We start from the raw sequence: 59,906 nt of genomic DNA, 5'->3' as shown, positions 1-59,906 counted from the left end.
GGGGAAATCAACTATGAAGATCTGTATGAAAGCAATACAAAAATCTAAAATCAGATAGTTAAAGCAACCTCTAGAGTTTTCTGTAGGATTCTGCCATAATCTTTTTTAAAGGAAAAGAAAAGAAAAGAAAAGAAAAGAAAAAAAAATCAACCATCCATTTCACATACCTTTGGCTAGGATCCAACACTAAGTCATTCTGTAGAGGTAGACACCTATTTTCTTTGTGATATGGCTGAGGCATGGGAGTAGTAGGCTAGCTTTTGAAAAAAGTCTTCACAGGCCCCGTTTCAACCTGTATGCTCTTAGAAAACTGGAGATTTCATTTTGGAAGCTATATCCAAAGTACTTTCTCTGGTTCCTTTGGCTGGTATTGTAACTATTGCTGAATCTCAAAATATATGGGAGGGTCTCTGGTTTAGATGCATCCCATGTACTAAAAATTCTGTCTGTTGAAGTGCTAATTCTGCTGCCAACCCTCACTTACTCCAAGTGATGTGGGAGGGAAGTGATGTAGAAAAGGCACCTATCTTTGACCAACTTGTTTGTAAACGGGTCTCTCCCAAGAACATAATGTGTTTTAAATGACAGCAGGTAGAGAACAGCACAGTGCAAAGGCTACATGCTGTGCATCATGCACTCAGCATCACTGTGCTGCTGGCAAGGGTCTAGTTACTCCACAGTACGTGTAATCCACTCACCACCAATCAAGAGCTATCCACCTCGTGGTAAAGGAATGAAAACAGTGACTGAATTCTGTGACCAGAGCCTTGCTTTGTCAATTTATTTCTAAAAACAGGAAAAATCCTCCAGCAGTTAGCATGTTTTTCGTATTGGAGGGTAGCTGGAAACAAGTGTAACTGGTTCTGGTAGGAGAAACAATGAATTTTTGTATCTTGAATTCCTTGGTGTGATCTGTGTTTTTCATTCTCCAAGTTAAACAGATAAATCCCGAGAGTTACAATTTGCTTCTCAGGTCTGATATCACAACCGTTGCCTTTACTCTTCATAATTTCAAAACTATTGCACAGAAAAAATAGCCTAATACTATTTCACATGAACATGGTCTTTTTTTAAAAAATATATTTTCACATTATTTTTGTTTCATAACATTGTGGCCTCATATGTATGTGGCAACAGTTTATTGCAAAAGATCCCGTACAACTTTATATATCCTAGAAAATGAGATACAGCAATGACCATGCCCATTGCTAACTTGCAACCTTAGCTTTTTTTTATTAGTTACTTTTGAAGGATTTGTTATTCTTTAAGACAGAAAACTAAGAAAAGAAGAGTATGGCTAACAAACTGTGGGGGAAATTCAGATAGTCACTGGAGTTAGATTTTTCTGCTTGTCTTGCAGAGAACAAGTTCTTTTTTCTGTTTGTAATGGAGCCACTGTTTTCTCCCTTAAGCTGTCATTTCTACATTAACTATATTATTATTTTTTATTACAATTATGGATATTACTGTATCTGGTAACTGTTAGATAGCAAATAATGTTGCATCTTAAAGACCTAATATCTTGTCATTTAAAGTCCTAATAAATAGCACCTTATCACAGCTGCTGAGATAGATTCTCAGCAAAGCCTCCTCCTTGGTCTTGACCTAAGAAAAGACTTTAAACCTGTTATTGCTCTGAGGACTAGATATTTGAATTCTCAGCTCTAATACCTGTAACATTTAGGGGATTAATCTAGAGATAGATAGGTATATAAGGAACAATTTCTCTGACATAATATTTCCCAAGAGTTATGACGCATTTTGAATCTCATCCTGCAGCACAATGATCCATCAGTCAGGAAATACACATGAAGGTTATTTTCATTCACTGCTTACAGAGGTTCCCATTCTGCAGAGAAACTGTGGACACAGAAACAGTTGGTTCTTCATTCAGCACCCCTGAGAGGTAGAAACTCATGAGAACAGTGTGAAACTAACATTTGTAATAAAATGAAATAATTGCTTGTGTAAATAGTAACCAGTAAGCTGGTTAGCATGCATTAGCCCCTTCTTAACATTTGAAAATGTGGTAAGAAATTCTGGAGAGAAGATTACGGAGCTGAACGTAGGTGAAGATGCTATCAGCAGAGTGTGTGTGTGGGAAATAAACATACTTTGCATAAATAAATGCCTTTGTTACATTAGTCTTGGTTCCCTTGAGTCTTTAAACACCAGGGATTTGAAATTCTTGGATTTTTTCCTTCCAGTTGGAGAAGGGAAGAAAATTATACCAAACAGCTGCACCTTGCTAAACCAAGCCCACAGGCTGGGTGACAGAACCACATAAGGCCAGCACAAAAGGAGCAGAGACTTCACAAGTGCCACAGAAGGTTGTCCAAAGGAGTTCACACAGTTTGTCTTGCACACCAAAAATTGTTAGTCAGCTTTTTGGCAGCAATACCAACATGAGCAGTCACTACCAACCCTCTGCCACCCTTGGCTGTGCTCATACAAGCATCCGTGCACAGTGAATCAGCTGGAGGGACTATGCTGCCAGGAAATAACTTTTTCTTCTGGGGTGTTTCTCAACTTAAACCATCCTTCTGCTGAACAGCTACCCACCTGCAGCCTCACCATGGACAAGCTTCCTTGTTTCTCAGGTAAGCCAGGTGACCTGGGAAAAGGCATTCACTGACATGTAAGAGAGGGTGAGGGCAGCAGAGACACCTGGGGTGGGAGGGGAGACAGCCTAGACAGGGGTGATAGATACTGTATGCTGCACAGTGTTTAGGGACCTTTCTGTTCAAATCAACTATTGGAGATCTGAGGAACTTAATGAAAGTTATCCCTGTGTTGTGAAGATGTTGGACAATCGGCCAGTGCCTATCATAGCCAGTCACACTAAATTAATTCTGTAGTCTCTAGGCTTCCTAAAAATGAAGAGGAAAGAAGAGACAACTCAGAGAGTCTGCCATTTCCCAAAAGCTCTCTGGGGACTCTGGTTTTGGAGCTGGAAGTTTGGAGCAGCTATTCCAGAACATAGCTGGAGTGGCTGAAACCATCAAACCTGGCTACACTTCCATCTATGGGCCAACCACCTGTGTTACAGGAGTTGTGATAAGTGACCTTCCTCAGCTTGGACCTCTGTTTTAATCACTGAATTAAGGGGACAACTTGGGGAAAGCCCTTTGTCCTACATCTCTGCTTTAACAGGAAAAGAGCGCTTTTTCTTTTTGTTTATACACGAAGGATGTTATTTAAGGTCAGTGAAGAAGGCATCTCAACTATGCATCTCTCATTGGCTTAGAGGAAACATCCATCCTCATCATCCTCCTGACAGTTATTTTAGGCAGCTAACTGTGCAAGGCTCTGGCTGTTGGGAATCCCATTTTGAAGAATTCACCATTCTTCCCAAGTGTGCACAGGAAGTTTAGGCACAGCCTTAACTCTAGGGTGTAAATTTTATCCTAGGGGATCAAGTGTTTCAAGAGAGCTGATGAAATGGTGAATGTAACAAACCTAATTCCTTTTGTTGGTGTAATTACCATTTCAATTTAATCTAAAAGGCACTAGATACAATCTACTTGTTTAGTAGGCAAATAATCTATACAGCAGACAATGAGAACCTGTTTGTTATGCTCCCAGCTTAACCAGGAATCTTACAGCAGTTCACAATCAGCAAGAATATTACTGTAGACTTCCAATGTCACCAGTTGTTTAAATGCCATTATAAATCAACAACTCCCTATCCCTTTGGTATTAGGATTTAAAAATACATGACATGCGCACATCCTCAATTGCTGCAAATCAATGTATTCACATTTCAAATCTGCTGGTGAATTTGTGTTTAGTTTTAGAAATCAGTGAACTGCTATGCTCAAATAACACTTTTACTTTGAGTGGTCACCCTTACTTCAGTGATGCTTTCCAGTGAGAAAAATAGTATAAAATTTGTACTGGGAAGACAAACTGTTATTCTATACCCACAAAATACGGCAGCAGGGATTAAGTGAAAGGAGACATGCCACCTGTGTGGTATGGCTGCCTGAACTTCAGTTGTGGAGCAGGGATAACTGAAGGAGAAGTTGTGTGTAGTTGTGGTATCGTTTGATGTGAGGAGGGAGCTGTGATCCTGAGCAAACATGCTACCCTGGGTGATGAATGACAGGATGGGGACTGCTGCCATTCTGTTCTGCTAAAACATGTCCAGAGAAGGGGGCTCTAGCTTCATCTTCGATTAAAGAAAACAGCAAAGAGGAGGAACAAAGGTAGGGGCAGACAGTAAAAGCAGAAATTGAGCACATCTATGTAGTCCCATTAATTGCCTTCTACATGTACAATGCTAAGAAGTTGCCCAATGTCCCCAGTCAATGATTAGTATGCTGAGACCACTGCAACTCCTTATCAATTTGGAAACAGCTGTATGAAAAAGAATTTCTCATAGTACACAAACTCACACTCCAATCTTAGAGTGATAAGTGAGGTCAGAGAAAGTATTTCCCTTTGACTAGAGACCCTGGAGTACATCCTTTAAGCATGGGCATAAAGCTTTGGAGAATAAAGGCTTGGGTTTCACACAACAGTGTAGGATGTGATGGTGAAGGAACAGTTTAAACAATCATCTCTCTACAAAGCAAGCATTTGTCAGGACTTAGCACTTCTCTCACTATTGTGCAACAATCTTACAAGTAACTCAGCATAACAAATTAATGAGGTATCTGAGAGCACATAAGATGACAAATGAAAGATAGATTCCCCCCCCCCGCCCCCGTACGCTATTAATGTTTATAATGAAAATGTAACTAGAGTTCCTTCTTCAGCTAAAGACAATTTATAAGCAATGTTAGCATCATTTGAGAAACTTCTATTGGCCTCCATGGGAAGAGACTGAAGGCCTCATTTAAAACACTGTGGTGATAAGAGCTGACTAAAATGCAGCCCACCCCAAGATTTAACTGATAAAACACAAGCATCTCATGTCCCTGTTATAACTGAATCATTCTGAATCTAACTCATGTGAACTCATCCAGGAATTTGACGTTGTATACAGAGTGAGTTCATATTAGAGTTATTTTTATAGGTCAGTGCTGACTACTACCAAATTTTGTTGACGTTTCTCAAGGAAAAAATCCATGCACATTTTCATTGTACGTTTGCTGTTTTTCTACTTCTGAGTCAATTAGTTCAGTCAAATTCACGCTACAGGGCTCACTGTCTAGTGTTACATGAACAGCCCATAGCAATATGCATTTTCTAATACAGATTATACTTTGATAAGCATATATGTTCAGAATTTGTCATTAGAGAAATACCTTCACACAAAGATTTTTAACTAAATTCTTGAAGACTGAAGCAGATTTCCCAAACAAGCAGTCAGTTCATACACTGTGCTGATGCTCTGCTGAATTTTTTTGACTGCAGCATCTGATCTTCATTTACATATTTGCTAGTTTGATATGAACCTTTCCCTAGTATGTTTTTCTCTTGATCTGATAGTCAGATGTGATAAATCCTATTCTTGTGTCAGCAAAAGAGAAGCTGAAAAATGAGAACAGAATCAATACATCCTCTTATAGCTGTTTTGTGCTCCATTTTTCATGATTTTACAGCTTTCTTCCTCTAGGAAAGTTCACGTTAAGCCAGCTGTCCTTTCCTCACTCTAGTAATAGCCGGTTGCATCTACAGATGCCCATTGTTTTCACAGTAGAAATGTGTGAATGTATTCCTAGGACGTATGGGTGGTTGCTTATCACTTTTTGGTTCCTTTTTTTTGTAATAATTACTTTGTCCATTTTCTCAGTCAGATTTGCTCAAACCCCTCAGGCAGAGGGACACCCTGTGCTCTGGGACCTTCCTCACTGTTTTATCCTTACTTGTAAGATTTCTTATTCTAAAATATTAAACTATGCAGCTTATCATAGGTGTTTCTTCGGACCAGGGGTACTGACATCTTCCCAGCTCTGCTCTACTGCAAGACCAAGGACTCTTCACTTCCTGATACTTCCATATTTCATCCCTTTGCCGCTTGTCCTGGTCATGATTTCTCTGTTCTTTCCTCCTCTTGCTTCCATGTTTGTATGTTCCCTGCCTTGCTTTCCTTTTCCTGCCACTTCTCTGATCCTAGGCTTAGCCAATTCAATTAGCTAAATTCAGAAAGACAGAAGTGAATAGTTTGCTGGGTTAGAAAGCTGAACTGGCTTAGGAAGGAGCAGCTAAATAAGCACCAGAGGCAGTCTTTTACTTCTCGGCAGAAGCCAGCTAGTAGACTGGTTCTGTCTGTAGCGTAACTTCACCTTAAGATGGGGGTCAGTGCAGCGAGGCTGTGGGTGCCAAGGCACATTTGTAATCATCTCATCTTGTGACTTGTGGGAAACCCCCGCTTCCCTCCTTCGGGTGTGCGAGGGAGAGGGCACAGCACAGTGCCAGCCAAGCTGGTTAGTGGGTCAGTCAGCCGCCTCTGGCACAGGAAGAGACTGACCTTCACCTCCCTCTGCCATTTCCAAAAAAACCCATGCCATGGAAGCCAGGCTGCTGCCCTATCTGCCCTCGATTCTATCAGAAGTCTAGTCTTTTGCAGTTTCTGTCTCTGCTGTGATAAGAGTGATGAAAATGTGGGGTTTTTTGTCTTTGTCCACCTCCCCTTCTCCCCCAGTCTGCTCCATGTATGTAGTCCCCAGGCATGTATAGATGCCCTCTGATGCACTTCTGATGTTTGCATGCGTGCCTTCTGAGAAATGCTGCAGTGGACCACACTGTTTACATTTTTAACCATCTTAAGTTGTGTACAAAACAGTAATTGTCAAATTCTCATGCCTTAAGTTCTCATCCATGTACTAGGAAGGCACAAAATCCTTTTCTCCCTTTCCCTTCCCTAATCCATTCTAATTTACTAATCTGGGCCATCGTGTCACACCACATGTACTCACCACTCCCCCCCTTCTTTCTCCCAGCTGCTGAACGTTGGCTTGCTGTAGGGAATTTGGCTGTGGAGTGATATGTCAGTGATGTTGTGAAACAACCAGACTGATCTTAACTCCCAGCTGGTACATTCAGAGAAACTCTTTAACTTCAACTTTACCCACAGCGATAGATCTGGCCCTGACTTGTCATGTGGAATGAAATACCACATGTAAAAATAGCAGTAAATATAATGACTGTCTTTTCCCTATCTAAATGCTGACTTTGGTTAATGCAAACAATTTCAAAAGCAAAGAATAAAGTTTAATCGCACTGGAGTCAAGTTCTGAATAACAAAATCCCCTATTTCTCTCCACCCTTCTTCCAGGGTGCACTGCTGCCCACCGATTTCCCACTCAGCCCTCAGTGCACACACACCTAGACAAGGCACAGTCCCAAACCCATTACATGTAGCAGAACTGTGCTTCTCATTTCAGCAAAAGATGATGTTTGGAGTTAGACACTGCAGCTCTGATAGCTAGTAGATCAATCCCGTCTTTGCCACCTCTAAAAGGGGATAATATGTATTGCACTGAACAAGAGATGAAGCTAATACTGATTATTCCCAGGAAATACGGCAAGGTCACAGGAAGCTCATATGAACTGCAACACGTGCCAGAGTGTTCACTCTGCGGTAGCAAGCTCTTTTTTGGGTTGGTAGGTTTGTTTTCTCTGAACACAATGGGGTTTTTTCCTACCACAGCAAGAGCATTTCATCATTTCTGGATGCTCCACGGAAGGGGGAAGATAATTCTAGACTAGCTCAGAAGCAACACCATTGCTTTTTTCCCCCTCACCACAGGCATGAAGCAGTATAAGCGAAGATTAGCTGAGGGACTAGAAGGAAGAAAGAGCACAGGTAGTTGGGATAAGCAATCTTATCTTTAGGTGACCTCTTTTAATCTCATTTGTTGCCAAGATCAACATAAGCATAAGTTCTGCATGTTCGGAAACGAAAAGACAACACACTTGATAGCTTTAATCTTTATCTTACATTAAATTTGCCAAGCAAAACTAGAAGCCTGGCATAATTTCATGGGGGCATTTCAAAGTTCAGCCAGGTAATCATCCCTTATGCACAGGAACTTTCAGTGTATCATCAGGGTAAGCTTCTTCTGGCATAAATTAAAGAACATATTTTGATATCTCTCTACTCAGAGAAGACTTCCCTGTGGCTTTGTCTGCCTCCATTGTACCACAAAAACTAATACTGGTATCTATCGAACAACTAACAGCATAAGCACTGGAACACAATTTTAGGTCTTTCCCTGCATAATAGGTTTATAAACTGAGGTGTTACTCTATCACAAACTATTAGCATAAATGGTTTAACTACATAGACACATAGATGCTTATAGACACACTTTCTAACTTTGGTGTCTGCTTACACTTTTTGGCCTTTTTATGAGTACCAAGAGAATGCTGTTCTGTGTGGGGCTGTGGAAATCCTGGCCCCAAAGAGCAGGGTGAAGTCTCTGGAAATATAAGATTCAGTCATGATTAGCTGCCACAATGGTGGCAGTCTCAGTCCATGTACGCTGGGCTGTTTATTCGATTTTGGCCTTTGCTATAGACTAAACATACAGGAGATCACACTGCAGCCTACAGCAAGTTTTTCATATCCCAAGGGTCTACATTTAATGGCTTCATTTCACAGCAAATAGTTCCTGAGGCTGAGGTATGTTTAGTAGCACAAGTAAAATTATAATAGGGAACAACCGAAGTAAAAATTCCCTGCTTCTATCTGCTATCCAGACATTATGAGAGGTTATTTCTTGAAGAGGTACTTGATAGCTGCATGCTCAGATTCAGAGGCTTAAGGCATATTGGTGCAAGGGAGCAAGGAAGCTGGCCTAGGGGCATGTCTAGCTAGACAAAGCTAGCCAAGGGACAGAGTGAAGATCAGAGAAAGGCAAAGAGATCAGTCTTGGAAGCACTGTTTTGTAGACAGTTGGCTCTGCCCTCTAGTCTCAGAAAGCCAACGAAGCAGCGTGACTCCTCATGACCCTAGGTAGCTGTGCAAGCTGTAGCACCTGCTCAGGAGCCATCAGCTGCTCTCTTTGGTGACTCATTACAATAACTGCTAGAAGAGAAGGTGACAGCAGCTGAGTTCATCTTACAAGGACTACCATCTTCCTGGCATTAGGACAGCACTTGCACTCCTGCCTGTCCTTGAATGCCCCTCCTCCTTGCCCTTTTCCTTTGTGGGCAGACTCCTTGCTCTGCTGCCATAATACCAGGCAGCACTCCAGCCTTCCTCCAGCACACGCTGCAGCTCTGTGCCCGTTAATCTGCCCAAAAGGCTTTTCAAAGTGGAAAAATTGATAAACGTGGGACTTTCTCATGCTGTCAGGAGCAAGAAATCTGTTCTCTTCATAGAAAACATCTATTAGCAATAGCCGTGAATAGCTGGGTAAGCTGTGAAAGCCAGCCCTTGACATCAACACTCCAAGGGCTGTCTGCCCCATAAAAAATTAAAAATCCAAAATAAGGAACTTTTCATGGATACCTTCTTAAAGAGGTGTTAAGAGGCTTATTGAGTCTACAGCTAAAAATATTTTCATATAGGTCACCCTGATGGGTCAACTGAGATCAGTTATAATTCTATAATTCCTCCGGATCAGTTTCTAAATTGGTGGGGTAGGGGTGTAGCTAGTTTGAAAAGGTCTTTAGACAAGTCTAAAGTTACCAATCTCTTTGTGAAATACAGTTGCATATAACTGACATACAAATCCAATGTCCAACGGAAAAAGCATGTGGGGGAATGTCCCTCATAGTGTTGGGAAGATCCAGCTAGAAGCTCTTGGCTGTCCAGATGTTAATTGCTCACTGATGTATACATAAGTACAAAAGGTCCAATGCCATATGAAGGCCTATTGTACAGAACTTGCTCCATACATGTCCCAAACTGTGCACAAGCACCTTATTCTGAGCTGTAGAGACCTCAGTCAGCTTTCAGCCTAAGACCTCAAAAAGCCATTCAAAATGCAACCAACCCAGATAAAACACGTCTAAAGCTCCCAATCTTGTGAGCTGGCTGTGATATCCCCTGCTGAGGAGATGCATCCATTCCCTTCCTTATTAACTATTGCTAGCTTTAGTGAATCCAGAACTTCAGTCCCAGTCTTCTGCTTAAACTCCATTATTCCTTGCCCCTTCCTGAGAAATCAAACCAGACCAAAGATGTCCTCAAAATTTGCCAAGTCTCCTGACTGAGGTTGCCTAGCTCTGAAGAAAGTGTGCATACTTCCGCTTCAGCTGCCTAAGAAACATCCGGAAAAAATGTGGAAAAAAGAAAGGTGTCCCCACGTCTCATTGTGATCTTCCAGTTGCAGCTGAGTAATTCCTCAGATCCCCACATGACCTTTAAAAAGTACAAGAGATAACTGAATGACCACTTAAATGTTTTTCAAATAAACCTAAGGAACTTTTTTCAGTATTGCCATCCTGGTCACCATGTACTGACAGTTAAATATTAGATGATGAAACCTTTTTATTTTCCCATAATGGAATGGACGTGAGATTGTTTCCATTTCTGCCAAGATTTCTCTGTTCTCTTTCAAGTACTGTGACCCGTCAGTAGTGCAGATTCTAGGTCAAAGAAACAGTGCCCTGAAGCACCAATAGGGAATGGTTCTATGTTGCATTGTTCCCTATATATATATATATATTTCTGGTATACATATATATTTCTGGTTTTCTTGTCAAGAAAAATCTTATTCTGTATAAATTCTTTATTTCATTTACTGATATTCTGCCAACCAGAAGCCCGATTCCCTAATAGAAAATCATTCTCAATTAAGCACTCACTGCCAACACCCTCACACCTTTTATTTCCTCCTCCCAATAAAACCCTGAACTTAACAGAAGACTGCAGCTTATCTTCTTTCATCATGGTCTATTTTGCAAGGTGAATGAGCAGTCACAGAAGCAGTCAAAATAACTCGGAACCTGGCACAGAAGCAAATAAGCAAGAACAAACAGCTGAGTTTGAGGAAAAGAAAGAGATGGGGACGTAAGAGATCGAGAGACAGTATGGTGGAACTGAACTCTGAAGCTGTTCTTTAACAGGCTAAGCTTTTTGTGGGATCAGGGTTTTGTGCTGTCATCACTTCACAACAGGAATGGTTAGGTTTAATGCATACAAAATAGATGCTTTAATTGAGTTTAAGAGATAGTCCTAATTCTATTTAAAGATTTTATCTTTTGTTTAATAACATTCCTGATGTCAACTAAGCTTGATTAATTTGTAGTTTCCTAGAATGACAAAATAAGTTAGAACCTCAGCAACACTGCAAAGCATGTCAAAGCAACCAAGCTTGTCAAATGTTCATTTCACAATTAGAAAAGAGTACAATATAGAGAAAGACTGTACACAATGACCTTTAATTCTTGAAACAACTCTTAAAATTATCAGAAAAGATTATAGAGCAGAGAATGCTCATTGCAGTACTGTCATTTTCGTAAGTTCTTTGAAGCATATATCTCAAGCATATATGAATCTGCAAGTACAATCTACATAGTAATAAAATAAATGCTTGCTGCAGCTCATAAGATCCAGTTAAAAATCTCTGAATGTTTTTTTGACTTATAGTCTATTTTCTGTATTTCAATAGTTTGATTTCCTCTATATAACAGCAGATTCAAAGGACCACAGAATGTTATTTCTGTATTCATTATTATTAGCATAACATCATGTGTAGAAAATGTAACTCCTATTTTCTTATTCTAACATTTTTGCCTTCCTTTCCAGAGAAGGAACAAAAAGCAGATCTAAGACCTAACTGCTCACCCACTTCCTGCAAGCCACAAGGAATCATATATACAAACATACCTTTTTTGGTTGAGGTTTTGCATTTAAAACTAAGATTTGTTAAGATCTAATGGGCAGTGTATCACTAGACATTTACAGGTTGAAAAAGATAGTGCGCAAGTATTTAGCTGATACAAATTGTCATAGAGCAAAAAGTGAATGGTGTTACATATTTGCAAGTAAATATGTGACGAGTAGTCCAGTAACTATTGTTTTGCTTAATCCTACAGCTTTTCCTTTGTAATGCCAACAGCAGTAATCTAGAAGGCAGGTCTAGCACAAATTAATGCAGTCCTATTCCCAACACAGATTATAGTCTCAGTAGCTGGAATGCATATACACAGGCAATGGGGCTTCTGGTTTCTCAATACCAAAGCCAGACCTATTAAGACAAATTTTCTTTTTTTATTATTTTTTTCCAGTTTCATTTGCATGTACTGCATGGAATGTAATGCTGATATAAATCAAGTGAGAGAAAAGCCAGGTGCAAGAGAACTAGAAATGGATTTAGCTTGTTGTGCAAGAAGGAACACTCTCTTTCAGGTCAGATTTTCAAAGTTTGGCAGGCTGCATTTCTTGCTAAATTCTGACAGCATCATTCAACATGTGCCTGGCTTTTGCAAATGCAACAGTATAATTAAAGGATGGTTTCAATAAGAGTTACAAAGGTTAGGTCATGCAGTACCTAGAACTGGGAAGAAAACCAGGCTCCCCATTACAGCTAAAGTGCCATACTTTCTTCTGTTTATTTGCTTTCTCCTTGTATGTATTATTTACTTAGGCCATGAGATGTCATTTTTAAAACAAAATCCATTTAAATCCATATTTTAATCCAAGACTGCTTCATCCCTGTGACAGAAGAGAGATGAAAAGCAATGCAGTTTATGCTAAACATGTCCCTAGTGTTGAAGGATGACATCTGGTAGTCACAGCTGTAGCCCTCAGTTGGAAGCCACCCCCTTGAAAAAGAAAGAAGCATCTGAAGTTCCATCAGTCATTGCAGTTTCAGTCTTTGAATGCAAATTGCATTGTCTGAAATTACAGTGTAGGAAAATGTACATCTTTTTTTTAACTGCCTGGAGTTATACTGCTATTAAGTGTATTCTCTAGTACTGGAAATATTGCCAGATTAAATACGAGTAGTGAATAATTCCTTATTAATTTTTACCAAAAAAAAGTATTCATTTTGAAAAAAGTATTCATTTTGAAACAAAGCAATTCTGACTCTGGTAATGACTATTGCAGTGCAAACCCAAAGCAATGGAATCACTGAAGACCAAGGATGTGTTATTTAGTTTGAAAACGTTAGCTTGGCCACAAGTTCACAGTGTAAATCTATGGAGCAGTTGTGTCTTGTTCATCTCCCTGCTACCCCTTTCCAGACAACACTGCTCCCACAGCAAAGCTGGTAAAAGCAATGGGAGCACACATTATTTGCTTCAATGCAGAGCCATGCATTTTGGTTTATTTTGCTAAAGAAATGCCAGAGTGACTGAGCTAGCCTGGATGACCTAGTAGTAAAGCAGACCAAGGAGTGCTCAGACAATGAGTGTACGTTGCTACTGCGGGACTCTGGCTGGGGGAGCAGGAACACCCATCCAAAACATGGCAGCTCCCCATGACTTGGAAACAATGGCTTTTTCTTCAGGTGCAGGTCACATCAGGAATGAGTAAACAGTGACTCTGGTCAAAGATAGTGCTCCATTTGAAAATGAAATTTGACAAGAATAATGCTACTTGTTCAGCACAGCCTGTAGCAAATGTATAGTGGTGCTTTGGAGAACCTCTACAGGCTATCTACAGTTTCAATGCAATTCTCAATGTATATATCTAACTAGTTTAGGAAACATTAATGTTTTTTGAACATATGGCCCTCCATTATGAATAAAAAGTTGAAGCTCGATAATGGATTTGGGTCTATATGTGAAAGGCAGAGCAGACCTTCTCAAAGAGTGTTTCCTGCCCAATTGTACCCCCACAGCTGAAGCCTTTGCATCCTTTGTTACAACCTTGTTACAATCGCCTTACATACAGTAGCAATCCAGAATAATACCTTCAGCTTGAGCTTCTCAGAAAAAAACCCAACCAACCAACCAAAAAAACCCCACCTCCCCCCCCCCCCCCCCCGGTGTACTTTGGAAAACTATAGGTGAGCAAGAGAATAGTAAGGACTTGAACAATTTTACTGTTAAATGTTTAGAGAGTGCCCCTGTGCATTTCCTTCCCCTCATGACTGTTCCAAAAATCAAACATAACTTGTAAAACGTGATGCTTGGCGCATCAGTGCCAGTTGCATCTCACTACCTATTAGCAATGTGAACATCACAGCTATGATATAAGAAGTTAAGGCACACTGGCTTGGTATTTAGAGAATTACAGAACAAATTTCTCCATAGCATGCTAGCTTGAATGAGGATTGACAAGCTTTTTTCATATTATCCTATTTCTCTGGTTTTGACACATTCCTAAGTGTGTAAGACCCTTGGAGTTGCTTTTGCAGTTGGAGCGAACCTCTCTCAAAATCACCTCTATGATGAAACTACTCCTCCTCCCACTGGCTTGGAGTTAAATTGACCAGGAGGCTTTTGTTTGTACTAAGAACAGTTGAAAGTCTTTCACGTTCACCTGCACGTAGCTCCTTTAGGACTGGCTTCTGTCTTACTTCATGTTGATTTCTCATACGCATCCAAAGAAGTCTCCTTTACTACCTGTTTCAAAGGAGTGGCAAAGATTCAGTGACAGCTCAATCTATCCTGATTTCTCTCTGCTATTTAACACTTTGCTAAATAGATCATCCTCAATTATGTGCAGAACATCTTCAGTTATGGCCTGAGGTATATTTATTATGACTATTCAGTGCAATTCAAGACAGTCTGTTTGAGAAACTCTCTACCATAACTTTTAAGAATAGGAGAATGAAAAAATAATACAAATTAAATAAAAAAGCATTACCTGTAGGGCCCTAGAACTGCATAGTAAATTCCAGCCTGATCACAACCATTTCACTAAGCCAGCCAATGCCCCCAGTGCTCTGTTTGCCCAGTACCAGGGGAAAGAAGCCAAAGATCCTGGGATGTACTTCTGATGTTTTCCCTCCTCCTGGCCCCAAAACTCTTCTGGTCTGCAGCATACGCAGGAAGCGGGCAGGGGCCTTCATTCTTAGCCAATATATAACCCAATGACCAGGCTGCAGTCCAAGGAGACAGATGATGGGGATTTTAAGCTTTCTCACAAATGTGTTTTTCATCTTTGTTTGCCCAGGCCCTTATTCAAGGTCCTTCAATGCAAACACAAGAAAGGCTCATCTGTGAGACAGTGGGAGTTATTTGTGAGGCTTAATGTAGTCGGTTCAGATGGCAACTGAACACAGGCTGGCTCAGACACCTTGCCTTCTGCTCCTGGAGCGGCTTCCTGCACGAGCCACGCGAGGTACTGAACACAACCAGGACAGCCTGCAGTACTAGGTCAGAAACTCCCAGGCCTGTCAGTGCAGATCTCATTGGGCAATAACTTCTTTTTAACAGCCACTGTCCCTAGCAATTGTCCTCTCCGTCAGTGCTTGACACAAACAAACTGAATTTCCTCCAAATCATTCTCACCAAAGATTTTAACTACGTGCTCATTGCAGCTGCCTCTCAACCAGAAGTAGGGTTTTTCTCAGTTTTCCTAAGTCATCAAAGCAGCTCCCCTGTGTCTTAATTTCTCCTATTACTCTGATGACCACTTCTCACCTTACACAAACTATACTAAATGTGTGGGCATCAGGTGTTCCCTGAGTGGAATTGTACCGTTCATCTCACTAGCTGGTCACACATACATGTCCTAGTGGCAGAGTCACTAAGCTTGCAGGAGAAGACAAGTAAGATAAATAAGTTGTAACAGTCTTGCAAAGTCATTGTGGCTCTGCTGTGTAACTGAAGGTCGAACAAGTCTGAAGTATTGGGAGCTGGGGTTTATGGTGGGAAGCACAGAGCACTGGACATGTGTAAACACGTTTAGCTCAGAAGAGGCTGCTATAAGGAAAGAAGCTTTAGTAAATCCATCATAAAGGCTCTAAGACACTAAGACAAAGACATTTGCTACATTTTGTAAGCACAGGAAGAGGAGGTTTAAGAACTTGAGTGGGGATTGTCAAGTAAATTAGAGCAAAAATGGGATAAGAAAGTAAGACTTTATTTCCCATCCACATGTTTAAACTTCAGAACAATGCTCTCTCTCCTGGAGTACATCTGACTTGCACTATTTCTCTTTTTAGAGACTAAGCCTACATCTCTAATTCATATGATCAGTCCCATAGAAACTAGTAAGAAAAGAGTCAAGATCAAGCATTTAAATTGCAGTCATGGTTTTGTTGGTTTGTTTTGGTTTTTTTTTAACCCAGCACCTATGCTTTCTTAGCACTCAGTACCTAAACTATGATAATAAAGGTAATTAGGAATAATAGCAGGTTACTATATTCCAAAGGCTCCAAATTGTGTTAGGAAACAGGTAGGCTTGCTACTGGAGGTGTAATATACAGTGTAAGAAAAACATATAGAGCTATTTGCCAGCCTAATTAATGAGTCTGGTTAAGATAAGTCATATTACACCTGAACATATGACATACTCTTGAAAGATTGTGACCTCTGTCCTCACTACAGGTCCACCCACAGGACATGACTGCAGCCATTTGCAGAAGACATCTTACAGCTGAACTATTCATAGGAGCTTTCATGATGCAGCTGATGATACATCCAGAATCATCATGATGGCCACATGACAGCAGGCACTGTGACTGTCTGAAGAACCATATTGTTAGCTTTAAATGTTAGAATCGGGATGGAACAATCCTGATTGATGGATGCAATAGTCAACACGTGGATTTGGCAGCTGAAAGGTGTACTGCTTCATTTCAGAATATACTGTCACTAAAAGAGCCTGCTCTTCCACTTGTATATCACTTCACAACTTCAAGGCAGAGCGACCTTGGAGCCTGGCATATAGTAATGCACAGTATTAATGTGGTTTGTTAATCTGTTACAGACACCTGGGCACAATTAGGCCACTATGAATCAATATTGCTGCTCTGACAGAACCACTCATGGAGTCTTACACACAGGGAAGGTTCCGTCAGTTTTGTATAGCCACTCCTGGGTACCTGAGGCTTGTTCTCCCTATGCCTTACACCATCCATGCAGGCAATGCTGTAGGTATTGCTCACATCTCTTCCTGCTCCCTGCTGAACAGACGTTTTGTGGTAGGAATAGAGGAAGAGCCTGGCTTCTTCCTTCCTGTGCCACACAAGCCTTCAGGGAGCGCACTTTGCACAAGAAGAAACAGGCAGGATCAAAAAGAAGACACGTCTGAAGAATACTACAGTGGCTGCCACCACTCACACAAGAAGCCTTAGCAAAACATGGGGAAAGTCTAGGCTACAATTTCTGAAGTGCTGACAGCTATTCTGTCTGCATTCCATTTGCATAATAAGAAATGTCATTCAAACACTTGTATGAGAAAATATCTCATTCCCTTTCACCAGTATATGCCTGCTACTGCACCAGTGTCTGGAATAATTGTGGGGGGAATTTACTTTGCCCTGTGTTCACCAAGCAGCGAGATCATGGTCCACACCTGCAACTTGTACTCTCTGCACTGTGAGCTGTAGAAATGACATTTTGATGCTTTGAGTAGCTATCCTCCTCAAGGCATCTGTCACCACAATTCCTTCTGCCTTCTCAAGTTCTTTCGAGCCACTACGCTTTCCCACTGCTGAGTGTTCTGCTAGAATCTAGCAGCCACTTTTTCTCAGAGCAGCTCCAGCAGCAGTAATTGGTAAGTGTCCACAATACTCACCCTACAGAGGCTGCTAGGACTGCCTGGACTGCCTACAATTACAGAAGAGGAAATCGTCCCTGAAAATTCCTTTTTCTCCACCACACGCCTAGGAACAAAACAAGTGACTAGGAAACAATTCAGGAGACAAATTTCAGACTCAGACAACAAAAAATCCAAAGCTTCCTCTGAATATTGAAAAGAACTACTCTAGTTGTATGATAAATCATGTATGGTGCTACCTACTTTGTCTTGAGAATGTGAGACATGTTCAGCTGAGGACAATATTGGATGGCAATACTGTTGTAGCTCAAGTTCACAGGCAACTTACTAGGTACCACCTGCTCCAAAGTGCTGACCAAAGAGAAGGAAGGAGCATGTTTGTATGTTCTTACAAACAGGCTGTCTACATGATAGACATTTTTTTCAGTTTAGTGTCTCAAATAGAACAAAAGTAGTCCTTTACCACAGGATTGCCCCAGGAGTTAAAAATAAGAAGCAGGCATATTTGTGAGAACCATGTGAGCCAGTTGCTTAGTGTCCTAGATAAAGTGTTTCTCATTGCACTTCCTGAGGCGTATGCTTTGAGGCTCAGGTGATACAACTCACAATACCGGATTCTCTGGGAATGCCTTTGAGAACAAGTCTAACCTTGACAGCTGTCATGGGTATGTGCTCACATGCAGACAGAATATACAGTAGAACAACTTGACAGAGGAACTGCCAGGACTGAGATCAACAGCAACTATTTTCTTGATCATCACAGTTAGCTTGACTGAAAACCATTCCGAAGTAGTAGATGACTAGTTAAGTGTACATGTATACATTAATATGTACGTGACACAGAGGCATGAACATACAGAACATTATGTCTGTTGTGTCACTAATGACATTACTACTACCACTTCCCACTCAAAGTTTATCTATTTCAACACCTTTATTATTGACACATCAATGAAATAAAGTATTATAGCACATGATCATTTTAAGTATGTGAAAAGTTGTATTAATGCTGATGTAATTCAAGTAACATATTTCTTCAGTGTCTGCATCTTAAGTCTTAATAAACATGTAGGTAGTTTAGTATGGGTCACAGTAGTATATGAATCTGCTTTTACCTTCTTTTAGGCCCCTTGTGTGGTCTTCCATTTCCCACCACCCTCAATTTCTGTCTTTTATGTTTCTGGGATCTTTAATGCTGCTGCCTGCAGCAGGCTCAGTACTAAGCCATTACCTACTCTTGCAAACAACCCAGCACATTCATTTCACCATCCAGATCCTTCCACCTCTCTCTGGTAAGTGCTTCCGCTCCTCCTAGACTGACTACATTTACACTGCCTTTCTGTGATTGTCCTGTGCCTTCTCTGACATTCTAGCTTGCTCACCTCAACAGGCAGAGGTTTATTTCTCTTTTTTTGATGCTTTCCTCTCAGTCTCTGTAATTCTTTCCTCCTGGCCTTTCCTCTCACAGAAATTAATTAGTAAATGAGGCTTCACAGCTGAGTGTATCCATTTGGTTTCCTGTGTTGATGCGATGCAACGAATGTGTAGCAGAGACTGTTGTTCAGTACCTTTCTGAAATCAGGTGATTGTCTAGGATGACATATTTACGATCTTCTGAGGTAAGTAGTCTAGAACCATGATCAACACCTGCTGATGACTAAAGCAACTCTAGACACTTCTCAGAAGCCTGGCTGAGCAGCTTTCTTTGCTATGACCTTTTATTGCTACATACATCCTCATTGTAAAAATGACTGCACAGCTATAGTAGCTAATTTCGTTTAATGGTTTGTTTTTTTTTTTTTTTAAATTTCAGTCCTGGAGGCCAGATTTATAAAGCTCTAATTGCTAGATGTTGATCAGGTATCTGAGTGGTTTTACAAAAGTGCCTGAAGGGTAGGCACTGCAAAGCACAGCACAGAGTCCCTAGTCCAATACTATCCCAAGCCTTTAAACTCACACACAGTTGCTCAACCACACACAGAAGCTGCTGTCTGGAAACAGTGAAGCTGTCCTGCACCACTACACAAACCTGGCTACATACACTACAAAGTGACTTCTGCAGACTCAGCTCAGAGTTGTCTTTTCATGTACACATGCTCCCAGTTAGCTGGACATGACATCCTGCAGCTGTTTGAACAGCAGAAAATCGATACAAGAGCCCGCACTTTAAAGTCCACTCACAAATTCATTAAGTCTTGTGTGGCCCATGACTTGAAGAGAATCCATCCTCATACTTCTATGTGCTTGTTTAGAATAAAAAATACTGATATACTTTTAGAAGCACAATACAAATTAGAATTTTTCTCACTGATTCTCATCAGGGACAACTGTATCTGTGCCATTTCTACAGCAGCTTGCTTTGAGATAGATAAATTCAGAGTCATCTAGAAGGGAAAATAACTCTCATTCCAGAGCACTAAAGCAGCCACATCCAGTTCATCACCTATCAGGCTTCTGTTTCTATGGTGTTGCAACCATAACAATCACAAAATCTCCTGCAAAACTAATTTTGTTTTGTGGTGCTGGATCACTGAAATCAGGTCCCTCAGAAATAAACCAGGTTTATATGAGATAGCTGCACAACCTTTATTACACAGAGATAATGAAACCTGCATATCCAAAGGCCACTCGGATATCTGGCTCTCCTAACTCATTGAACACTAACAAATAGTTCCTATAAGAATACAGTGAAAGCCACATTGATTACTGCCTTTAAATGATCATTTGCCGTCAGTGCTCTAATCTCAGTGATCATTGAAGTTATGTCTTAACTGTTCAAAATTAATAATGACACAAATAATGAACATAAAACTAATAATTAATAGGCATAATTGATAGTATTGTTATATATCAATATTGAATTTTACTTTCTCCCATGAACACAACTATGATCAACTGTCTCTGTCTTCCTTTAAAATGACAGGTGACTGAAGCGAAGGGTGGCAAAGTAACTCACCCAACTTCACCTGTAGAAGTGGCAAGTTTGCAATGGGATCCAGGTACCCTACATCCCAGGCCAGCATTGTGCCTACAAGGCCACATTGTGAACATTTCCAATGAAACCTAGGGCAGATTAAGTTAGAAATTTTCCTTCTTTATGGCTCAGTCCCTGCCATTAACAGTTATGCTACAAAAATTATTCCAAATTAAAACTTAGCCTTTTTGTTTGAATAAAAGTTGCTGTTAAAGAAAGCCACAAATTCAAAATTGTGGGAGGATGGAACAGAGATAGAAAAAGAAATGCGCAGATAGCTAAAGCGATCTACAACCCAGTGCAGAAATACTTACAGTGTGGCTAGTTAAGTTATGCAAGGTATCCCCTACTGTCTTATTTAGCGTAATTATCATCACACAGTCTGTGGTGGGGGTTTACAAAACTGCAGTTCTGACCTTTCAGGAAAGCAAAGCTATTAATCTGCCATGCTGACTTATTTACTGCTCATCTTCCTCTCATGTGATCTTTGCTTTGACTCACTGAAAATACTGGTGCACCTCTTGCATTTTTCCCTTGAAGCGATACCAAGCCTTGCTGATTATTTTTGGTTATGTGCCTTTTTGTGTTTCCTGCTCTCATTTCATGCAGGATGTATATGATGCATCACCAAAGTGATCACACATTTCCTTATACCGCTTAGGCTGGTGGTAAGGCAAGCTCATCTTGTCTGAAAGTGTCTCCCTACATGGCCTGCTGGGAAGTATAGTGCTAAGAACAAAGATGACACATGAGATTTACAGGTACTCATGATCCAAGTATTCTGAATCTGAAATGCTGTAGGGTATAGTATTAGAAGCACTATAATTTTGTGGAAAATATCATATGGTAAGGACCTGCTTCAGAGTTGGTACACTGAGTGATTGACATTGCTGCTGAATTTAATGCTCAGTGGTTTTCTGAAGCCTGGGACACTGAGCAACTGTTTCTTTCAAGTACAAGGTATGAACACCTTTGAGAGAAATGCAGACCCTTGATCGTGACTGTATTCATCAGGATCACATCAAAGAAATCATGATTTGCATCAATCTTGCCTCCAAGAAAGACAATGAATCTTGTGCTCGGGTAATGGGAAGCAAGAGATTTATCTTCTTATAGCCTTGTGAGGTGGATTACAGTACTAGCAGTGTCTTGACAGGTGGAAATTAAAGCACGGGAAGACTGAATTAGTTAGGGTTCCATAGAAATGCTAGTAGAAAATGGATCAGATTCCTTAGCATCTTGGCTATGAGGCCAGAGCAATCATTCCTGGTTTCAGGTACCAGAAACAAAACAAAAACAAAACAAACAAACAAAAAGATGGTGAGTGCTGATTAATGACTTGATCCTCAACCCCATTCAGTAGAAGAATTAAATGCTGTGACAGGATCATGTGCTCCAACCTCACACAGCCAGGGGTCATATTTGGGCTGTGTCAGTAAGAAACATTCCTGAAAGTTCATGTGTACTCACTGAACAAACGTAAACAACTAGCAGACAGCAGTGTTTCATAAATGCCAATCTACTACACAGCTGTTTACTGCATTAATACAGTATCACGTGTGTTATTAGGGTATCACTACATCACCTTCATGCAATATGTACAACAGCATTTATAGATTTCATGTCTAAACCTAAACTGCCATTGGCACCTCAACATGTGAATACAAGTTTATTTTCCTCTGAATGTGACCCTCCAACCTTGATGCAGGTTGCTGTTAAAATGATTTAATAAAAAGGTAAAACAAAACATTGCCAACTTTATCTTTTTTCCTCAGACAGACTTTTGAAAGCTGAAACTCCATTTTTGTGTATGCAACAGTACACATACATCTCAAGAGAGGGACATTCTTTACAGATCTTCAGCTAATAAGTAGGCACATCCAACAGCAAAGACAAGGAGACACCTTCAAACCCTTCAGGAATACAAAGGGATAGGAGTGGACTTTGTAGTGACAGACCACAGAAATACAGACATACCAAAACAGCATAGGAACAGTCTGTTTCCAGGGTTAAAACCTAGTTTTGCATATCTTAAAATGACAACATTTCCCTAAGGTCAGCTTCATTCTTTTTCTAAAACCTTCTTTTCCCAAGTTTCTTCTTACCTAAGTTTTATACAGAGGGGAGCCCAGTGATTTCCGTGAAGTTGGTTCCAGTTTACATCATTGTGAGAGAATCTAAAAATTTCACGTACATTTTTTCCTCCTGCTTCGTGAGGACACCACATAGCTATACATTCTGGGATTAATCACATTACAGAATGACTTAAGTGTTACAGAAAAGGCTGGGAACACATTCAAACAGACCAAGATACTGTCAAAACATTTATTTTTTTTAAACAGAAAAAAAGTCAATCCACCAAAAATTATTTTGCAGGCTACATGTTCTGATTCCCTCTACAACTCCTCTCTAGTTTGAGGGTAAGTGAAACACTCCAGCATGGTTCATCTGTTACAGAGTATCTGACTTTTATTGAGCTTTAATACTGAATCATCCTCTGGTGGTTTGCATATACCCTTGAGTAACTGAATGATGGTCTACCAGCTTCACTATTTTTGTTGTAATTACCCTGTTTTTGAATGATGCACTGCCTCTGAGCACAATGTACTGACTCTAGCGGTTTTTTTACAGGGAATTCCTAAACAGCTTTCATGCATTTTGTAGTTCATCTGTATTTGAATTCCAGCAAATCTGATGTGTCTCAGATATGTCAGATCTGAGTAAGCACTGGGCTGGTGATCTGCCTGCATGCAGCAAATCCTGTATGCTTAATATCCACACACATAGATCAGCTGTGCAATTTGTGCACTATAGGTCCAACATCCCTACGTCAGGATTTACTGCACTGGTAACACAGGAATGACCTTTCCAAGTGCAATAATGCAGGGCATCTGGTTTCTCAGCCACATCGGGCTCCAATTGTTCCTTCACTTGAAACATTGTGAAGTGAAAGCATCCATTACTAAAGAGGTAGCTGCAATTATTTTTGCATCCCGTAATGCCTGCCTGGCTTTTTGCTCTACATAAGCTGATACTCCACCCCAAGACACATTTCTACAACTCTTATTAACTTAAAAAGAAAACAGAAACTGAAGATTTCAATTGTCAATATGGCTTCCTCCACTTGATGTATTGAGCAGAGACCATATCCATGCCTGAGGACAAAGTTAGGAATATTAAAAAAAAAAAATTAAAATTAAAAAAAATATTAATAGAAACTAGAATTCAAGTCTACCAGTTTTGTTGGACTTTAAAGTTATTTATTACTGGTATAGCTTAATATTTTAGAACATCAGAAGACTAATAAATACATTTTGCTTCAAAGGTTGGCTAGAAAACCCTACAACTCTAGGTTCCATGGAAAACTGCAATTTTGAATTATTTTGTTAAACAATGAAAATAAGAAATCAGGCCATTTAAAACACCATAGGAAAGAGAATAACAGGCATCAGTGCCAGAATGCCAGTTGCTTCTGGGTTTACAATATTGCCTTAAAATACAAAACACCAACTGCCCAGCTGCCTGTTATTCTGGTCAATTTTTCTCAAAAAAAAAATTTTTTTAAAACTGGAAAACTTATTTTAGGTATCAACAGATAATTCTGATTCCAGTGTCTTGAAGAAGTAGACTCAAAACTAAACATAGCATTACAGGGGCTTGAACCTGCATTATCGGTTTGTAGGGCAAGTCTCTACCAGTCAACCACTGACTCTAGGATGAAATTTTCTCTCAAAGGTTGGTTTTTCATTCAATGAAACAACACTTTTGATGTTAGTTTTTGGTGTACTTTTCCTACCCGCTCTAACCATAGTTTTAATGTCTGCAGTTTATTATTCGTGTGAACAAACATAAGTAAGCTATAGAGAAAGTGTTCATCTACGCATGCTAGTAGATGGAACTCTAAAGGCTGAAATCAATGACTGTCCTGAACTATTTGTACTGTTGCTTTTCCTAAGGTTGCTCCTGTAGAATAGACAGTTTGACAGGACACAACCTCTGGCTGGTTGCTGTTTGCAATTCAGTAAACTCAACTGAAATTAGCTATGATTTACTCTCTAGTACTTAGAGATGTGTAGTTTCTAAGCCATTGTACCTTCTTCCCTGACTTTAATGCTTCTTCGTATGTTTATTTTTTCTCTTAAATGCACATTTAATATAAGCACTTTGTATCTAAAGCTTTCAAAAAAACCTCTCCGATTGTATTTTAGCACCGTTACTAAAGCATATATAACTAAACACAAAATAAAGTAACTGTTAAAAGGTTTCTAAAAGTAAACTAACCAAAACTCTTCACTGACCTTTCTGGAAGCAATAGGAGTCTTAACTTTGTTGAACAACTGTTAGCTTTTCATTCATGCCAAACCAAACAGCATTGATTTCTTTAGTACAAACAGATCTTAAGAAGAGGTTAGAGCTTTTATGCCTTCCCATCAGATACTAAATAGGCCTTAAATACCCTGAACAGCAGCACCTGGAATGTCTTGCCCATAAACCCAACTGGGAGTGCTATTTGAGCTCTGTTCCAGGCCTCATTTGAACTTCCAGGAGCAGCAAGGTTAGAGCTCCTGTGTTAAGGGTGAGCAGACAGGGCTGTAACCTCACAAACCAAGCCCCCAGCAGTGCTGGGACAGGGGTGGTTTCAGCTGCCTAATTACCACCAAACAAGGTAGGTTAATAAATCAGTTCTAATGCCAGCTTGGGAAGTATAGGGAGCAAGTCAGGGCTGGCAGGTTATGTGCTGGCTATCTGCCTAGGCAGGGGCTGGATGCTCAGGCCGGACCCCACCTGTGAGATGCCCCATGCTGTAACGAAAGCTGTTACCCTACAGAATGCAAAGAGGTCACGTCCAAGAGATTGGGAGGTGGGGACCAGAGTGAAAAGCTTGCTGTGTTAAAACACAGGTATGGGTTTAAACTCGAGCACTGATCTGGAGAAATTATCTGTGCTGCTGAAAAAGGTGTGTGTGCGTTCCCTTACTGGCTCTTACCCACCTCCCTCCCACGCATCGTGCCTGGGCGCAGTGCGAGGACGGGGATGAGTCCCTGCGCACCTGAGCGCAGCTGCTCGCCCCCCGCCCCCCCGGCCGGCCATCTGCCGCCTGAGGCCGGGCCTTAGCCGCTGCCGCAGCAGTGTGGAGCCGCGGGCTGAGGTGAAGCGGGGAGGGCATGTCTGCCCTCCGTCCCCTGCCGGCTGCGGCCGCTGCGCTGAGCACCTGAGGCGGCCTGCCCGGAGTGGGGCTGAGGGGTGGGCGGCCATCCCCCGAGGGGCGGCCAGGCGCCCGGCCGTCCCCTACCAGCCCGCAGAGGGGCCGAGGGGCGGCCAGGCGCCCGGCCGTCCCCTACCAGCCCGCAGAGGGGCCGAGGGGCGGCCAGGCGCCCGGCCGGCCCCTACCAGCCCGCAGAGGGGCCGAGGGGCGCCCAGGCGCCCGGCCGGCCCCTACCAGCCCGCAGAGGGGCCGAGGGGCGGCCAGGCGCCCGGCCGGCCCCTACCCGCCGCAGCGGCTCCCGCGCATGACATCACCGCGCGCGCAGCCCATGCGCCGCCGGGCGGTGCGGCCCCGCCAGCCCCGCGCCCCCTCCCCGCGCGTGCGTGGGGGCGTGCCGGGGGCAGGGGCTGCCGCGCCGCGCCCGCCGCCGCTCGCCCGCCCGCCCCGCCGGAGCGCCCGCCGCCCCCGCACCTCGGCCCGCCCCCGCGGCCGGCAGGGAGGAGGATGGCGGAGAGCGAGGCCGAGACCCCCAGCACGCCCGGCGAGTTCGAGAGCAAGTACTTCGAGTACAATGGGGTGCGGCTGCCGCCCTTCTGCCGGGGGAAGATGGAGGAGATCGCCAATTTCCCGGTGAGGGACAGCGACGTCTGGATTGTCACCTACCCCAAATCAGGTAGGCGGGCGGGCGCCCTCCCTTCCCCTCCCCGCCGGGCTGGGGGCCGCTCTCCCCGGTTCGCAGGGCAGCCGCCCCTGGGAGGTGCCCGCTCGGCCGCGTCCCCGCCCGGCGGCAGCGCGCAGCGGCGGCGTGTCCCCGCGGGAGGCCGGGCCCGGGCCTGCGCCCGCCGCCCGTGCGGCTGGGGGGGCCCGGCGGCCTCGGAAGCCCCTCTGAGTTGAGGGGGGCGCCCGCCCTGGGCCACGGGCACGGCTGGGGCGGCCCTGCCCAGGGTTGCCCACCGAGCTGAGGTACGAGCCAGCGCCAGGTGACTCGGGGGTAAAGGCGCTCCCTCGGGGATGTGAGGTCTTGCTCGGTGTAGATGCGGAAAAGCGGGAATGTGTGTAGCATGCCTGCGTGCGGATTTCTGATGTGGCACACAGGTTTGCTGTCAGCTCTGCAGCCCTCCGTAGTGCACTCCCGAGCCGGCCGCCCAGATTGTTCTGGGAGAACATGTGCTCCAAGTGCAACCCTTGCTGCACGGTCTGAATTACCAGAAATATCCCCCGTTAGGCGGTACAATTGTGCAGTTCTCATGTAGGCATATCCTTTGGTCGTTTTATACCATTCGGGTGTCTGCTTTTAGTGTCCTATTTATTGCCCTCTCCATTTCCAGGCAAAAATGTTTGAACAGAATTAACATGGATAAAGTGCAGCCTGCGAAGAGGCAGACAATATGGTAGCTTTGTAACCCACATGATAAAACCAGATACTTTTCTTAAGCACGTTCTTGAGTGACTTTTTTCCTGATAATAAGGAGTCTTTCTAGAAAATTCAAAGTCCGCTGGAGATAACAGATGTTAGCTCTGTAAATACTCTTGTAAAACAATCTTTCAGTATTGTAGGTTTCTGACATTCTTCATTGTTTATTGTATGAATGGCTAATGCTTTTCAGTGTCCTGGTGTGCTGCTTCAAACAAATTGTCTACAATGCAGCATCTATTTATGTTACCATTTCTCAAGCAGTTTCAAATATTTGTCTTCACATTTTTTTGATGCTCCATTACTAATGATGCTGTTAAAGACTGGCTAGAGCTTGATAGATGCATACATTAGATAAGGGATAGTATGTAGACAGATGGTTCCCAAAATGCTAGTATTAGGAGCAGACAGCCACATCTTTATCATTCTTTTGAACTGTCTTCTTCAAGATTTATAGCATACAGCAATAATGCTATTTAAGTTTTTCCGTTTTAAGATCTCAGGTTTTTGAATCTAGATTTATGGTGTTCCTGTGTTAGTATTGCACCCCAACTTCATATTGGCAGATTGTTAAATATCCTCAGCTAACCTCGGTTTTCAGCAGCTGGGCACAATATAGCTAATAAATCAGTTGGCAATAGCTTAGTTTTGGTGGCTATATAGTTGGCTGTGGAAAGCCAGCTTGCATAATCATATTTAATTTGCTGTGAATATAGCAACATCAGACTAGGGCTCTTGGGACCCTGGCTGAGGCTGGTGGCAGGGAACTGTCCACTTAAAAACTGTTTTACTGGCAGGGCTTGCTACAAGAGGATTTACCAACAGTCAATGTGAAAGAGGGAATAGGAAGATTGAGAACTGGGGCACCAAACCTGAAGGTACAGTGTTGTGTGGAGGAGCTGGGGGAACAGCCCTGGGATCAAAATAGATGCCGTATTATTTTACTTGCCAGGAAAGGCAATACTGAAGTCTTGAGGAATCTGATACCCTTGTCATGGGAATAGGCTCTAGACAGTAATAAAGCCTGCAAGCTCCACCTTTAGGTAGCCTGAAGTCTACAGAGACCCTTGGAACTTGTTTTGTCAGCTGATCCTGTGTGGGTTACAGCTCAGTGCCTTATTTAGGGCTTCTAAATCAATTATCAAAGGGTCTGCTGACTAGGGACAGGCATTTCAGTAGAAATTAGGCTGCCCTAATATGGTTCCCATTGATTTAGCCAAGGTCATGCAGGAAGTCTACAACAAAACCAGAAATCAAATCCAGAACCCCAAACATCTCTGTATTTCCTTAACTACAACTTCATCATACATCTACTACTGCCTCTCATAACACTGACAAAGATTTTTCTGTTTACTGAAGCTAATGAAAATTTTCATAACATTGCTGTCATAAAAAAAAAAAGTAAGTTTACAAAACAGATTTCATGCACAAATTATATTTGGGGTGAAATATTTTGGCTTTTTTTTGGTAATATTTAAAGGTAAAACATGGTTGGAACTCTTGATCTAGTTTCTGTTAATAAATTAAATTTGAACAAAATTTCAAGAATATTTCTGATAGAATTTTAGGAAAGTGAAACATGCACCAATGTCAGACAGGTTCAATGGAAAACTTCTGTTGTTCTCTAAGGAAATTGGTTTTGTTCAGTGTTTCACCAGCTCTCCATCTGCTCAGACTGCGGAGAAGATGCAAACAAGTCTGTCTACAAGGGCCAGAGCCTCTAGCTCTTCGGAGCCCTATGCTAGAATTTAATAGGAGGAGGCTCCATCAGTAGCTGTTGTGACCGTATGTTGGTTTATCTGACATACAAATTACACAAGTGGCTTATAGGGTCAGGACTGCTTCAGTAATCCTAGGGACTGATGAAGTAGTATGTATGCTATTTTGAAGATGTGATACTCCGCAAGACTACACAATACAGCTCTAAATGTGAAATGGAGATAGTGCTTGGAAATAGTTACCGATACTGGTAAATTGGGAGTGACCCAGGAAAAAGCTGGTCCAATAATGGTAGAAAATTGAATGTACCAGTGGCCTTACTGGGAATAATGTAATAAGCCTAATGGGAAATGGCTCTGCTTTAGTGTGATTTCCACTGATGGATGGCTAAGTAATGATACTCCTTGTATCTTAATTATCCTTAACACCTGTGTCCAATCAATGGTAACAGCTTTTGGGAGCTGCTGGACTAAACCCGGAGACTCATTTAGACATGTGAATATGTGGAGGTACTTATACTTCTATGTATGCATACAGTAGAACTGCAATTACAGAAAACTTTATCATGATGTATCATTTAAAATCAGGTGTGCTACTGCTCTTGAAGAAATGGAAGTCACAAGTTGTGTCTTTCATGTAACTTTGTAGTACAGAATGGGCAGGCTGAATGGGATGCACTGAGATTTACAGCAGCTGTAAGCGTAAAATGGAATACCACTCTAAAATTAATTAATTGGACCTCATACAACAGGTTGCTTCACAAGTAAGATACAAATGCAGTGTTCATAGGAGACACTGTACCTCTATCACAGCTTTGCTTGGATCCTCTCATACTGTGTGCTTTTTGTACCCTACATGAAAATTAAAATTCTCCTCTGTGAACTTAAACTGTGGAATTAATGAATAAGCAAAATTTTTTCAGTATTCGCTCAGTCACCATGCCAAGAGCTAGATTAGCTGTCTATTAAGGTCAATAATTTCAATGGAATTAAATCAGTCCCTGAAGTATAGTATTAAGTCCAGGTTCACTTACTATTTTGCTGTATCTTACAATGCTACTGTACATGATCTGTCCATTTGCTTTACTCCTAAGTGGTGTACAATAGCTCTCAACACCATCCTGCATCTGTTCTGAATGAATGTGCATTTTGCATTCTTGGGTCAAAGCCCACAAATTAATGCCTTTTGTAAAACTGGTAATTTGAGAAAGTGAACTATTTACATTAGTAATGAAGCTGTCTCTCCCATGTTGTTTATTTTGCCAAATAATTTTCTGGGATTCTGTGTGGGAAAATGTCAGTTGTTGGGCAAGTATCAGCTTCAAGTCCAGCTAGTTCATGAGAACTCTTGCATTTAGCACCAGACAACAGGTCAGAAGAGCAAGTGCTGGATATGGTCTTTATCTGCCTGGAGGTGGTTTTTTTTTTTTATAGACAGCTTTTTGAATTTTCCTTGCAGCACTGGATTCTTATAATAACCCATTAGCTTGTAGGGAATATGATGGCTGACTCTAGGCCTCTGGCTTAATGAAGTGCCAGCAGTGAATTTGCAGATCAGTTCAAGGACAGCTTTTGTGTGTGTACATTCATTGAGTTCTCCTCTTTCAAATTCTTTAGCACTTACCTCTGGTGTTACATGAAATCAACCAGAGAAGGTTAAATCGAGCTGTCCATTATTTTATTTGCTTAAAACATTCTCTATGTACAGAAGAAGGTCGTGCTTCTCATTGCAACTGTTGGTTGAGTGCATTGCGTGCATTGTGGGTTTTCTGTCTCCTCCTGTTTCGTGTGCCTCTCCCACTGCATGCATACCGCTCTTTTTATCCTCTTCTATTTCCAGCACTCCTGAATCCAACACCTCCTCTTGCTGGGACACTGGCATGCCCTTATCCCTTCCCTGTCTGATGGGAGAATCGCTGTCCTTCCTCTTTCTCTGCCAGGGGCTCTGTCTGCACTCTTCCATGGCCCATTTCCCTGGTACTATAATCCCTGTTAATTTTTCCATGCCAGGGACACTATGTGACCCAGGGTTTTCTTCTGTTATGGGGAAACAGTTGTATGATCCATTGACCATTACAACAGTGACAATCACAACTGCTGGGCTGTGAACCAGATATAGAGGCCACAATGAAAACCCCACTTTTCTTGTTTGTCTCATTCTCCAGTAAAATTAATAGACTTCTGCTTATCAATATCTAGAATATTCTTTGATCAGACACAGCACTTAAGTTATTACACTTAAGGCAAAGGGAGGCTTGAACCATTGGGGATGTAGACACATGTAGTTTTTATTTGGCTGTGGAATTGGTATAAGGGCTTCTTATCTCTGGCCTCTTGTTTCTTCCCCTTCACTTTCCTATAGCCTTAGCTGTCTGTGGGACCATGTTATAAAAACATACTAGCAAAATGTCTTGATCTAAGAAAAACACCATAAACAAAATGTACCAAACAACTATGCCTTGTATGAAATCTTGCTTTGTTTGTCTTGTGCAATCCTACCCTTCATGGTTTTCTGCAGACTATTAAATATGATCTCTTGGCAGTGAGGTTACATTTACCAGGAAAATTGGTTTCTGATTCTTTAAGCATTATTGTACTGCACAATAATACTTACTATTCAATATAAAGAGTATTAATTGCTTGACTAAGATTATGTGGCTACACATGACCTATGCTTGAAGGATCATTCTGCAGTCTATGGACATCTAACCCAACAGCTAACATGCCTGCAGTTCTCTGCCATAGCAATCAGTGAGTAGGTGACAGGTCTGTATGGAGGTGTGTCAATTGAGTATTATGTCAGGGAATTGCTGTGCCAGTGGCCTATTACCTGCCTGTAAGCGTACCCTCATTATGGCTTTGTAAGTTGTACTTCTGCAGTGCCCTGGCTTGCTGCACGACTAGCCAACATGTAGTAGTGGCCTCTGCATGATGGGACAGACTGATAAGCCTAAGCACAAGGAATCAAATTCTCACCTACCCAGCTATGCATAGGTCTGACGCTGCTGACAGTCAGTCCTGATTTGCAGTCATAAATGAGAGGAGAATTGGACTGAAGGGTTGCCCAAGGATGTGCCCAAGTTGTGGGAGTTCCTAGGCTGGGAGCTATCAGACGTAGTGACATGAGGCCACTGTGGTGGATTGCAGAGGTTTACCCTGGTAATGGGAAGTCTGAGATGGCCTTACGCAATTGTAGGTAAGGCTCCTCAGGTAACATGAGCATCCACATGGATATTTGTATGTTAAATTAGCTGATTTGCCTTAATTTCTACTGTTCTCATATGGAACTCCTCCCAAGAGTTTTGTTGGTATTTTGTAACAACCGTTTTGCAGTTGCAAAAGAACTAGATTCTGCTATTCTGGATTTATAGTCCTATTCTTTCTGCAGGATTTTGGTGCCTTGAGCTTAATCCATTTTCATTTAAAGAATGTATGCAAATGTTACTGGCCTGGAGGCATGGTGCAAGAAATTATGAAGCTGGTGTAAAAATCAAAACACTTTTACACAAAATACATTTGGGATTCTTTTCCTTTGACCTCTGTTTTTTGAGGCAATATTATGCACACTTAAAAGCTTTTCCCTATGACATGGAATGGTAGGAATCCTCTTAGTTTCATGAACGTGAATGAGCAAGTTAGTGTCTTTAAAATCAGAATATGGTATTTAACTTCTTTCTTTTACATTAATATCACAGTTACTTGGTTTCTTTATGTTAAGTAATTTATAAAGCTCAGATACCATTCTGTTTTAATGCGATACGAATGTGCATCAGTTCTGATACCAACTGGCCAAAGAGTATAGACTTGGGCAAACAGAAAGGGAGCAGCCAACTGCATTGGCTGATGGAGATACGTTTTTGTGAGCTGTCCTTTTAGGGACTGATGTACAGGGTCCATATTTTAATCTGATTTCATGCTTTTGCTGACTTAAGTCATGTTCCTTCCATCAATTAGAAGAGTAAATACTCTGCTGCATAAACTCACTTCATTGAGGACTACTCAGATGCAGAAAGTAACACACCTGTATGTGTTGCTGGGGGTTAGGGCCACTGGGTTTCTGTGCTTTGAAAATCCCTTTGAATTGGGTCTATCTTCTGTTTTATTTATGTATAGCTCAAAATACCTTCTGGTATTGACTTAGTCTTAAATACTTCTAGGCAAAGAAATGATAAATCAAACCATCAAATAATAGGTGATTGAAGGCAATGTTAAGTTTGCCACTGATGCGTTTGACTTGATCTCAATGGGAGTAGAATTGAATAGGTCCTTAAGTGCCTCAAACAGGAAATAAAGGTGGAAAAGAAAAATCTGTTGTTAAGGAAAACTTATTTTTATCTGCTAGCAGTGTTTCTCTCATGAGCCTTTTATCAAACCAGCAAAGAGATGTTACTAGAGACAGGACAAATGGTTCAGAAGAACTCTCCAGCTAACTAATAGGTTTTGCTGAGTCTTTTGCAAGTGTAGCGTAATTGCTTCCCTGCTGTGACTAGGAACTTGTTTTGAAAGCTGGCTGGGGGGGGGGGGGGGGGCAGTCGGCGAGGGGAAGGTTTTACCCTTTGTGAAAAGTGTATTATGGACATATGAAATCACTGTTGACTGGATTAGAATCATCCTAACCCAACAGCCAGTCATTCTGACTTCATAGTAATGTTCATCTTTTATAATAAAGATATTAATTAAAGGATGCAAAATGCTTGAACATTGGACTGAATTAGATTAAGCACGCTTAATTTTTTCATTCTTACTATGCAGTCTTTTATTAAATGCAGATGTTTTTCTTGTTGGGTACAGTAGGGATTCATATACCCTATGCTGCAGGGAGAGAACTACCCCCATATTGTCCTGTCATTGATGCAAGGTTTGGTATGCTGGGCATGTGATAATGACTTTTTGGATAGAGATTCAGTGACCTTGGTTAAGTCGTATAATTTTTTTTGTCTGCATTTTCCACTGGAGGCATGTGGAGGTATTTCTCCTCTATCAGAATTTTTCATGTACAGTGACATGAAATGTCTCTTGGACAAAGGGTGTCACCTACTATCTGTATTTTCATAGAGAAGCTAGCAAGTTACGGCTGTGAAATTGAATTAAGCATCTAAGTATTAAAGCTGAGCACATAATGCTAGTATGTAGGAATGTATTTTACCTCTCAGTGGGATGGAGCAATGAACAGAGGGTTAATCATGTGAAGCACCCAGCATTCATCATTTCATCCCTATTCAGAGTTTCTGTAACACCTTGGAGAATCCAGGAAGGTGGGGTACTGCAGCTGCAATAATTACGGCTCTGTCTACCAAAGTCTTTCACAGACTCATACAAATAAATAAACCATTTATGTCATGTGTTAATCCTGTAATAATATTGCAAATTCAGAAGCAAGAGAAGTGTTGTGCTGTGTCTGTGCGCAGACAAGACAACATGGCAGAGGAAGTGGTCTATCATTATGACACTACAGCCAAATTGTGCTCTAGGCCTAGGAAAGCCCCTGTGGGGGGAGTGAAGGGGTACTGAGGAATGTCAGGAAGGTTGAAAAGTAAACCAAAGAGTGCTGGAGAAACAACTGAGGAGGGAATTTTGTCACTACATGCCAAAATCTATAATTTAAAAAGACAAGCTGATTTCATATGCTTTTATCCTCCTGCTGTTTATAGTACAGGATGTGAAGGCCATCATCCTTTATAAGGCTGCAAGTTCTTAGATGATGTATAATGACATTAGAGTACCATATGCTGTATAGACAATGGTGCTGAATTAGCCCTTCACTGCACTCGTTGCATGAGTAATAAATCTAAGGCAACAAAATGAGACAAGTGTGAAGCAGGTGAGATGTGAATCATGTTTAGAAGATGCACTGACTACACATACAGCTGTCCAGATTTGGCAGTATGTTGGTTGCTTTGCAGTGTCTTGTTGATTCAAGGCAATCATAAACCCAGGTTAACCATCCAGGTAAAGGCATGTTTACTGCTGATCAGAGTTGCCAAAGTGGCACAGCACAGCTACAGACTTTGCTGAAATTGGATTGCTCTATGCATATATAGCTGAAGTGCACATTAATAATGATCAGTGTCAGTGCTTCTGTTGGATCACCAGTGCTTTCTATTGGAGATAGTGTCTCCTCTTCAAGGATTTTGCTGCAGTACTGAGAAAACCCATGGTGATATAGATTGGCTGATCCCCTTTTATATTTCCAATTAGATCTATTTCCATTACTAATTCTGAAGAGCAGCAATAGGAATAGACTAGAAATGGCTTTAGTTTGCCTAAAACTGCGATTTAGCAGACAGAGGGAATGATTGTATGCTAAATATGAATGGGGATAGGTACGTTGCAAAGAATGGTTTTGCTGAAGGCAGCTGTAATTTGAGGGGGATTTTGTTTGACACAAAATGCTTTATTCCCTGACCTTAAACAAGCAATAGCTGCCTGACCAGGCTGCATAGTTTCATGCATAGAGGGTAAACAGTGTTTCTTGAAATTCTGAAACTAAAATGTGCTGCTTCTTTTTAATATAGAGCACTTATCTGCAGTGGTTTCACATTATACTGTTGGTGTACTGCTTTCTTGCAATTTAACTACCTAATATATGCAAATGTACATTAATGCGTAGGCAGGTTTTGCCTAACAATTTTCCTGGAAAGGACTGAAACTGAGGCATAGAATTGCATTTTCAGTAGTGACAGACATCTTCTGAAATATGCTTACCATATGGGGTGAGGAACTTGTTCACAACAAAGAGTATGAGAACTACTTCAACACAAGTTTCTAATATGGGTGCCCTGTTGTCTCCTGCCTTCTGATTCTGCTTCAGCTAGCAGAGCTCACTGAGGCTCTGCATTTAGCCACAGACTATATTACGACTCTGTAGAACAGAACACAAAGTGATAGTTAGAACAGAACACAAAGTGATAGTTGTCCTAAAAATCAGTGGCACTAAGGGTAATGATGCGCTTCTCTTCCATGTAAGGAAGTCCTTGAGTGATTTTAAAAAACAACTTGCCATTACAGCAAAGTTCTCTTCTGCATTGTTATCCTTGGTACAGTGTTGTGTCACTTGTACGAAAAGGAAGGGAAATTAGACACAGTGGGCAGACTTTCTGTTAGAAATTATGAGCTCCTCGTGGAGTAATGTGTGATGCAGTTTAGGCATATGTTTTATATAGGCTGTAAAAGGCTGGGAGAATAGGACTGCTGGAGGAAGCAGAAGGGCAGGATACAACTGAGGTAAGACTGGGGTAAGGGCATGTGCCGCCTTACGTATGCTCCTTAGAGGCGGTGAGATTTGAAAACTTGCCAATACACCTTTTGCCCATCAGTGTGAGGAGTTAGATGACACGGCTGAAGTTTGCCAAATAATTTTCAGATGTTTGAGACAGAATCTGCCCTGTAGCACATATTGGCCAATCAAAGTACTCTTCCCCTGTGAATTACTGTCCTGTTGGACAACCCTTTGGTATGACCCTACGTGCTTGCAGTATTATCATGAAAGGCGTGGTATCGCTGAACTGGGTCATAAGGATGTCCATCAAAGGGAGGAACCTGGGGAAACAACTGAGTGTAGTGGGTTGACTTTAACCTGGTCAACCTTGAATATGTGTGGGAAGGGTGAAAAGGGATGTCATTCTGTCATAGTTGGTAACAGAGCAAGCAGTCTTATCTGTTATTTTCATGTTCCTGGTATATTATACTCTACATTCTTTTTTTCTGTTTTAGCATGATAGATGTTGTGCTCTTTTGCCACAGGAACGTGCTTAGTGAATAGGAACTGAAAGATAAACAGTCGAAGGGTATGGTAGATGTCCTCTTCTAAAAGCTCTGTGCTAGTGTGGGATGTGGGTGTCCTTAGCCTGCTGTTTGTCATTTCTCTTAAAGAACCACCTGCAGAGTATTTTGTAACTTCACACAAATTGCTTCATTGGTGATGACATCTGATGCAGACATGATGAGCATCCATAGACATGGACATACTTACCAGCCCAGCTAAAGCTTAGAGAGTGAAATACTTTTCCCTTTGAATATGAGATACCAAGAAATATTAGTTACCAACAGATACTAGCTGTCAAGGAAGGACTTCTAACAAAATCTGGAACACCTAGATATGATGAAATCATGGACATGGAGACAAGCATGAAAACACAAATCATGACTTAACAAACAGAAAGCAAATAAAGACAAACCTGTGGCTTGTTTTTAATCCTAGGTTTTGAGTAATCTGTGAACTGACTTAGTTCTTAGAGCTGTTAGTATACTACTTACCTTGCTGCAGTGCATGTGAGGATGTTGTGGCTTATTAAGGGGGGTAGAAAAACACTTTTTGCCCTAGCTGTCCTCAACAAGAAGCCTTTGTCTTGTGGACCTGTGCCTGCTGAAACAGATCGGGGTAGCCATGGGTTAGATGCAATGGTTAAGGGAGTATGTGACTCTTATTTTTCTTCTGGTTTTACGAAGTCTAAAGTAGGCAACACAGACATTCCAGATACTTCACCATGGCTACACTAGTAAACTAGTTCACTAGACAGAGGCTCTGACAGGATGTCATCCATGCGCTTTCCTTGCTAGCATGTTCCATGACAGTTTTGCTCTCTCCTAGACAGTGCGCTCCCCAGCACGGTGTGGGAGATAGCTTCCTAGGAACAGTCCCTGGCTCCAGCTGTGGATGAGGCTGCCTTGTTTTGGGAAATCAGTCTCTGTGGATGTGGGTTCAGCTGTCCCCCATGTCCTTCCAGAGAACAGGCCCTGGTGTGTTCTGTTTACTAGTGTTGCTCCAGCTTTAGCATCCAGCGTGCTCGGAAGTGTCAGCAGGCCGCCTTCTCCAAGCTGCTTCTGCTGGTGTTAGGTATGAAACATACCACATCGCCTGCCTTGCTGCATGGGAGTGGAGATGCCTCAACGGTTGGTGCATGATCTGAGATGCACTGTGGTCGATTCTACACTTTTTATCCTGTCCTCCATTGAGTAGTTGGTGTGCTAATGTGAGGGAGAATTAGGACTCAGGCCATTTTTTAAAAATAGTACTAATGCATTAGCTGAAAATAACACTGTTTTGTAACCTGTTCACTAAAGCGGTGCTTTAGGTTAATGTATTATACATAGTAGCAATAATTCTATGGATAATACATGTATTTAAACAGTTCAGTGACAGCTTTTTTCATCAAATGGAAAGTACATTTTAGTTCTAAATAGGTTACGATTTTCATAGTTTGCTGTTCACAGTCTCTGGTGAAAAACATTCAAAATGCAACTCAGACCTAATGGTCTGCATTCTTTGATGCAAGTCAAGTGAAAGACAAGCAGAATTTAGCCTGTTGGTTTAGTTTTAAAGCTAATAGCTGCAAGTGGAAAAATACACTGATTAATATGCTTACTGAATGTTGCTGGAAATCACACAGTTAACGCTTGTTTTAAATCCAGTCTTATTTAAGCTGTTGCCATCAGTTTCAGAAGATCTGGATTCTGTTTTCTCATGTTCCACAAGAGTCCCTTGACAAGTCACTATTGAATTTAGGGGCATTTAGGCCATGTAAAAGGGGCATTAATCTTACAGAATGAGTATTCAGTCCTTTCTGAAAATCAGACCTTCTAACACATATTTAATAGGTCAGTCAAAAATATTGGCAGTGTAACATCACAATTTCAGCTTTCATTCTGAGTTATGAGTCTCATCTAGGAATAGAAGAATTGGAAGATACAGTATCAATGTATAAAAATACGTTATTATTAAAACCCTTAATGATAATGAAAAACCCTATTCTTAAGCCAGTTGGAATTCCACGATGTAGGAGAACTTGAACGTATGGACTTCAGAGATATTTTTATGGTTTGGAAATTGTTTTCTAATGGAAAAGTCTAATTTTCCCTTCAGTATTGTAGGGTGAAGATGAATCTGTCATACTTACCTGGAGATACACACTGAAATTGGTTAAAGGGGAATGAGCTTGTATGCAATTAGGACAACTGTGTGGGGAATCGCCTTACAGTGCTTGCTAGGCCAATCTGACAGCTTTAGCAACCTTCATTTTTAATAAGTACTTGCGTCTACCAATGCTATAAAAAAATTATGAGTCATAATGGTTCCATTGCATTGTATTAGCTGACACTTGATCAAGCATTGGTAGATCAAATAAAGTGCACCTAACTGGGAGCACTAGAAGACTGTTAATACTAACATTAGTATTTCTTTATTTTATTTTTCCATGAGTTTTCCAGACAAGGGGTGTATAAAAGGAACATACCAAAGACCCTTGCATCCTTGAGCTGCGGGTTTGTCCCATGTTAGCTGATATGGAGGGGAGAAAACTGAAACTACATTAGAAACCATGCAGGGAAGCAAAATTCCACAGGAAATCTTATGTTTCCATATCTGGTACTTCACTTTGAACAAATTTGTGAGGTTCAGTGGCTACAGGGGAGTGTGTCAGTGGCCAGAAAGTAGTAAGAGAAGCCAGAGAACAGCTGCACTAAGGAATATTTCTCCCTCCTATAGAGACTAAATTTGATGTCAAAAGACATTTAACACATAGAAGCATAAAGGAGTAGTTGGCGGTGTTTCAGAGTTTCAGCTGTCTTGCTGTGCTGTCTGGTTGCTGCTGCAGCAGAATACCTACTGGTTAAGTAGAGGCAGTATGGCCATGAACTGACTTTCAGCTATTGTTGCTGAGGCATTGGCCATGAAAAAGGGTACAAATGAAGGATTCCCAGTCATCTTAGGGGCTGCTGTAGGCATGATAGGATTCTTAATGAGTCCTGATTTCTGTGCATCATTAGGCTCCACAGAAAAGGACAGTGCAGCCCAACTAACACGCTGTCAAACTGCTGTGACTGGGCTGTTTTTGTACATGGTGTTATACAGAGTGGAAATACAGGTTCACGGATAATTTGAAAGGCTTCCCTAAAAACCTGCAAATTCTGGCAGTAGCTTATCATAGCTGTTTCCCATCCTGTCGCTTTGGAGATTTTGTGATAAACTGGAACACTGTGTTTTCTCCTGAGGTGTTGTATTGACGTAACAGAAGAGCTTGTCAGGGAAAAGCATTTCTCAGGTACAGTGCACTGAAGTTCCTCAGATGCTGACTGACTCCATTTTAGTTTGAACTGGATAAGCGTAGATGAATTCCATGTTTGTTTTGGCAACGTGACCTTGGAGGTAGCAAGACCAGCAGTCTTCCTGCAGGATGAAATGTGGATCTGTCGCAGCTGGAAGAAGGAAAGGTAGAATTGCTGGGTCTTTATGCCTGTTGCATCTGGTGCCTCATGCCCAAACGCTGACAAATTAATCCTGTTTATCAGTGACTGTTTACTCTTTCTGTACCATCCCAAGAGAGGCATGTATGTACATGCACACACATTCAGCAATGCAAGGAGAAAACAATGGAAAATAGTAGAGACGCATAAGATCCGCTGCCTCCAAGAAAAAAACTTGGCTTTATGTGCGTACATGCTAGCTTTTCCACTTAGTGACCTAATCCTTCCTTTACTTTCACTTAAAGCGGGTAACCCTCAAGGGACAATAAATCATTGTTGGCAGACAGGCCAAAAATCTAGGGAATATAAAGATAAGCTCTGCATCTTTTTTTTTTTTTTTTTTTTTTTAATTTAGCTTCCTTCATCTTTCCTTCTCTCCAACAAGTATTTTCCCTTTTACTAAGAGAGTTTTTGTGCTATTTAGATCTGGCTAAGGTTTGTGATAGACTGGGATTATTGGAGGTTATTCCTGTAATCTTTGAAAATCCTAGTTTCAGCAATTTACTCTAGCTTCCACCCGTAACATCTCCATAGACATTGATTTAAGTCAGTTGGTTCAAATGGCAAATTACTGTGTGTTTTATATGCAGATGGAGAATCAGGGGCTACAGCAGAAGACTTGCATTCATCTCCCAGGCAAATTTGGTAAATTCTGCTAGCCCCAGTCTAGGCTTGGGCCTCTCATCACGTGCATAGGTACAGTATCCCAGTTTTGTTTGGAGCTCGTGTTCCCAGGGGCTAGACGATCTTGCCCTAGCAGCTAGGTCTGGAATTCGGGCTGCTGTTTGTCTGCTGCTAGGTTAAGCCATCATTTCTAAACTGGAAAAGCATTCAGCTCAGATACCTGTGATTTAACTTGAGTTGTTTTTAATCCTAATAGAGATGTGAGGAGGTTTATATATAAAAGCTTTTAGCTTTTTTTCTTTTAAACAAATAAGCATCTGGTGGTTTAGTTTTCTTTAGAACAGTAGATCAGGTCAGTCATAATTTTTTGTATGGGGCTCTTGGGAATGTGTGTGTGGGATAAATGATAATTGATTAAGGGTGACAAGTTAAAAAATCACAGTTCCCTCAAAACTTAAATCGCTAGTTTTCATTTGCAATAAGACCCTGAAAATCCTAAGCAGAGTAACTTAAGTGTAAATGTGGGAAAAAATCAGCTAATATAGTGAGTGACAAAAGTGAAGACTAGAACAGAGTTCATGGGTGGGAGAAATCAGGATCAGTGGTCCTGCTGCAGGTATAGGGAGGAGAAACTTTAACCTGCTGAATGGCCAGAAGCCAGACATCTAAACCATCCACTTGTTGTCGTCTTTGTTGAAATACTGCAGAAATACTGCTTGCTGTGTGGATTGGAATAGGGTGCTGGAATATGTGCAGCGTTACGTACATAACTACAGTAATCTGTGTATGTGCACACTAATAATTAGCACTGAGGTTCACCGATTTAAAGCACTGTTTTAAAGAACCTGTACTTGATGGAGATTTTTATTTTTCTGCCATGTGCCCAGTATTAATCTTTCAGTGATTCACTGTTTTTGATGGATGTACATTTAGTTGAAGACTTCTGAGCTTCCAAAGGCCCACTTCCTTCTGAATCAGAACCCATCTTCCCTATCAATACGCCTTTTCCTGTCTCTGCAGTGCTCCATGGATCTGCTAGCAATCGAGCCAAGTCTAGCACATGGCCACGGGTCTGAGCAGAACTAGGTAAGGCCATGGGGGCTGTGCTCCCTGGCTCTCACCTCCTATTTAACTGGTGGATTTTGTGGAGAGCTATTAGGGAACATGCTGCTCTTCAGAAGTTTCAGCATAGTTCTGCCTCAACCCTGTGGCCCTTCTGTATTCAGAGGCACAATGGAGATGGCTGGTTTTTGCCTAGAGATCAGCTGAGTAATGAAAAATTAGAAAATCCTGGTGGTGGTGTTTATCTCCATGCAGTTATTCCTTTTCTTTTTATGGAACAGGGTTGCTGTAATAGCATTTTTCTTTGCAGGTAGATTTGGAAATACAGAAATAAATTATGGAAACCAGGGTGTCCTCTGTCAGAATAAATGTTTAATGAGGACAAGGGTTGTGCTTATTCAGAGTCACAAGGACTGATACTGAAGTACTATATGTGTGTTAATTTTAATGTATAAAATATATGCTTGGACTTAAAAATGCGGAGTGAACAGCCTCAGGGGCAAGCATGCATTAAATCTGACATCTGTCTCTGTGGGTGATGGTAATGGAAAAGTGTCTTTTTTCTTTTCTTTTTTTTTTTTTTCTGTAACCCATTTTAATTTATCCACTAATCAGTCAGGAAACAGAGGAATCTTAAAGTATTTGCTCTCCAAAGCAATTTTTGGAGGTGTGTGTTCTTTGACATTGCATCCTGATTGTTCACTCTAACTAGCCTCTGAAGTACATCAGCTTTTTTTAACTCTTCCTAGCTCAGATTAAAAAAAAATACCTGAATAATGGTACACTAGTTTTCATTGTGTTGGAACACCTTACAGAATTTTTACAAAACATGTCTGCTAGTGTGCACAGTCATGCTAGTTAACATGAATTAACTAGTGACTGTTACAAATGACTTAAAACTTGTAAGTTATTTTCAAGTTAAAATGGGAACAAAAGTGTGCTCGCAGAATTTGCAGCTCATCTTTCCAAGGACATGAGATCTTGAGGTGGGCTTGGGCTTTCTAAAGAGTTCTGGAACAATTACTGGTTCCTTTAGGCGACATGAGAGAATAAATCCTGGTCTCATTTTCCTTACTGCTCACAACTCTTAAATAATTAGTCTGTCACATGTGTCACAGTATCCAGGATGTCCCATGCCTGTGTGACTTGCCGTCTAAACTGTGGGGTCTCTTCCTTGGTAGTTCGCTTTTTCTCTTATTGTTCTGTTCCTCTGTCTCAACAAAAGCCTCTGCCTTTCTCTTCATAAGCCTCTGTCAGGTACTTTTGAACCTTTGCCTGTTGTAAAAGTTTCCTACCTGCCTGAAGGTAAAGTCATTTGAAATAGTTTCCCTGTTCAAATTTCTATTTGGAATAACTGGACTTTGGAAAATTAATAGGTATTAAGGCTATAATAGCTAATGCTTGCTTTGTAAATGTCCTCGGACTGGAGAGAGATGTAACTGGGGCCTCTAAAGCTTATGACTAACTCACTATGCATTGATGCATTGTGGTTTATCCAGTCCATAATGTGGAGGTATAAATAGACTTTGAAATCATTGCATAACAGCAGCATTGACTACAGTTTAGAATAGATGACACTGGCAGTTTCCCAGTATGGCCACTAATGGCATTTTGTGAACTTGTATAATCTGTCTGCTTAATTTTTTTAATTTCTAAAATGGAAATAGTAGTATTTTGCCTAGCTAACATTCACAGGGGAAGAACTCTTTAAAAATGCTTTGCAATTCACAGGTAAAATTATTTGGAGACAGCAACATATTTAAGTTATTACTGAAGAAAAATCTCAGGTCTTTTACGTGAAAGGAGATCTTCATGTGTTTTAAAACAAAACTGAGGGTGCAGACATGCTATGTTAAAACAGTAGTTACAGCCTGAGTCCGCAGCAGATGTTAAGGTCAAAACTTACCATTATTTCTATGTCTAGGTCTCCCTTCATATGCTTCTGTTTAGATAAGAACTGTAATACAATCTGTTCTCTTTCATTGTTTGGTTTATGCAGGCACAGGCTTGCTACAGGAAGTGGTATATCTAGTGAGTCAGGGAGCTGATCCAGATGAGATTGGACTAATGAATATAGATGAACAACTTCCAGTCCTAGAGTACCCTCAGCCTGGTCTGGACATCATCAAGGTACAATTTATTGCAAAGAAAGTCTTTCAGCATTTGGATATCTTTTTCCTCAGTTCCATATTTAGCATTTCATTTCATCCTGTCCTTGTCCTTTTCATCACTGGACTTGCTCAGTTTATGGGAATGATTCGAAGTATTATTAGGTTATTTTAAAATTGCTTTTATCAAGCTTTGTTATAATCTATGTAATGCTCTAGATGTTTCTCCAATGTCCTAAATATATTGCCAGTGGGTTTTCTGAATAAAAGTTCAAGGGCTCCCTTGCTTACGTAAACAGAAGCTGTCCAAATGAGGCAAATTTGCTTTGATTCCTTCCCTGAATTTGCAAAAGAGGAACTACAAATACAGAGATCTATGGATCTGTAGACCCACTGCTCTGAATTTATACATCTAAATCCTTAAGAGACCCATGATCTCTGGATCTACAGACTCTGTAGGTGTAGTTTGAGGAGTCTGAAATGTTCTGCATGAAATGACTGCCACACTATTAAGAACCACTTAGAGACTAGTGGCATGGCATATAAGTGTGATTTTTATTTTTTTTTTTTCATTGCTGTAACTACTTCTGATATAGGCATATCTTGGAATGATTACGCAAAATACTGGGCTCCATCCTGTTAACAGCTACAGTGCTTGTTGAATTGCGCTAGCTAAGGCTGGCATGAATAGATTTAAGCTGCTTCTGGTCAATGATAACTGCAGCTTCGAGAGTATTTAGGGGTCAGAAGTTGCTTTTCTTTTTCATCTGTGTGATGCCTAGTCCAATGAGATGTCAGTGCTACCCTGACGCAAAGAAGTGCTGGCAATAGTGAGAGGTTTAGTCTGAGATTGCATGTTGCTACCTATGCTGTGTGATAGCAACTTGATCCAATGTGGATTTATGCAGTTTTTAGCTACTAGAAGATGATTTGTGTCATAAGACGATTTTGTTTCAAAATACAGAAAAATAACTCTGAAAGATGTTCATGCACTCAGATAAGCCTTTGGATTGTCTGGGCCCAATTCTGAGGATAAAATAAATTGCAAGAGTAAAATAGTTAGGGGTGGGGTTTTCGGAGCTTCTAATATTTCTCAAGGAATTTTGGTGGAAGTATCAGTAGAAACAAAGTTAGTTTGACACTAAGAATCCTCAGCTATTTACTCTTTCCCTGAAAAGGTCCTACAAATGGGAGTACCTTGAAAACAAAAGGGAGGAAAAAACCCAACAACCCCCCCGACACATTATCCAGCCTTCTGATATTTAAAACAGATGTAACTCCCCAACCAAATTACTAGTCCCAGACCCCTATTAATTTAAGAAGTGAATTTGTAAATGTGACTCAGTATATTAAAGAGCCTCAAGTATGACAGTTCAGGACAGCTCAGGATGTGCCAAAAACTAATGCACAGTAAGAAGTGTTTCATGTCTGCTTTATTTTAGGAACTGACATCTCCTCGCCTCATAAAAAGCCATCTACCATATCGTTTTTTGCCTTCGGACCTCCATAATGGCAATTCAAAGGTAAAAATGAAATTAAATCATGTTTCTTTAACTATATTGGCAGCAGTTGTTTAAGTGCTTTGGGAAACAGGGTGGGGGAAAAGCTTTCAATAAGATAATTATTTTTCTTTTACACCCCACCCCATCATAGGTAATATACATGGCTCGCAACCCCAAAGACCTGGTGGTGTCTTATTACCAGTTTCACCGCTCCCTAAGGACCATGAGCTACAGAGGAACGTTTCAGGAGTTCTGCAGAAGGTTTATGAACGACAAGTGTAAGGAGCTGTTCTCTCTGCACACGCTGTTACACATTTATTTTCATCTCTGCATTCCTTCTGCAAGTACAGAAATGAACTGGATAAAGGTGCATTTGTTTTGCATATACAGCAAGGAGGTTGCTACAGATAGCGCTGCGTGGACTTGTCCATGCAAACTATGGCCATGCCTTGTAAATAAAAAATAATCACCTTACAATATTTGATCCCATGGGCTCAGCAGTGTTCCTTGCTTAGCTCAGGCAAAACTCTGGTCTGTTTTTCTAAAATTCAGCTTGCAAGTTACCAGGTACCTTGTGAGAAGTGGTATCCCAGCATCATTTGATTTTAGTTGTACCACACTGTTGGCTACTTCTCAGGAGTCTTTCTGTTCCTCAGGTGTTCGTTGGTTTGTTTTTTTTTCCTGGTATCCCTTTAATATTTTGATTTCATCCAAAACCTCAAGATTTGTCCCTTGCAAGATACCAGTTAACACACAAAACCCTCTACTTTGCATGAGATTGATCTGGAGTTCATCAGTAAGTTGAAGTGAGCCCCTGTAAGAAGGCGGTTGCGGCTGTATGAGAATGCAGTAACCTGCTTTACAACAACAGCTGCTCACCCAGGAGCTCCTTTGAGTGAAGGCTGTTTGATGACCCACCCACCCACTGTGATCCCACTCGGGCTGCACTGCCTTAAGTAGCTCCATTGCACTAGCTCAGTAATCTTAGAGGGAGGGCAAGCCCCATGTTCTCGTGTAACTGGCTGCCACTGGGCTTTTTGCCAATGGATTGCCACACTTTCTAGCTGGGAAGAGAAAATTTTTACTGCCTTCTATTTCTCTACAAAATTTTCCCTGTAATACCATAATTTGACACTAAGAAGTCATCAGGTGCCTTGTGCTCTGAGAGCAGGATTTCCTCTACATCCAGCGCAGCAAATGTTCCTTCAGCCTGGAATTTGCAGGACTTGATGCTGAAAGAGCTGTATAATACTGAAGGGAAGAAAAACATAAAAACCTACCAATGGAGGTTATTTAACAGGCCTTAAAAACCATTGCTACTTTCTCCTGCAAGTTTGTGCAGGGAAAGTTAATGCTCTCCTTCCATTCCAGTCCACTTTCAGGTTTTTCTTTTGCATTCCCTGAGAATGGGATGTTTGTTTGTAGCCCATGATCAGGAAATTCTAGACCAGAGATACAAAGAAGACACATTATAAGGCCTTCTAAGATAGGAGGAAGGTTCTCTACTCTTTTTCATATAAGTATTCCAAGAGTTATTTATATCTTGTAGCAGCTGGTTTATCACAACCTCCTAGAGTTAGTAAAACATCACAGCATGTTCTGTGTCCATAATTGGGCAAATCGAGTGTTGTGTAATGCAGTAAATGTAGCATTTAGCTAAATGTTTTCATCTCATGGAAGCAATGCAGCAGCAAAAAAAACTTCATAAGAAGTCAAAGTACTGTTAGAGGAAGAAGCACTGAGCTCAAATAATGCAATCCCACTCTTTACCCCTCCTTATACCTGACCACCTTGAAACAAATCCAGTGTATATTAGCTATTTTTTTTGAAAGCATACGGGTGGATAGGGATTAGCCTCGAATGTGTAATTCTTTGGAATTATCCTCTAAAGCTTAAGGGAATATCTTGCATAAAGCATAGGTAAACTGTGCTAAGATCTTAATGGGTTCTCCCCTGCACCATTAAGAGCAGCTAGGAACGCTTCTTGCTTGACTGATGTGTTAGCTTTATGTGTGAATTTCTTTAGGGATGTATGGAATAGGAATAACAAAAATGGAATTTTCCCAATACATTTAACAATTGAAACTGAGTCAGCTGATTAAAATAATTTTCCTATGAAACTGACCTCTTTGTCTGTTGAAAATGTTCCACTTACCAAAATTAAACAGTTATTTTTCAAAGGGAAAAGGTGGCTTCAAAATGCAAAACTAAAAACCCTAATATTTTTCTATAGCCACTTTGCTGAAAAGAAAATTGACCAAAAAAATATTGGGAAAGAATGTGAGAAACTGCTCACCATATTTGCTTAAGTCCTGTCTTGATTATCTGAAGTACTTTGGGGAAATTTATCACTGGTAACAAATATGCAGAACGCATATCTGTTTGTGTTGTCTTTCTGGCAATGTTGGCAGCAAGATACGGTTTCTAAATAATAAATACCAGTGTCTGAACCTCTGCTAGACACATGTAAATTGACTGAAATCAGTACAAATGTGGATTTTATCAGAGAAGTGAAAAACAAGGAGGAAAGTTTTGAGGGGTGAGTTAAGACTTCCAGTAACCACTGCCTCAGCGGTGCTGGGAGCACAGGCTCTCCCAGCATAGCACCTCAGCTTCTCTTCAAGTCCTAAACCCCATGAAACGGTATGGGGAACCGAAGACAAGCTGCTGGTGGCATGCAGCAGGTAGAAGGCATAAGCTTTTCATCATTAGCAATCCTGCATGCTGGGCCTGCTCATGACTTGTGATTACCCCATCACATCCCTTTGGGCTTTCAGGAGCACTCAACACCTCGTTGGCATCTGGTTGTAGTCTGGATTTATTGTGCAATAGAGATAACTGAAACTGTTCTGGCATGTCTACAGAAGTTGTGTGGAAGCGTTCAGAAACTTACAATGGAAGAGAATGGGTCTTAGATTTTAGCGGGGAGGAGCAGAAGATGTAATAATAAACAGGATATTCTGTCAGTACATCCTCCATTTTTTGGAATGACCATGAAGCATTTGTATAGGTCTGTGTCCTCAATACTATAATTAAGAAAGGAAATGACTGTTAGCCATTCTTTGTCCGTAATGGAGGATGCACTATGGAACTTTCCACAAACGCTGTGTCTAGCTTCTAGGTGAAAGAAGCTGCAGTTAATTGCAGGAATTCATGCAGGTTGGAGCCACTGGAAATTTGCCTTCTGCAAATCTATCTGTGTAGTTTTTATTTTGGCTCAATTTCCATTCAGTAGTCATGTGGTGTTGATACTGAGCTCCAAGAGGTTCATTATGAAGTATGGTGGCATTTTCTGTTGAACATTTTATGGTAAATCAGTTCCTTTGAATATTCCAAACTGATAGAAAAACTTTTTTAATTAAGTTCCTTGCTGTGCATGGCAATGTGTCAAAACCAGATACTGTTCTCTGGGGCTATGAAACACTCCAGTTTATTTTTTATCTTTTTTTTTTTTTTTTTCCTTTTTGAAAAGGCTTAGTAACAAAAATGTTCATTTTCCTCATGCTAATCAATGTCTTTGTAGTAGGATATGGTTCATGGTTTGAACACGTGCAGGAGTTTTGGGAGCATCACATGGATGCCAATGTACTTTTTCTCAAGTATGAAGATATGCATAAGGTAGGTTACATGTAGCAAAAAGGTATTTTAATTATGTCTAGCGTCGTACTGTTTAAAATACATAAAATACAAAATTTGTTGCTTATGTCCTTATTTGTGCTCCCTAATGTCTGATGCCTTGTATAAAGTACTGGTATTCAATTGCTTCTGTGGACTTTCAGCACTTTCATAAACTTAGTAATTTACTTGGGAACCTGCCTGCATCTCATAGGCACCGAAGTACTCACGGAGGAGGCAGAGGTGTGTAACTTTTCAGTGCTTGCTACACTCAGCCCTGGGCATTCATTTAAAAGGAATGTCTTGCTGTGTGTGCTGTATCAATGAGAAAAAAACTATAGCATCAGTATTTTGTCCTATATATTTGGCATTTATTCTGATAGTTAGGTTGTTCTTGCTGTCTTTTGTGAAACAAGATTGAAAACAATTAGGGGTGATTGTGTAACATAAGGTGACCATAATTATTGGGTCCTTATAGTATGCTGGCTGATAGTGGAAATAATACATAGAACATTAGTTTCTATTTCCTATTGCAATCGTGTATTTTTAAGAATTAATGAAAATACTTCAAAGTGTTTATTCGATGGGAAAATTAATGCCAACATAGGAACATCCCAGCTCCTATCTCTAAACCTCCAAAAGGCAAAATCCCAGTAGAACTCCATAAAGCTGGGTGAATTACAATTTCAGCTTTACTGAGCCTTCTGATGGAGTGGGATGCTAAAAGATGTAATACAATCAGAATGATTTTTAAAGTTTAGAAGAAATTATTTCAAACCAGTGGATTTGAATAAAGATATATTCCTAGCTGTGCTCATTGAAGGATACTGTTGAAATCTGGTAGCATCACAGTATCTTTCTGCTTCCTGATAAATATTGCTATTTTGTCCTTACAATTCCAGGAGTCTTACTTATACTTGAGGAACCCTGGAGTTTGGATATATAAATTAATGACTGTTTAGTCTCAGAGGCCACCTCACTAGATCCTTTCCATCTACATGAATGCAGTCCCAAAAGCTAACGATGAAGGAAGGGCCAAACATTTGTGGTAATTTATTTTACCAGAATAAAAAAGTAACTTTTAATTCCTCCAAAATAAACTAGTATTCCAAAGTCATCGGCTAAGGGTGTGGTGTTGTCTGAGTGGGAAGCATCACAATTACTTTGCAGTTCTCCATTCTAATAATTGAAGGGATGAGCTTGTATGACCATGTTCTCTGCTGACCTTACCCTAATTACTTGGTATCTATTTATTTTCATCGGATTGGAAAGTGGCAAAATTGTAAGACAGTGGTGTTTCTGCAACTTCTGCATTTGTATTTTTCACACTCATCAGGATATAACACTTTGAAGTATTTAAACTCATTGAAAAAGGTCACTTAAAATATTGTAAAATAAACTGGTTTTAAATACTCTCTTACAGGACCTAGCCACAATGGTTGAGCAACTGGTGAGGTTCTTAGGAGTTTCTTACGACAAAGCACAGTTGGAATCCATGGTGGAACACTGCCATCAACTCATTGATCAGTGCTGTAATGCAGAAGCACTTCCCGTTGGCAGGGGTATGTTTAAACCCACAGTAACACTCTTATTGTGGATGTTGCAAGAAGCAACTGACAACTTAGTAACCTTCAGGATGTGTTAAGGTGTTGGCAAAATATTGCTGTGTAAATGATAGGAGGTAAACCAACTGTTGGTGCTATTTGGGGGGTTGTTTGTTTTGAAATAGTTAGGTAGAAGTGACTGAAAAGCATGGAAACATCCAAGATCAACAGTCTGTGTTCAACACTATGCAAACCACTCTGTTGGAGAGTCTATGGCTTACTTGAACAGGTTGAGCTGTTCATGCTGAGAAGACCGCACCACTCCTAACCTTTGGCATGTCAAAGCCCACACAATTTCATACAGTTTAACCTGGCCTCAGCCCTTGTTTTTAAGTATATCAGATTTTCTAGAATAGCAGATAATTCTAATTTGAAGGCATGAAACAACGAGGACCTGTAGTTTTCCTTATGAGCCTTTAACTTTCATTGTCTACCTCAGCTGTGCAAAATGCGTTTAGCTTCTAGGTGTTTATGCTGGTGAGGCCTTTCTCTAGGAACTTGAAATGCACGTTGATCTCTTGATACATATGTCCTTTAATAATGTCAAGAAATCAAGTCCTTTCTCAGTTGTCTTTCTGATGAGCATAAAAGAGGGAACTCAGTAAGTCTCCCTCAAATTATTTTCTGTAGGCTGCTTTACAGCACTTAACGGCTCTTTTTTAAAATGAGGGAATAAGATCAAAATGGTCAGTTCCTATGTCAGCCGCACAAATGCCTTACCCAGACATAAAATCACTATCCACTAGTTTAATCCAGTGTTAACTAGAACTTTCCCTCCCTTTTTTGTCCATCCATACCATGTTAGCACTTTTTTGATACAGCATCATACATGAAGCATGTGTTTATCGTGACCACAAAGCCTTTTCAAAGGATTTTGATTGACTGATTTACAGCTTATTTTCTTACTTGGGGATCATGACCAGAGTACTTCATTCTTAAGTTTCTGTGTAGGAGCCTTTTCCATGCTACCTCTCAGCCAACCTTCATGTGATCTGCAAATTGTGTCAGCTCCAATTTTTATAATCATTTTCAAATCTCTGATAAAAATACTAAGTATTGACCGTCCTTCTTGACTACTAATTCTGAGTTAGCCAGCTGTTTATTCATTTGTCATGCATTTTGTTGACACTATATGGTTCTGTTAAAAAACACTAAAATTGCATGCCTTACAAAAGTCTATTGTATCTTTGCATTCACCTTCGCTCAGTCAAACTGAAATCTTTATCTTACCAACACTCAGTCAGGTTTGCTTGAAAGAAGGTTTGCTTTCCCATGAAAGCAAGTTCACTGGTATTCTATACTACCTTTGTATCTTTCTTGGCAGACCCTTATGTCAGTTTTCCATTACTTGGCTCAAACTATCAGAATAATTGACCCAGTATGATTTGTCCTTGTTTGTATGTTGGCACAAACATTTCAGAATGTCATATGTGGAAAAAAGCCATTGCTTGCACCGCCTTGCTTCTGTATGTGACTTTGCACACCTGGTATGGAAAGGCTTTCAGTATGTTCTGTAGGGGCTGTACACTCCAGTTATTACAGTAGGACCTGGAAACCAGACTCCATCATAACTGTGATGTCGCACATCTTTTTGCCCCAGTTCACTTATGTTATTGTAATGATGAGTTCTTGAAATAAATATCTCAAGTTTGCTGGCTTGAGGTAAAATTCCAAAGAAGACAAAGGAGTTTATAGTGTCACTGAAAGACCTGATATATTCCCTATATGTTTCTGGTAGATTCTTCACTGAATGGTGTCTTTTCCTGTTCTTAGTTACCTTGCTTTCAACTCCCATCCTAACTCCCCTTACTGCTTCCAACTAAAAATTCATCATGTAGCACAACTTGTATCTTGTGTGAAAACAACACACCATCTCATTTGCACTAGGATGTTACAGCACATTGCCTAACTGATTAGCAACCCACTTCTCTGCTATGAAGACAAGATAATGAGTTCGGTAAAACATCCTGAGGGCCTTGGATGAAGTGTTCTATGTCAGTGCAAGATTTTACAAGCAACAGAGCCGCTTTCTCCTCCATTGACTTGCATGTAACACAAAAACCTAGGTTTGTCCTAACTTCCATGATCTGGAGGTCTGTGGAGCAGCAGCACTGCCACATGCACAGTCAAAATCCCCTCTCCTTGTCCAGTGAAAGCCAGAAGGGTGGTTGTAAAAGACAGATGAGGTTGTAATACAAGAGAAGAGAGAACAGAGCTGCTGGTGAGACCTTCCACAGGCAGAGAGGCTAACTGCTGTCTCTGCTGGCCAGTTCATCTCCATCCAGATAAACAGTGATGCCGACTTTTGCTGCATGTACTGTTCTGTACATGGTGTTAGTTCGTTTTTCTGTAGGGGAGCCTGCAACCTCCCAGCCGAGGGGCACAGCCTCTTATTTATACCACCTACAAACCTTTCAGAAAGAAGCCTCTGCTGTGTAATAGAGAAGGAAGGGAGCAGTTAATCTAATATTTTAATGTAATATTTTGTCATTTGTTCACTGTGTGCTTTTTATTAAAAATATCCTTATTTTGAATTTCTTTTTTTTTATTTTTTTGCTGCCTGGCTTTTACAACAAATTGTTACTTCAGAATGCAGCTTCATTAACAGTGCTTTGTTCGTTCTCTGTTAGTTTCTGTGACAAAGAATGGTGGCAATAACATGACAGCTTATTGTAATTTGTTTTAAATATTTTTAATTTGTCATTAGTTACCTTTACTTTATTTTGCTTTATTTTAGTTCTTCATTTTTTTTCCTTTTAGCACATTGATCTTTACTCTGAAGATAACCCTGAGCTGCTGTGAAAGCAGAACAATGATTAGATATGTTACTTATATTTGACTTATCACATCATAATTTACACAGTTGCATGATACAAATCATAAACCAGGTGGGTGACTTTTTGACAAGCTATCAGTTCATGTGGTTAAAAAAAAAAGATGCTACAAATAATCCACTGCATATGTCCTTCATAAAACTTGTCATTTGTCCACACATGTTGTTAGGGAGATTCAGAAATAAAAGGCTTATCTTCCGTAAGCAGAGGAAGAAAATGTTTTATTATTGTTATTGAAAGGGAAATACAGGCTTTTATGTTTTGTGCTGTACTTTATGCAATTATAGTTCCCAGAGCAAAATGGAAATTGGTATCAGATGTTTATGATTGCAAGTGCTTCCTTAATGTTTTTTTTTTTATACAGGAGAAATTTGGTGAAAACAATAAATGTGTTTTCAGTCAGTTTAAGGTCCTTTTGATCTTTGGATCCTGAAAACAAACCAGAACACTATCATACCTTCAGGAGTTATAGGAAAATCCTGATTTCGTGTAATGGCCCTTGCCACACGTACTACACCATCACGTTAATATGTAATTTGTAGATGTTTCAGACAGTTTTGTCTTTGGACGCAATTATAGAGTTGCTGCATAAAAAGCAATGGTAATTAAATTAAATGGGTATTCTTCTTATGCATCAAATGCATAATTAAGCTCCCTGCATGTAGTTTTGTTCTTGCTGTTATGATTAAACTCTCTGATAGCACAGTCCCAATTCTCATTTCATTTATTCCAGTTGAACAAGCCTGGATTTTGTCTTTATTTATATCTAACATAAATGAGAAGAGAATTGGGCCTCTCAGCCTGGTTATTCCATGAGGCTTATTCACCAACAAGTAACCCTGGATGACTCAGAGCTAAGCAAATTTTGCACTGCAGTGAAACAGTGGTTAAGGGGGCCACAACCTTTGTCTGGTGGGTTCAAAAGTGTCATCAGGTTATGTTACTAATTGGGTTCAGTGAAGTAGCAGAATACTCCATACAAGGATAAAGTGTTCAGTGTCCATATTTCATCTGCTGAAAGCTTCCTATTGTGTATAAAACTAGAATTTAAATGGCACGAACTGTGTGCATAGCACTTATGTTTTCCATAGATATAATCCAGGCACTTGTATTAAACCATGAATTCTCTCCATATTGAGAAATGTAAATTCATTTCTTATCTGTAAACATAAAATAGTAGAAATTAGTAATGATAATATTACATCTCAATAATCAGAATAAAATAATCGGTTTAATGCCTCGCATTCCATGTGCCTTTCCGATAGTTCTCTAACCAGTGTATGCTGGAGGCACAGCAATTTTGAAATGTATTATTGTTAGCTGTTGAAGTTATTAAACAGCCATAGCTTGCACTGAAACCAGAAACCCATTTTTAAAAGAATACCCAAACCAAAATCTGTATTCGTTTCTGATTAAGGCTAAAGCAAAATCTCACAAAAATCTGATTTCTTCCTGTATAATACTCAGCTGATAGAGATGACAAGGTGTGTGGTACTCACTTTAAGGCTATTTTAAGGCTTTGCAAGGGTTGTAGCAGGGGAATTGGATAAGACAGTGAACAGCCTTAGGTGTTGCTGAACTTTCAGTGAAAAATAAGACTGATTAGCATCTCACAGATGATACTTCATGCTCTGCATGATTAAGACTGTAGATATTTGGTGTCCCGTGATGTCCACTCTCTGACTTGTGTTCCTTGTCTGTGTTTCAGGACGAGTTGGGCTATGGAAAGACATCTTCACTGTTTCGATGAATGAGAAATTTGATTTAGTTTATAAACAGAAGATGGGAAAATGTGACCTCACATTTGATTTTTATTTATAAAAAATGCATGCATATGATACCCAAATATAGCTAGAAGTGCTTTATGCATTCATTTATTACCTGCTGGACAAACTACTGTAGCTATTATGTGTAACAAGATTTAAAGAAAGAAAAACAATCTAAGTAAACCATATGAGATACAATTATCTTTGATCCTAAACAGCTGTTTATCTTCTAGTATTTTAATCCTTCATCCACATGCAAGAACTTCTTAGACAATACTAGAATATTCAGCTGTTATGGAATGTATTATAGACGTATAAGGTATGTATCATATATGCAACTAGAATGTACACCTTTTCAGCCCCACATTATTTAATGTGTTTTATAAAACCTTTTCACTAGAACCTAAATAAACGTCCGTAAACCAAATAAAAAATTATTTCAGAGGGAAACAAGTAACAGGCCAAAACTATGCTAGAATGATCTCAGGGGTTAATCGTCACATTTATTTTTATAGCAGGTATATCAAGTATAAATAAATCCCATTCCAAAAAAGTAACTGATACAAGTGGGGTTCACATTAGGTTCTGCACACCCTTATCTGTATGATTTGAGTAGGTTCTGTGCACTGGCATACTCTGCAAGACAGGTCTTGTTAAGATGTACAGCTGTGATTGTCACTGTAATCCCCAAACCCACCTGTGCTTTCACGGAAGACAGCACACAGCTGTCTTCATGATAGATGAAGTTCTGCTCCATGCTGAAGGTCAGCAAACAGAAGCTTCTTAAGCCCCCAACTCTTAATTCAGTCCTCAAAATGGGGCTTAAAAGCAAGGCATCTGGTGCAGGGTGTTCCTTGAGGAATCTCTCTGACCCACGTCACCTTCCTGCATAGATGTGAATTCTACCCAATAGCTACAGTAAGATAAGGTGCTGGATGTCCTCTAGTTCCACTGGAAGTTAAGGGTGCTTAGCACTATTTGCAGTTTGTGCTACTGGACTCCAAACCTCAGTGGAAGATGAATATGCCTGTGAGAGTAAGCAGGCAGAGGAAACTGCAGCACTGAAGGAAGGGAGTTTAAAAATATGCCACCAGGTGGGAGTATTGCACAAATATTCATGCAGAATAGTTTCCATAATTGTAGCCATGACTGGTCTGGATTATAATCAGGATTCAAGTTTATTTCTGTAAATTTTTTATTCTCTACGACAGGTACACAAAGAGCTTGAAGCAGGCTACTATCACTATAAAATTATCCAGAATTATGTTGTTGTTCCGTTAGGTAATGACATCTATGCTTTTTAGGCTCTCAGCTGCAGGAGGCCCATTTTTGCTAGTCAAATATTCAGGCTCACCAAAAGTTGTGAGGAAGGACTAGCAGATTTTTAGTGTTGCAGTTCTGTTGGGAAACTAACTGTCAGTTCAGCAACTGGCAAGTGGTGTAGCATGATGTGGCTTGACAGCACTTTTCCTTGTATATTTGTGAGTGAAAATGCTTTTGGTGAAATTTTATTTCTATTTTTATATTTTTAGTACTGTATGAATATTAAGCACTACACATTATACTTCTGTGCTTGCTTGCTTATTGAATAAAAGATGTGTTCCATGCATTGTGGTTTGCTGATTTTTCTAGACCTACTAGTCAGGCCAGGTGGTCTTTGTACAAGCCACAGATCCTCTCCCCTACCCTCATCTCTTAAGTTAAGACAAAATAACCACAGAAAGTTGGCATCAACTCAAACGACCATCCGACCCAGTGAGCTGTCCCTAATGCCTGTGCCAGAGTACAGCAGAGAGCACAGGACTCTGTAAGCACCTTTGGCTTTAATAGCCCTCTGCAGGCTTTTCTTCCCCTCATGCTGGTATTAACAGCATCCCATGGCAAGGAGTTCTTCATCTAAATACACAATGTACGAACTGTCACCAGATAGTGTAATTTGGTGTTCCTGTGTTCCTGCATTATGACACACGACACAGTCACTGTTCAGTCCATGCAAGGTTTTACACACTTCTATCTTGTACCTCTCAGGCAACTCCATGCTGAGGAGTCCTACTAGTCTGTGTCATATAGGAGACCAAAACCCACAAACTGCAAGAAGATAGGAGTAGGAGAAATCATTCTTACCACAGAGAAGACAAAATCACCCCACAGTTCCTGCAGATTAGAGTCAGAAGAAAATTTCATTAGTACCAAAAATCTACTTAAGTCACTTAATCCCGAGGATGTATGAGCAATACATCCTTACTGGCTGCCTAAAAAGCTTCTTGTATTTTATTTCTGAAGACACCAGCGAATCCTACTCCTGTTCCCAGGCACAACCGGCCTCCTTTGCTACAGCAGGAGACCACCCCAGCCCCCAAAGCCAAAAATGTTCTAAGGCCACATTTTTAACACCCAGGTGTATACATATGCCATTGCCAAACTGAGCTGGTGCAGAGGGCCACCAGCTACCAGGCTGGAGAGGGAACTGCTAATTTGGCCAAAAAAAAAAAAGTTTCCTTATCATAGAGAGTAATAGCCTCTGTGTCAATCCACTGTGCACCTACTGCTGTGCTGGTGTTCCTTTTAGACAAGAAAGTTGCTGTGTGCTAGGAATCTGCTTACTATGACCAGAAAGACTGTCCTTAGCCAGAGCTGTTCTTTCCTACCCCTTGACTGTTGCTTTCTGTGCTATCAGGTGAAATCTATCCAAGAGTAGAAAGTCTGGTCAAAGCCCATTCCCACATAAGCTGTGCTGAAATTCTACTTTTCCTTGGTAGAAAGGACCTACCCAGTCCTTGAAAGCATTTCAGTCTTTCTATTAAAGTCCATAGGTAGTAAGCGCATTCCTAGTTTGACAACCTGAACTTCCAGGACTTGGCCAAATGACTTTCTGTACAAACACAGGCACCCCCTGGCCAAGTGCCCCAAATTGTCTCTGGAGAGAACACCTCATTGATGCAAATGCACTGCAAATGAAGCACAAAAATACCATAAAGCCAAGAGATTTATTTTTGTCTCCTCTCAGCATTCAAATTTGGTAAACTTCTGCTGAGGTAACTGCCACAAAGTTAGCATGCTAGCAAGATTTATCATAGTTAGCAGCGGGTAGCCCATGTAGTGATACAAATCTGCCAGATACAGGGAGGATTCAGATGGCTTCATTGCAATGGTATTTCAGATCACCAAGAGGTAGCCCCCTTTCCTATGAAGCACCGAGTACTCAGCATTCGTTCAAACCAGCCATCACTGGCCATGTACCTTCGTGGAAACACCAAATACACCACTTCACTGGATGAGCCCATCACCAAGCAGACACACATCGCGCTGTACTGGGAAGCCTTGGCTGTAAGGCCCCCAGCAGCCCCCCAGCTGTGCTGAGCACCGCTGTGACTCCTGCCTCTCCACCTCAGCAGCTTCAGTTGGTGAGGCACCTCAAATGCCAGCACCGTTAAGTGACTTGCCTCAACAAGAGCCCTCCAAAGCATTAACGTGAAGGAACTGGGGGGAAACTAATCTAGGTAAGAAATTTTTGCATGGTTTTCTATACAAAAGGTTTAAGTGTTCATTTCAGTGAAGTTGGGAAGTAAAGAGGAAAGAAAGAAAGCTAATGTGTAACCATTAAAGATTCCCAGCATTTTTGTGTAAGCATCACCACATAACATGGCACCAGTAGTTCTTGCAATAATTATAAAGATTTATAGGCTTGAGTCACCATTATTATAAGCCATTCAGTCTTGCCTGGGCTATAAATAACACCACTTAGTAGCTACCAGCAAAGCTTTAGAGGAGGATTAAGGAACAGCATTTGCCTCTTCAGTCAAAGGAAAGAGGCTAAACAGAGATTCAGCTGAATCAAATAATAACAAATCCCAAACCAGTGACCACACCCATCGGAAGGACACAGTACAGAAATAAGGATATGTAATCTCACTACATGATCCATTTGATGCCTTTACTGCAGGATCTGCAGACTGGTGTCCTCTTGTGTTTGAATCATAAAACATGCAGATTAATATTTTCTGCTACCTGTCATGGTGTGTATTACACAGATAGAAATAAATGCAACCAATAATCGGCTTCATGCTGGCAATGGAAAGAGAGTGCAAAAATGAGCACCTTAATTTAAAAATAAAACTTACTCAGATTTTGGCATAATGAGGTTTAGACCTCGCATGCTGAGTCATACTCCAGTAAAAAACTGCTGTTCTATCTTCAGGGAGTGGCGAGGAAGTCAACAGCGCTGATGCCACTCTGCCCTGGTCCAGCTGCACATAAATCGCCCCTCTAAAAGATGGGAGAGCGATGGCAAGTTCTGCAGGCAGACTGGAACCGTGCCTCTTTCCAGCTCTCAGGCTTGAATCATCCATAGGAGCATGTAACATCCAGTGTCCTCCAGAAAGCATCTGAGCTCTGTGGTCTTTAAAAATGAATGTATGAAAAGTTTACAAAAATGCAGGGCAATTTTCTGTGCTTTGGGATGCCAGCATGCAGGAATTACTGTTTGCAGCATAGGACTCCTCACCGTAAATTGGTTTTAGAAACACTGAAGCTGTCTACACCAGTGAAATAGAGAAAAGAAAGGAGAAGCCTTTGTACTCCCTGCTAATGCAGGAACCTACACGAGGTTCTTTTGGTAAGCGGTGCTGTGCCGGTATCATTTTTCTGGATTTTACCATTCGATCAATGGATAGAATTGTAAAGCCACGCAACAACTCTTGCTGGAGTTCTCACC

The 59,906-nt window shown here is 40.8% G+C and overlaps 1 protein-coding gene across 2 annotated transcripts; it reads left to right on the top strand.

Moving 5' to 3' along the window:
• Nucleotides 1–26,086: 26,086 nt before the first annotated feature.
• SULT4A1 (sulfotransferase family 4A member 1) lies at nucleotides 26,087–56,799 on the top strand. 2 transcript variants are annotated; one of them, XM_056341703.1, is made up of 7 exons: nucleotides 26,087–26,377; nucleotides 43,763–43,893; nucleotides 45,314–45,394; nucleotides 45,525–45,651; nucleotides 48,897–48,991; nucleotides 50,412–50,550; nucleotides 55,135–56,799. In XM_056341703.1, the coding sequence occupies exons 1-7, from the start codon at nucleotides 26,209–26,211 to the stop codon at nucleotides 55,245–55,247; spliced, it is 855 nt and encodes a 284-aa protein (XP_056197678.1). In that variant the 5' UTR covers nucleotides 26,087–26,208; the 3' UTR covers nucleotides 55,248–56,799. The 2 variants fall into 2 exon arrangements, with proteins under 2 accessions (XP_056197678.1, XP_056197679.1); XM_056341704.1 differs by lacking the exon at nucleotides 55,135–56,799 and adding an exon at nucleotides 53,353–53,480.
• The last annotated feature ends 3,107 nt before the right edge of the window (nucleotides 56,800–59,906 follow it).

Source organism: Falco biarmicus, chromosome 5 (assembly GCF_023638135.1).
Source record: "Falco biarmicus isolate bFalBia1 chromosome 5, bFalBia1.pri, whole genome shotgun sequence".
Classification (NCBI taxonomy): Eukaryota; Metazoa; Chordata; class Aves; order Falconiformes; family Falconidae; genus Falco; species Falco biarmicus.
Note: the sequence above shows the minus strand (reverse complement) of the source record. Positions and strands in the feature narration are given on the sequence as shown.

What these genes read in the sequence shown, in the direction of transcription:
- SULT4A1 (XM_056341703.1), top strand. Translation starts at nt 26,209, where the DNA reads ATGGCGGAGAGCGAGGCCGAGACCCCCAGCACGCCCGGCGAGTTCGAG. An exon ending in TGTCACCTACCCCAAATCAG is followed by an intron (nt 26,378 to 43,762) that starts GTAGGCGGGCGG and finishes TGGTTTATGCAG; the next exon opens with GCACAGGCTTGCTACAGGAA. An exon ending in AGTATGAAGATATGCATAAG is followed by an intron (nt 48,992 to 50,411) that starts GTAGGTTACATG and finishes ACTCTCTTACAG; the next exon opens with GACCTAGCCACAATGGTTGA.